Below are 72,089 nucleotides of genomic sequence, written 5' to 3'. Positions count from 1 at the left end.
AGTTCTGTGGGATATTGGTAAAGCCAGAATTGCAAGGGGAAACTGTCCAGGCCACATGAACAAGGAGGTTAGGGATCCTATATTCATGCTTGTACTGGTGAACATCTTAACTGAGATTATTCTGATTTGTCAGGCTCCACAGTACCAGTCCAGGTAAGAATACTTGCAACATATTGTTCTACTTATTAAGGTACAAAGCAATGTTTTGGCATAGGCAGGTAACTCAGAGTCTTTCACTGGTAAAGCAATACCAGAAACCCTCCACTGAGCATTTGAAGCTCTACGTTTAAGTTTTCAGAAGGATGAGGTTGTTATGATTTTGACCTAGCACCACTTGAAAGTTACACAATATGGATCCCTTTGTTATGGTATGGGCTTCTTCAGCTTTGCTGTGATAGTGCGTTTTTGTCTTGAAAGCAACTGCAGGGAAAATTAGTTTTTGCCTAAACTGATTATCTCTACTGCATGAATTTGCGAGTCTTGTTTTTCTATATTTAAGATGTTGTTTCAGAATAGTGATGGACTACCCTAATCAGAAAATTTTAATTCCTAGCAATAAGGATGACCAGACATAAATATTTATTTATTTATTCATACTTTGTTGACCAGGCAAATCCCATTAGACCAGTGGCTACTTTTCAGTGAAGGCACAAGGTGGTATAGATACTGACTTTGGGGAAATTTGGCTAGGGCACCAAAGAGATTCCCCTTACCTTTTTTGGTAGCTGAGCTGTTATTGGTGTTTTCATCAGAAAATGGAGGAGGAGATCATTGAGACTCAGGAGAGCATGAAAGGAGGTATCCTTTCAAATGAATAAGTTGAACTGCATTTGGCAGTGGACAATGTTAATGTGACAGTTTGTGAGGCTGCAGTTTTGAAGTAGGAGGTTTTGATGGTTCCACCTTGCAAAGAATGATTTCAGAAGTGGAAATGAATGAGACTGCAGATGTTTTGTGATGGCAGATGATGGATCATGTGGTTGAAGGGAGTACAGATGGGCTTCTGTGTATTTATAATGGACAATGGTGAGCTTCCATCGGAAACTTAAAAATACTGTCAAGTGACTACAGTAGCTAAGGAGATAGACGAGAATGCAAAAAAAAGAATGAGGGATAAATGTCATACTGTATTTTGGAGGTCAGCAAGAATTGGACAGGTATTTTGTTTGGAAATGCATCATGTGTCTGTTGAGTTATCTTCCATTAGACATTAGATCTCTTATTCACTTGGGCAAAGAGAAATTTTGTACTATAACTTTTGAAACTGTGACTTTTCTATTGAAATTTATGCAGTTGGTACAGAAAAGAAAAATGAATTTCCGTGAAATATTCTGACTTTTATTTCTGACAAAATAATTGTTAGGAAGTAGATAATGATACAGTTTCATTATGACCATTTGGAAGAAAAAGATATTCATGCTTATTTTTCATCTTTTTGTAAAGATGTTTTTTCCATAACATTTTTTGATTACAGACTGATTTGAACTGGGGCTTGGAAAGTGAAGGTCATATTTCATATTGTTAATTCCAAAATAAAACATCTACCTTGCAGTGTCTTGGTACATAATACATGCGCATTTGTACATTACCAGAAACAATAAAAAATAATATGATTTTTTTTCTCTGGACACAAGGTATATTTCAGAAGTAGAAGACTGCTATATGGAGTTCAGGGGTGCAGGGGTAGGACATGTTTTAGGAATATGTGCTTTACAGAATGTTAATGATGGGGATATTATTGACATTGCCATTATTTAACCTGGTTGGTTGTTACTTATAGCTTGCAGAATGTGTTGTAGTATGCTGAGCTTAATAACTATTTATGATTATATATCAGTTTAATTAAGGGAGAGTATGTTTAAAGAAATAAGAACTTATGTAATAGTTAATGTGGATTTTATCATATTAGATAATTTCAAATGAAAGTTGCATAAATCTAAAGGGAAATGGAGAAAATATATAAAATTGTGCAAGAGATGTAAAAACATTTCATGCAAATAAAAGAGAAGATCAGGTGTACTTATACAAAAGGTTATTTGATGACAGCAAATAACTATATGTTTTCAAAACTATAATATAATTTAGCAGAGAAGTTGTAAAGTGTATTTCTCAAATCATATAGCAATACTAGCATAGTTTGAATATAATTATTATCTTCTGAGAGAGGGTAAAGGTTTGCAAAGATGGACAGGAATTTGTGAAAAAATACTTGTACTATGAAAAGAAAGAAAAGCTTTTTAGAGATCTTTAAACAATGAGATACTTTTATCTGGAGTAAGAGTATTGGGTGGTTGTATATAAAGAGAAATATTGCAAATATATTCTGATATATTCTGATGCAAGGCGTATATGCAATTAAAGATATACATATAAAAGTAACAGTGCAGGATATAGATAAAAATAACATTATGTGAAAGAAAAAACATTGATATTAAGATCAATGAAGGGTAATTAGAAATGTTGGTGCTAAGATAATTCAGAAGTATAACTGCAAAATATTCTTCTTGGGTCTGTAGTAATAGACTGAAACTTTAGTTAGTTGAATAACTAAAGATCGATCTGGTAATATTGAAATCCAAAAACCACGAATGGATGATTTCACGCAGGGAAAGAATTCCCTTGACTGTTACACAGATTATGCCCTTTTCTCCAATGTAGATTGATCTTGGAGTTGGTATATTTAGTTAGGGTGTGTGGGGGGTGAAGCCCCCTACTTGATATGGGTTTAAATTTTTTTTTTTCGTGTGGCCAAGGGAATTCTTTCCCTGTGTGAAATCAGCCATTCACAGTTTTTGGATTTTAATATTACCAGTTCGATCTTCAGTTATTCGACTAACTAAAGTTTTTATCTGGCAATATAGACCCATTCTTCTTATGTTTATATATTATAATGGGTTTCAATACATTTTTATTTTATAAATATGTACATTTTAAATTACTACCAATTTCTGATAATGCAGAAAAATAGTATTGTGGGTTTGACTGTTGCATGCAGTGTTCAGAAGGTTTATGATAATGTAAAACATGAAAAGCTATGTTGGATTTTAAGATTATATGGTATTCCAGACTTAATACTACATCTTATTAAAAATTAAACTTAAAAATGGGTTAAGTAGGGATGCACAATAAGTACAGTGTCATTTGGGGTTTAGCTTTAAATGTAATTTTTTCATTAGAGAAAATATTTAAAAGGTTAATATTGTATATAGTAATAAAAGATTACCTTTAATATTGAATTATGCAGACGATGTAGAGGTTTTAGTTAAAAATAAAATATGGGGGAAGATACTCATGCAGGAGTTCAAGAAAACATTAAGTTTAGTTGAGCTTAGATACAAGTAAAACTTTTGCAATATTTATTTTTCTAATGAAGAGATTCACATTTTAGGGATTAAATTTGGTACAAGGAGGTAGTTTATGAGCAATGGAAGAAAATTATGTGTGATTTGAAAGATAAAAGTAAAATCTGGAAAGTATATGATTTATTTTTAGACTAACATTATTACTTTTAATTTTAATGTAATTAAGTTACTTAGCGAGTACATTTTTGTTTACAGAGAACATGGGAAAGGATTTAATAAGTTTATTTTAATTGTAATATTGGGTGTGAGGGGTCTATATTATGTCAGTGAAATGGCATTACAGCGAATGCCATTTCGCTGACACATATATAGACCGAAACTGGAAAAGAGAGAAAGCTCAGGTCAGCAATGTCAAATCGCTTGGCCTGAGCCATGACATTGCTCTTTACCTGACTGTAATGTGATTTCGGAGTTGGTATATTTAGTTAGGGGGTGTGGGGGGGTGAAGCCCCCACTTTGTAATGTTTTAAGTGGTATGTTGTGTTTTGTTGGTTCAACGATTTTTTCCATGGTAAAAAAAAAAATTCAGTGAACTGGGGTTTCGCTCTTTTAAGATTTAGGCATATATGTGTCGGTGAAACAGCATTCGCTGTAATGCCGTTTTGCTGACATAATATAGACCAGGTTTGAGACAAAAGATAAAATCCTATTACTGAAGGAATCATTTATAATAAGAAAGAAAGGAAACAGAGGTCGAGAATTAATTAATCCAATTTTTATAGTTTGCATTTTTTTTTTATTTTTAGAGGTATTAAAAAGGAAGACAATTATTTTACATTTACATATCCAGAAATATATCGAAATATATTGCAAACAACACATATGGGAATTAATAGTGATATACAAAATATAATTAATTATTAAAATGAGAGGATGTAAATTGAATATTAACAATTTACAGAAGAATGCAAAAGAATGTAGTAAAATATCTGAGGAGGGTAGAATGTGTTCGATATTAAGATGGCCATTATATGCTATGGTTATTATGACAATCTGAAAGTTACCAAAATTGAGATATTTTTTCTTGTATTTGGAATTTATGGTTAGTGAAATGTCCTGAAATTATTCATAATATGAAATTAAGGAAAAATTAAATTGTGTTATAGGTTAAGTGGGATTAAAGGTTCCTTTTTTCTTTTTTGGAGTTCTGTTTTATTTTGTTTAGCTGAAGAAAATATAATATTTTATTATGAAAATGTAGATGTTTTTTTATTTTGAATACACTAATTTTGGTGTGTTTTAGTAAAGACCCCTAATCTTTTCAATAAGCACAAAAGGACCTTTTCTGTCCTTTTGAGCTATCACCATATCAGGTAGATGGAGCCTTGGTTTAATGTCTCATCTGAAGGATAACACACTCAGGGTTGCAACCTCCTTCCCCCATGCTGCACTGCAATGTCAGTATTAGAACATTAATCCTACTAACTGGTGTGGAAATCGAGCACACAGGCTTCTAGCCTTCCAACACCAAAAGCAAGTATGGTAGCTGTTCAGCTACTGGTATTATTAGTTAGTGCTGTGCCAAGAAAAACGGAGATTGGTGATTTTGCACTAAAATGAGCATGCTAATTATCTATCTACATTGGAAAGCAATGTACTTGCTTCCTAGGTACACCAGTGTTACATGTCGTTTCCTTATTGTTGCCTGGAAATGTCTTTACAAGCATTTAATATACCTAGTAGGTTATAACACGTGTCCAAACTTTAGGGGCTCTGGTACAACAGGGAAACATATTTTTGAAATTGTTAGAAAATCGTGTCTTAGAAAATACAGTTGCAGCTATTCTTGGAAGAGAAGGTACATAACAAGGCACAATTTGATAAGTCCATGTTTTTACCAGGCTTTTCTAACCAAGGACCCTGGCATATAATGAGAACGGACTACTGGGTATAGTACTGATTTTAATAAAGGAGACAGACACTAAAAGGTGGAATTACTTCTAATGTCTGACTTACATTTCTGGAATATGTGGAATCAGTTAAAGTGACTGAGAAAACAAATTGAAATTGCAAAGTAAATGGCTCTGCTGTCAAATAAAGGAAGACTGTCACAAGCTGATACAGATATGTACCCTAAACAGAGACATCAATGGTTGGATGGCTTAACGAAAGAAGGAAATCAAAGTAGTTCATGATGTTGTAGTTTAACTGTTTAAATAACATTTATAAGATATATGTCAGAGTATTTTTATATAATACTGCTTACTCCATGATGATCCAAAAATTAAACCTTGATTGCTAAATAGATCAACTGTAGTGAATATGCATTTTTGTTTTATCTTATGTTTTATTTATAAATATTCTTGTACCTTATCTTAATTTTGTTCATACAAAATAACTTACAACTTGTATTTTTGTATCCTTGTGTTGCACATGTACTTGTGGAGCTTTTCTTCATGGGCCTGTGCTGAAAATGGGTTACATAGCACAGTTGGAATTTCCCAGCAAACAAATGCCAATAAATAAATAAAGGTAGTATTGTTCAATAAAAGCTAAGTGTGTGCTAAGTTATACAGTTTCCCTGCCTGGTATACACAGTGTTACAAAAATAGGATCATGTGTCTTTGTGAATCTTACATTGTAAAAGTGCACACAAGAATTGGACTTTGTGTTAAAAATGCTAAACTATTTTATAGCAACTGGGCTGTGCATCAGTACTTAATACTAGAGTGAGATACTCCTGCTTGCTACATTGTTTCTGTGACTGAACATTTTGTTCTAGTGAAAGTAATTTTTAAGAAGGCATACTATGGTGATAGGAGTTAAATACCACAGTGAGCAGGGCAGCACCAGGCAGCCTGACATTTAGACAGAATTTCAGACAAAATACCATCTGCAATTTAGTCAAGGGTTATATTTGATGAATGCAGTAAAAAAAAGAGATTATAAACAGAAATTTGAAATGAAAAGACATGCTGATTTGAAGAAACAGGCCATGTAACACCCCTTCCACAGACTGAAAACTATTTCAGTAAAGATGCAGGAGACAGAATGAACATTTACATCTGTTCAGTCTTAACACACATTTTGTTCAAGGCACCAAAGGTCATACGACATCAATGAGCAGTAGGAGACATTCATTAACAAGACAATGTTCATTGTAAAACTCTTTTTGGACCACTTTTCTGACTGTAACAACTTGTCAAGTAGCATAACCAGCACTTTTTCCTGTAGTGTTCAAACACCAATATAATATTCAGACTATAAAACAACGTTACCCATAAGATCATAGAGCATTACATCCCCTCACATTGCTGCTGAACTTTGCTGAACTTCTTTGCACCACAACGTCGTCCACTGAACTCAATGGGTCATCAGAATCTTTTGACAATGTGAAAATTTCCCACTGATCATGGTAATGTATGCAGCCTAGCAATTCTCTTAATTACCTAGCAATGTAAATTGGCAGCTGCAGGCATTTTCAGAGGAATAGCACATGACTAAGTAGCATCAGCCACTCACACAGATTGCCTTGTTATCATCATCATGGCTGGCAGGACCACCCTTCATGCTGATGCTCCTGCTAGTGGAAAATTAATACAGTAGGGTGGCCTCTGAATCAGAAAGGATTACTCAGAGGGAATTCTTCTTGTGTTAAGGCTAACTACTTATGGCAACAGTCTCTGAATTCCAGCCTATACTTGTATAGAAATGACCTAACATTTTTGTTTTGCAAGTTGTATAACTTTGAATAACTGTTATGTGTGTGTGTGTGTGTGTGTGTGTGTGTGTGTGTGTGTGTGTGTGTGTGTGTGTGTGTGTATATATATATATATATATATATATATATATATACACACACACACACACACACACATACACACACACACACACACACACATATATATATATATATATATATATATATATATATATATATATATATACACACACACACACTCACACACACACACACACACACACACACACCAGTTTGAACACAAAAGACAGTTTCAGAATCCAGAAAAAAATGATTTCAAAATTATTATAATATTCAGCATGCAATTTTCTTTTGACAGACGTACATATGAAATACTAATGATTTTTAAAATATCCTTAAGTTCTGCTTTTGTTATAGAACATTCTTATTAGCTCAAAGTCCAACTACAGTACGTATTAAACATAATTTTGCACATCCAGAGATTAAATGTACAGCATCCACAAATGAAGTAATACTTATTTTACTCTGGGTACTTCAGATACACTTTCATCTTTAAACCTAATCATAATAATACAAACTTACAGAAACAGTAGTGATGAAAATTTCTTTTGAACAGATGTTACAGGCAAATAAATATTAACAATTTGTTGTTTTACATTAGGAAGGTTTGTGGCCTGCACTGTGGTGGCAGGACAGGTAGCTTACATCCTTCTAAGTTGGGAACTGCTGATTGAGGGCTCAGTGTCTGTTATTCTAAAAGTGTATAAGTTCTGGTTTAAGCACTTGGGCTTCAGGCCAGTTATTTTACATTAAGAAGGTTCGTGGTCTGCACTCTTGTGGGAAGAGAGGCTGGACTCTGCCCTTCTGAGCTGGGAATTTCTGGTTAAAGGTTTACAGTGCCTGCATATTTGAACTGTTTCTTATTGAAATTGGTACACCTTGTTTGCTGTAGCATAGACTAGATCCAGGCCTGCTGAATCTAGCTTTGTTTGTATGCTTGTTGTTTGTTTGTTTGTTATTTCCCTGAAATGCTAATTCCACCTAAAACGTGGCTTTTCAGTGCTTCTGTGGATCCCTAGTGATATCTGCATTGCTTACTCTACTTATTTCCTTGTTTCACTTGAAAGAAAGTTACCTGTAACACATTGCATTTAAGTTACCTGGCACTTGCTCACTAAGTCAGCACTAAAAAATTATAAGCACTGCACCCTCACAAACTCCCCTTGAGTACCTTGTTCCCCATTGGCCCTTTTTTTCAATTATAAAGGAATTCCCAATACTATTCTAGCATGTCCAAAGGTCAGTTGTCAATCTCCTCTCCGGTCCAGCTGATGAATCTGGTAATCTTGAGGCAATGTTACAACTGCCTCATGTAGACAGACAACCCTCTCCTCCTCCCAACAAATTCCAACACATGTGAGAGATGCAACCATATAGCCAAACTGGAGGCTAAGCTCTCTCAACTCAGTACTGGCATAACCAGTCAGGAGGAGAAGGAAACCAGACTCACTACAATTACAGTCTCAAATAGACCTACCACGAGAGCAAACCAAATACATAAACACACAAAAACATACTCGGAGGCTCTAAATAAAAATCTGCCTAAGCAGCAGAGACCACCAAAGCAGATACCAAAGCAACCGCTACCCCAAAACAAAGCACGTGCAACACATAGCTCACAAAGCCAGTGTGCCGAATAGTCACAGCCCTTAAGGCTAAACAACACACCTGATACACTTGTAATAGGTGACTCTATCGTCAGGCATACTGACGTCCCGCTCACCAGAATGAACAAGGAGAAGGTCACGGTGAGCTGCCTGTCGGATGCTAGGATCCGTCACATAACACAAGCACTCAGGTCACTCCAAGGCAAGTACAAATATGACTCAGTCATTGTCCAAGCTGGTGTGAATGACCTGAGACGTACCTCCCTGGACTACATGAAAAGAGACATAGAGGAGCTCTCTGAGCATGTAGCCCAGGCCGGTATGACCCTGACCTTGAGTAGCATCTTACCCTCACCAAGAATGATGCCACAATATGAAGACAAGATGATCAATTTCAACAACTGGCTTAAGTATTGGTGTCATTCAAAGAGGATCCAATGCCTGTCAGCCTGGGATGACATGCTCGACAAGCCACGATGCTTCGCTAAGGACGGCTTGCACCTGTCACCCCTGGGCTTTCGGATATTGGCAAAGGCTCTTGCTACCCCCATAGTACCTTTTTTAGGCAAGGCTCAAAAGACAAACTCACCTCCATAGGTATCACAAGGGATAAGAAATTAAGAGTAATGCTACTCAATGCCAGAAGTCTAAACCTCAAGATGCACGCACTCAAAACTCTCCTTAGCATGGAAAACATCGATATCTGTGCAGTAACAGAAACCTGGTTCAAGGCTCCTGAGAGCACCCCAGCACTACCAGGTTATACCTCATACCATGCTTTTTGGCCCCAAAACTCGGACCGAACCACAAAAGGAGGGGGAGTATCAATATTCATCAAAGATACCCACACCTCCAGGTTGGTGGCACAGCACGAAGCATCAGAGACTATCCATGTGCAACTAACAGTAGGTAAAACTGCCTTCCAGTTTATAGCCTGCTACAGACCACCCTCCCAAACCCAGGAACCCCACTCGGCCTTCCTGAGAACACTGGAAAATATGAAGGTCTCTCCAAACACCATTATATTGGGCGACTTCAACTACCCAAACATAGACTGGGAGCATTACTCTAGCTCCAACACCCTAGCCCAAAGGTTCCTAGAATTTATAAACTCAAATGCTATGGAACAACTTGTTACCACTCCCACAAGAGGGGAAAACATACTGGACCTGATCATCACCAACATGGGGACTCTATGCTCCAGACCAGAAGTGTATCCCTCACTGGTAAGATCAGACCATAAACTAATCTTACTGGATATTCACATCCCGACCCCACCCCCTGCCCAGAAAACCACAGTGAAAAACTTCTCTAAAGCAAATTTCACACTCCTCAAAACCAAGGTGGAATCCTTCAAAGCCCCCGGGCCAGTGGAAAATACGGCCCAGAAAGCAGAATCCTTTATAAATGCATTCTATGAACACCTTCAGGAATGCATGGATCATGCAATCCCAAATAAAACCAAGATCCAATCCTCCAAAGGCAGACGTCCTATCTGGTGGACCCCAGCCTTAAACAAACTATACAATAGAAGGAGGAAGCTACTACATGATAGAGCAAAATCCCAAAAAGGGAAGGCATCTCTGATCAGTATTAGCAAAAAAATACAGGCACTCATAAAATCGTCTAATGCCAGCTTTGACAGAAAAATTGCACAGTACACTAAGGATAATCACAAGGCTTTCTTTAGTTATGTTAGGAACCTGGGTGGGAATTCCCAGATATGCTCAGAATTAGTCCAAAATGACAAAAAATACACCGAACCCACAGACATTGCCAACATCCTAGCTGACAGGTTCAGTGCAAAGTTCACCCCCCCCCCACCAAAAGGGTAAATATCTATCCCAGCAGAATGCTGCCCCCCTGACATCTCAGATGCTCAGGTAAGAGCCGCCCTCTCCAAAGCAAAAAAACACAGCATCAATGGGACCAGACGGCGTCCCGGGCTGCGTCCTACATGAACTCCAAGAAGAGCTAAATCCAAACATAAAACTACTGTTCAATCTCAAGCTTACTACAGGAGATGTACCCAAAGAGTGGCGTACAGCAACAGTGGTCCCTCTCCACAAAGGTGGTGCCTCAATGGATCCTGGAAACTATCGCCCCATAAGCCTGACTAGCTTGGTCTGCAAAGCTATGGAAAGGATCATCATGGACCTCATAAATAAAGATATTGGGGACGTACAGACACTGGATCCTACCCAGTTCAGCTTTGTTAAGGGCAGATCCTGCCTCTTAAACCTGGTTGATTTCTTTGAAACAGTCACCAAGGCCATTGACGAGGGGAAGGTGGTCCACACAGCCTACCTGGACCTCACAAAAGCCTTCGATACAATACCCCACTTGGGCATTATAGATAAGCTCACCAGCTTAAATATAAACCCCTATGTCACTAGATGGGTTGCAAACTGGCTCAAGGACAGAACCCACATGGTTAGAATTGCTGGAGCCATGTCAGACTCCAAACCAGTTACAAGTGGCGTCCCACAAGGCTCAGCCCTGGGACCTCTCTTGTTCGGTATATATTTCTCGGAGGTACAGGCCAACATGGAAGGACTGTGGCTGACCAAGTTCGCAGATGACTACAAACTGGGTGCCATAATCGACTCTCCAGCCGACACAAGCATCCTCCAAAAGGGCCTCATAGAAACAGACAACTGGTGCCAGAGCCATGGCCTCAAGCTAAATGCCAAAAAGTGTATAGTCATCCCCTTTGGCAAAAACAAAGTGCCCACAAATTACCACATAGGTGGTAATCCATTAAGTACAGAAGAAGTAATTAGGGACCTGGGGACCCAAGTTGATAGCAATCTCTCATTTGACAACCACATGGCCAAAGTGGTTAGAAAAACATTTTATATAGCCCACCTAATCATGAAGGGATTCACATCTAGATCAGGGGAGGTCATTGTGCCTCTTTACTCATCCCTCATCAGGCCCATAATTGAGTATAATGCCCTTTTGGGATGTACCTTACCAGACACCTGCAGCAACTGGAAAGACCCCAAAAGTACCTCACCAAGAGGCTCAAAGGGCTCAAACAGATGCCATATGCTGCCCGGTTAAAGAAACTCCAGCTCTACTCAGTGGCATACCGCCTGCTCAGAGGCGATCTGTGCCTGACGTATAAAGCCATGTCCAACTCGGAATTAATGGACATGCTGCACCTCAGAAAATCCAAATCCCATTGAGCTACGCACTCGAGAGACTTGAACCTCAGCACTGAAATAAATAGGACATGCTGGAGGGACAGATTCATAACCCAGAGGCTCCCTTCTCTCTGGAATAAAATCCCAGTCCAGGTTAGGCAGAATCCCTCATTGACTCTCTTCAAGAGGAATCTTGATGAGTGGATGGGAGATCGTAGCTTTACCCTGGGTATCATTTCTTTGTCACTGTTAGACAGAGGCACAGTATACTAACCTCGAAAAAGGGAATAGCAAAATTAATTTAAAATGGGTGACGAAAGCCAAACACTCTGGCTAGGCTTATAAATTCCCTAGGGCAGATAGCCTAGTATGAACCTATGAACCTATGAACATATCCTTTGGGTAATACATACATCATATCAATGCTTAAAGCATATATGCAATTAGAAACCCTTTCTTCTGTTTTGATAGCACTAATTTCAAATACATTCAGTGCACAAGTGCCATCATCTCAGCAGATGTAATATCAAGAAAAATAATCAGTTTAATCAAGTTTCAGACTACAGAGTTCTCATTTAGGTATGAATCATTTTAATATACTTACTTCTTCTTCCGGCCTTTCCTGGTTAGGGGTCGCCACAGCAGAACTCCGGTCAGCTAATGATTAGCAGTAGATTTTTACAGTGCTGAGGTGCCAGCCTAACGCCCAACCTTCAACGAAGGCACGCCCTTTCATGCATGTCTTTCGTATGCCACTCAACCACGGGGAGGACATGCAGACTCCACACATACTTAATATCCACTTAAAATAGAATCGTTTAACTTTCATCTGAAATAGAGTCATGTATAAACTAATAGCTCTCTTGTTTAAACACCCATAAGATAAAACGTTCAGTTGTAAACAACTTTCTGACTTTTCTTATTCACCTTTGGGCTATTAATGTAAACTGAAAATGAGTCACTTTCTTTACAGATGCTCTTCTTCCTCTCTTTTACAGCCCTTAGACAGCACACAGACAAACTCCACCCAGCCTGTTGTCTTTAGACAGCTGCATGCTGAAAACTCTCACCTTGATCTCCTTCATCCCTCTACTCTATAATAATAAGTAGTGAGGGGCTTTCAATGTAGGGATGGTAGACTATAGAATTATCTACCCTTCCTTAGACAATCTTGTGACCTGCCACATATTAAAAAGTCATTAAACATCTGACTTGGTTACAGAGTCCTAGACAGCCTCATGTGAAACTCTGAGTTTGTTTTTCAGCAACCCTGAACACTGAAGGACATACAACTTCTAGTCAAAACCAGCATTGTCCTTCCCTTGCCTTATGTCTCACATTATGTCCAGTTCTTTTACAAGCATTTTGATTTAAAGCAACAATATGAGCTTGCCTATGAGGACTTCCCCTGCAGCATTTTCCAGATCACTCACCTAGTATAACTGCAATCCATACCTCCAACCACCATAATCAATCAACCTTAGCAAAGCTAGTCATTACATATTCACACTTCTTTCTTTATCTAACAAATCCACCAGAAAACAAACCAGCAGAAGGCATTCAACAAATGTTAATATGATAGCCATTTTCTATTGGAACACTTACAATACCACTTTTCTCATTAGTTGTCTCACAGCCAATCATTAACCTCTTAAAATATGAAGTTCATCACCACAACCAGCACCAAGAAGCACATTCAAATAATGAATAATATTTCCATTCACTGCAAATCCACTTCTAGCCATTCACCATCACAGAGAATACCACCACCAAGTAAGACCACCTGTGGGCCACTCAAATGATACCTCCAAAACTGAGTTCATTGTAAAGTTGCTGAGCCACCATAAACTATTAAACAAACAAATATCCACTGTATTTCATATCTCCACTTCTCTTCATTTAACCAGATGAAATCAATCCCCAACTTACTTTAGGAAAGTGTACAGCTTTGTGATGCATATAGAGGTATTCATGGAAGCTTAAACCTTACTCCACCAGATTTGTAGGATACTATTAACTCTGCAAGATGCAACCATCATATACTTTAGCAATAATCCAAGGCTGAGCATGGGGAATGTTTCATTTTCACACGGTTGGAGTAGTTGGTCACAAGGGCAAAATACGATTGACCAAACAAAGCCAACCTTGGGTAAACAAATCATTAGCTATACTCATCTTTGGGTTATTGCTATTATACAGTTGTTTATTTTTGTTTTCTATGGTTTCTTTGAGCTAAACTCCAAAACAGTTGCTCTTGCTGTGACTTACTCTGGTGTAAGCCTACCCCGATTCCAAAATACTTGCTCTTAGTGTAAGACCTATCTATAAACAGGCTTACACCAGGGTCCACATTCCAAAAGACATGCTCTCAGTGTAAGTGATTTTATTCCAGTGTAGTACACCTGAGTAAGTCACTTAAACTGAGGGCAAGTCTTTTGGAATCAGGTGGATAGTCATAGTTATTTTGTTTCTTGTGTTTTTAATTCTATGCTCTTCTACTTTTGTTGTAAAAAAAGTTCTAGTGTTTGATTGATGTTCTGCAAACAAATGAAAGTATGTTTTTCTGTTATCTTATTATTTTGCTATGCTCTTCTGCTTTCCTTTATATTTCTATGTTCTTCTGTTGTTTTCACCTTATAGCTAGTTTGTGCCCTTAATATAGCAGCTGTAATGAAATATTATGTTTATTTTTATTTATACAGACATTTCTTTTATGCATATTTAAATCATTAACCATATATATATATATATATATATATATATATATACACACACACACACACACATGCACACACAAAAACAATATTTGTACTTATTTACTTTATAGATTTTGAATGCTGTAGATGTTTAGTGTTCTGTATGTTATTATTTTTATGTGATTATTGATGGTGTTTGTGATGTGTGTCTCCATAGTTTGGTATTTCTATACTATGGAATTCCATTTTTTTCTGACTATGTCTTTTGTGTCATTATTTGTAGTAGGTTCATAGGTAGGTACTAGGCTATTGGTCCTAGGGCCTATATAAGCCTAGCCAAACGGTACCCTGGCTTTTGCCACCCAAGAAAATTATTTTCCAGTGCCCCTGTCAAGCAGAGCCACAGAAGTGATCCTCGGGGTGAATTTCCTATCTCCCGTCCAATCATCAAGAGTTTTCTTGAAGAGTGCTAATGAGGAGCTTTGTTTGATATAGATAGGTAGCTTGTTCCAGAGTATGGGAAGTCTCTGGGACAGGAATCTATCCCTCCAGCATGTTCTGTTTATTGTGGTGACAAGGTTTAGGTCCCTAGAGCGTGTAGCTCGGAGGGATTGGGATTTCTTTAAGTGGAGCATGTCCAACAGCTCTGGGTTTGACATAGCTTTGTATGTTAGACAGAGATCGCCTCTGAGTAGGCTATATGTGACAGAGTAAAGCTAGAGTTTTTTGAGACGGTCTGCTTAGGGCATCTGTTTGAGGCCAATTAGTATGCAGATTTCCTGGATTTTCAGTGGATTGTTAATATTGATATAAACTGATATTGCTTTTCCCCACATTTTGAATTAATTTAGTAATTCATTTTCATATTCATGTCATCTACATTTCACTTTTATGTCCTATAATGCTCATTACTTGAAGTGTTTTCATTCCTGATTATGACAGAGAAGTGACTGGTAAAGACAGATTTGTACATCTTTTCAGTAAGTTTGCATCTTTGCAAATTTCTTGTTGCATTTTTTACAGGTGGTTGATTCCCATTGATTATATTGTGTACCAAGTTTGTGTTTTGTTAAGTTTGTGTGTTGTGGATGTTTCTTTGGCTGTAGATACAGTGCTGTTGTGTTAGGTGGTATTACTGATTGCATTTATTTAAGCTTTGTGTAGGATATAATGTATCTGTAGGGTTAGCAAACATGAATCTGCCATGGGGTAGTATTATATAGTCATAGTGTTCTTTGTGTTTTTGATGTGTACATTGATATTTTTTGTTATGCATTCTGTGCAGTCTTCCTGTCTCATTAAGATGAAACTGTCTTGGGTGAGGTATCCTACTCCTTCATATCTAAACCATCCAAAGTGTAATTGTGTGTCAAACTAGCCCTTTGTGAGGAGTCCAACTGCTTTGTCTGTTAAGAGTGTCTTGCTGTTTCTCAGTGTGATTTTGTTTATTGTTAGTGGGTTGTGGTGCTCTGCTGTATCTTTTCAAGTTCTTTTCTATTTTTTAAATTACTGCTTTAAACAAATTGCTAGCATTTGTTAGTCATGTGACAGTCATTAGGGTGATGTTTCTGTTTAATGGGAAATTATTTATGTACCAGAAGAGCTCGACTTATATAGCAGCAAAGGTGCTTAAAATGTATTCTTGTCCATTTGTGGTTCTCACTGTAGCATAAACTTCTGTTAGTACTGACTTTAAATTCTCTGGTGTAGTAATTTATAAGCCTTAGCAGAGCTTGTTTATTTTCTTATATTCCCTCTTCCTTTTGTTCGTCTAGGGGGTATAGTTCAGATGCTATTTTACTATGTGTTCTGCTGACTTTTTTTTTTCTGTTTTTTTCAGTTTTCACATTTTCCACTTTTTAAGAGGTATATGGCTAGAAGTACTGTTTACATTTCTGTAGGAACTTTTATAGTGTTGTACTTCTTGTTGGTGGATTTGAATTGTATTCTTGTTGTTTGAAGAGTGCTTTGCTACCTTTTGTATGCTGTTAAATAGTTATTCTATTTCAATGTCACTGATTAGGTCAAAGTTTATTTCTATTTTTTTTTTGTTTTGTGTGTGTGTGTGTGTGTGTATGTGTGTGTGTGTGTGTATATGTGTTTTTACTTCAAACTGTAGTTACAACACCTTTTTTCTTTACTATTTAGTCTAGCTACTAACTTTCTGCAAGGAACACCCAAATTGTCAATGCTTTACAATTCCAGGCATTGATTGAAGGGTCTATTATCCAATCAAATCTATTTTTTCTACTCTTCCTGGTCTTATCACCACCTCAGAAATGTTCATGTTTGGATATCAATCTTGTCTTTCTTACTCCTGGAACTGGAGTTTCTACACTAATGCACTGAAGTGTTTAAAAACGGTAAGTATCTTCATATATGTCTGTGTAATAGGTAACTAATGCCATCCATCTTAATTTCTTATAATGTCAGCCATGTTAAACAGAATAACTGCAGCTTTTGTAAAGTTCATCTTATCTTTGTTATTTCTTTGGGTCACAGTCTGTACTGGAAATCAGTTTCAACTGGATTAGCAGATGACACTGGTCAATATATTCAATAAAAAAGCTCCTATCGACAAATTCAGCTGCATTGTGGAGTACCATAATATTTGTAGTAGCGACACTATTCAAAGCTGTGTTTCTGTGTTTTATAAGAGGTAACAGTATATGTTTGCATTGTGCAAATACATATAACCTTTCATTTGTCCACATTACATGGGAGCACCCATCACATGCTAGAAAACCAGTTATAGTGGTTCATGAAAAGAAGAAAAAAAGTAGCGTTGATCATTGAAATAGCCACATCCAGTGACTACAGCATCGTGTGGACAGAGAGACTCAAAAGTCATAACATTTCAGGACTTGCAAGCCAAAACAAGAGCAATGTGGAAGAAAGGTACCCAGATACTTCCAATAGTAGTAAGAGCAATGGGTCTTATAAAGTTGGGTCTACAGTCATATTTAAATACACTGCCAATACATGCAACTCCATAGGAATTGCAGGAGTCCTTACTGGGCACATTGCCAGTGCTGCGATGAGCAGTTTTGGGTAACATCAAAGATTTAAACAATATTAATTTCATAAACTTTAATTATACTTTCACTTAGGACTGGGGACCATTGCTGTCATGGTATTAGAAACACAAAAGATTTAGAGAAATTTAAAAAGGGATAACAATTCAAAGAGGGATATTCCAGGGTGACCTTTGTCACTGCTGCTATTCTGTCTTGCCCTTTACCCATTACGCTGTTTACTTAACAGCTTAGGCCATGTGTATAATTTGGCTCCTAGAAAACAACAAAGTGTAAAGACTTCCCATCTTCACTTTGTCAATGATTTAAAACAGTATAGCTCAACAGATGAGGAATTGAAAGCACAACTGCAAGTAATCAAAACTTTTTTCAGATGATCTAAGAATGTCATCTGGTCTTGATAAACGTGCAAAAGCAACCATTAAAGCAGGAAAATAGCAGCAGCAGGAAAACATCTGTTTGGGACAAGAATGTGATCTAAAAGAACTTGAGCTAGAGGGAGTGTATAAATAACTGGGAATTGATGAAGGATCAACAATGAAACAGGAACAAATGCGAATAAAGCTTAGTAAGGAATACCTTACAAGACTTATAATTAATCTTGAAAGCAGCATTGATATCTAGGAACAAAATTCAAGCTATAAAACAATTTGCTCTTCCTGTCCTAACTTACAGTGTTGGAGTGATTGACTGGCCCCAAAACAGGAAAACAAGAAGGATGCTTCATACTCATCAAATGATTTATATAAATCAGTGCCTACCAAGATTACATATTTCCCTTTCCGAAGGAGGTATGGGTCTCCTTGAAATTGATTACATGTATAGATATGCAATCATGGCAGTGCACACACATATCTGATCACCTCACAAGACCCAAATGTAGAGAAAGTTTTGAAACATGAAGAGAATAAATCTAAGATGACTAATCTACTTAGTCTAGCAGAAGCATATTGGCATCCAGCAGGAATGGAAATCAAACCAGAAGTAGATAAAAATCAGACAACTGAATGTGCCAAAAAACAAAAGAAAGAATATAAGGTGAAAGACCAGATGAGAAGGCAAGAAATATGGGAAATGCATAAATATAGTTGCAAGTATAGAAAACGTATGTAAGAACGTCATGTTAATCAGGATTGAATGCAGGAATGGTGAGACGAATGCAAACCAAGAGATGAAAGGTTAATATTGGTGGCCCAGGATAGTGGACTACTTACATGGTGGTTTACAAAGTCCATTAAACACGTGTGAGAAACAGACAAATGTAGGTTCTGTAAAACAAAATTGGAAATAGTCGCACACCTCATTGCTGGTTGTGACATATCAATGGCAGAAGGACTGTATACTGAAAGGCATAATAATGCAGAAAGAGTGTTGCACTGGGAATTGTGCAAACATTATGGTATTGAAGTGGCTGAAAAACTGTAGAAATATCAGCCACAGAGCATCACAGAAAATGATTTTTGCAGGAACATCCTGATTTATTTTTCATTTTTGTTCAATTTTTTATTGAAAAAATGTTGTTTTCTGGAAATTTGGGGTTAAATGAGTGAAGTTGCAAGTTTGAAAATTATGGCCAGTACTATGAAGCAGCAACATACCCCCACAACAAGAAAAAAAAAAAAAAAAAGACTTCACAGTAACAAGCCAAGCGATGCATTCTAAGGGATCAGCTTACTAGTTAGATCTCTTTCCCCCTGCTCTTTGGGTAAAAGAAAGAAATAAGAAATAAATAAAAAAAAGTAACTGAGTGCTTTCATTTGAAATCAAATCTAGTCCATTAACTTTAGAATCTTGCCATAAACTTCAAACCACTTTCACAAAGTAATGCACTTGAACCACTGAAAAGAGGGTGCTCATTATCAACCTAACATCCAGCCATTTGATGTTTGGAACATCAAACAAGTTTCCAAAATAATCCCTATTTGTGCATAGCTGAACTAAAGGGCAATGTTCTCCAGCTGGTCTTACAACAAAAGTATCTAAGACTTACTCCACATACTTCAATTTCCTTCATCAACACATTGACAACACCATTGCCATAACCCTTGTCCAACTCAAACTCTGCAATTAAAATCTGAAATCTGCTAACTCCACCACCCTCCCCCCACAAATCCCTAGCCAAAAATGTATTAATGCCCAAGATGGAATATGAACTGCCTTTAATAACAATCCATTCTAGTACATATACTCAAAAGCTGCAAATAGAAATGAACAAAATATGCAGTAATTCTCCTCATTGACTAAAGAACCCACCAATGCCACCTCTTGCAACACTGCAAATGGTGCCAGTCATTGAAACTTTGTTTTTCCTCTCTAATTTTTAAAGTTGTTAATCAAGGTGATGATGATGATGATGTTAATCAAGGTGCCTGCTCACCTGTGAGGTCAAAACTAAAATCATACAGCAAAAGTTACTTCTGAGAGATGAAGCCGATAACATTATATCCCTAGTAAGATCCAGATTCAAAACCACTACTGGTGAGAGACAGCCTCCTTTAAATTGGCTCCAACAAAATTAAATCATGTTCCATCTGAAACCAGACAATACATAAAACACAGCTTTAAAATGTGTCAAACAAAAGCTTGTTCGAAGAAGCATCACACACCTGTTACAAAATATAGACAAGAGAAAATACAAAAGTGTAGCAGCTATCTCTTTCATTGCAAATATTTTATTGCATGTTCTCCTTAAACATAACCCCTCACTTAAAACATTGCCCACCCTCTCACTCGGTTAACTTGTTTGAATCTTTTCATTCCCAATGCCTGCTGACCATTTGACTCTTTCCCAGTCAAATGACAAATGTGTTCCCCAGACATCACAGCACAAGCCATTACTTATAAAGAAAGCAAACAAGTCCTGATGGCTGTCTGTGACCCTAGCCCCACAGCACATCCCCAGTAGCGCAGGCAGGGTCATGCATGCATTGGGCATCAGCAAGGGTGTGTGTTACTTGTCTCAGCAGTTGGTGTAACCCTCCAGAATAGCCTGCCTTCCAACTACCACTCCTGGGGCAGTACTGGTCTCCCCTGGGGGTTCAGTCACAGAAATGTACACCCTGTGCACATGCTCCTATATCCTCCCATTGAGGAGAGGAGCTAACAAATTTGCTTCACTCCTTTTGTCCTCCAAAGTCCCTGTTCCTGTAATCTATATCTATGCCACCACCCTCAAAACATAATTTGAGGGAACTGCAGAAAACTAAAGAAAATCTGTACAAGACATTGGCAATTTTCTTGTATTTTGTTGCCCTAACGTTCATAAATTCTGGAAGAAAGCCGGCTTGGAGAATCTCAAGCTGCATGCATCAATGCAAACAATTCCAGCTAAATTGCATTCACACACACACACACACACACACACTGTTCATTCTCTCATGCATCACTCAGTGTCTCATACACACACGCACATACACACACGCACACACACACACACGCACACACACACACACACACACACACACACACACACACACACACACACACACACACACTCACAGTCTCTTCTGCATTCACACACTCAGACATACATGGCTAACTCTCTCATACACCCTCTTACACAGTCTTTTCTGCATTCACACACACAGACCTGCTGTAACACATGCACTGTTCATTCTCGCATGCATCGCTAACTCTCTAGCTTACACATGCATACAGAGTCTCTTCTGCATGCACACATGCACACACATTCTGCTTTCATGCATTTATTCACTAACCCACATGCATTCAGAACTCTAAACACACTCACACACATACATGATTTTCGCAGGAACATCCTGATTTATTTCTCCTTTTTTTTGTTCCATTTTTTTTATTAAAAAATGCTGTTTTCTGGGAAATTGGGGTCAACGGCTTATTACATTTAGATCTCTATCCCCCTGTTCTTTTGGTAAAAGGAAGAAAAAAAATGGATGTTCCTTTTTCTGGCACCCTAAGCAGATGCCCAGATGCATGACACCCCTCGTCTCTCATACTTGCAAACACATGCAGGCATTCTTCTTAAACACACACTCATTCTCTCATGGATCGGTAACTCAGTCATACACATGCATACACAGCCTTTCCTACATTCACACACACACATACATCCTGCTTTCATGCACGCACTGTTCTTTCTCTCTTGCATTGCTTATTCTCCCTCATACACGTAAACACAGCATTTTCTGCATTCACACAGACAGACATACTGCTTTCACACACGCACCATTCTTTCTCTCTGGCATTACTCTCTCTCATATATACATAGACATACATACTGCTTTCAGGCATGCATTCACTCACACACATCAGACAGAAACACTCATACACATACATGCACACACTGCAACAGGGTGGTTGGAGGCCGATATTATATATCATGGATTTCACAATGAAAAATAGGAGAACAAAACCAGGGAAATATCTAAGAGATTTGTAGCACAATGTTAAGAAAGAACAGGGAAAACTACATATTAATACTTTAGCAGCAGAATTGTGGGCACAAATTTGTATGCAGTCTAAATACATAAATGAGCTTACCGAAACACTTATAGCAAAAGGTGTGTGTTTCCGAGGGATTTTGCCTGCAGTTTTGATCCAATGCTGTTTTTACTCTGGACAGAAACAGTGGATGGAAGTAGCTGATAAATGGGCCGGCCTAGATAATGTCGATGTCACAGTGTGGGGAGATCAGCAGGAGAGGGAACTACTGATTTGACTGTGTCAAAGGAACGTCATGAAGGTGGAGACCAATTCCACCTGAAAGGATGCTATAGCAAAGAAGGGGAGATGGGCTTTCCTGCCCTACTCTACGAAAAGGCAGAAATGTAGAACTGGCAAACTTTTTTGTGCATTCTGGTAACTGCTCATGCCTGGGATAAGTTTACAGGGAAAGAAGACCCGTGGTTCAGGTAAATTGTGGCTGAGCCCGGAGTTTTCCTTTAACAAGATTTCTTCTAAACAAGAAACCAGCATGGTTGGATGGATGACCTTTTCTTATTAAGATACAGAGCCTGAAATTATAAGTGCGCATTATGATTACAGACATTACTACGCAGTTATCATCACTCTTCTGTTTACTGACATATAACTGTATCCTCTTCTTCACATTGTGATATACTCACCTGGGCAGTGCTTATAAATGGTCAGCAGAGATCAGTGCACTATCCTGGTAAACAAATATAAAGTAAAGAATTTATAGTTAATCATCTGGGAACTGTATTTGTCCAGTAGCTTTGATTTTATTGTGTGTGTGTGTGTGTGTGTGTGTGTGTGTGTGTGTGTGTGTGTGTGTGTGTGTGTATATATATATATATATATATATATTTTTTTTTTACATATACACTAAGCATTATTTCTCCAACACTAATACTGTTTTTCCAGCATTCTTCTGCAAATACATCACTTGTAGGTTATTTTAAAAAATCACCAAATCCCTAAAAAGTAATATTTACTTCTCAGTCAGCATTGTTCCTGTATAAATACTACACCTGATGCTGATACCTGAAAACAGTTTCTTCCCAAAACGCAAACAGTCTTTGCTCTGACTGCTTAAAGAATAGTTCTAAATACTACCCCACCCAATGTTTTTTCAGCTGTTCAGTATTTGTTTTCTATATGGTTACTTTTTGCCTTACAAAGGCACCCAAAGATTTTTTTACTGAGAGAGGACAGGAATTTGGTTTCTGTGCACTTCACATAGCAGAAATATGTGGAGCATTAAAGAGGGAGTACTCTAAAAACACAAATCCGTTCATGGTCTTGAAATCACCTAAGAGTGCCACTGAGTACTGGAATGGGAGTCCATCTGTCATTAGAAACATTTCCAACTCTTAATTGTGCGCAGTTTCCATTCTTGCTATATTTTCTGATTGTGCACAGATGTCTCACACTGCAGCCTACAATTTGTAGGCCTCTTTCAGTTATTAGAATGAGTGAAGCACTTGTTTTACTATCTCCCTGGCCCCCTTACTTAAAGATGGGTCTGTGCAGAAATTTCGTCAGTCTTTCAAAACACAGTACTCATGCAGTTAGACTATTTCAAACATCCATCTGCTTACTTTTATAAATTACACAACACTGAAAACACTTCACTAACAAGCAAAAACTGTTGCTCACATTAACTAGTATAATGTGCCCTCTAGTGGGTTATCATGACAATGACAGCTAATGTAAAAGTGCAGTCAGATATTGGTTATAGTTATAAATTAGATAACCAACAACATGATCATCTTATATTCACTAGGCGTGGGATACCTAAGCAAATCCCCAAACACTTTTTTTTCCAAATTTTTTTTATTCCATTTCTCTCTGAGTTTAACATGTACAGAGTTAAAAGCCCATAACCTTCCCTCTGTTTAAGATGGAAAACCCATTTTCAGAACAGATACTTCATCTTAAAAAAAGAAAACAGTGATTTTCCTAGTCTGCAGATTACTGATTTGCTGTTAGTTACACTCTACCTTCTTTCTAAACAGTTCTAGGTAAACATTATGCATGATTTAAATTACTATTGCAAACCACAACTGTTTTTCTATTATATTGCACCTTTCGATGATGTACAGATTTGTCAGCTGGTGAAAACTAGCTGGTCTGTTCCAGACTTCAAACACTGCACAACATATTTTCCCTGGTTATCATGACAGTTAATGACTCCAGTAAGACGTAATATGCTGTAAAAAATAATTTATCGCAATGTGTATGCTTCATGGCACTTCCTACTAATATACTGTATAACTTGAGCAGCAGAAATGAAGATAAATAAGTACAGAATGTTGAACCTAAATGTCTGTCTTCGGCATTGCTTCATGGTGGCAGTCTCGGGATTCAGTTAAAACTGAAGTCTGAAGCTCAATTGGTTATATTAAATGCATTTATTGCACAAAAGTGTGTGTAAAGCAAAAAGGTGTGTGTGTGTGTGTGGGGGGGGGGGGGGTCTGCTGATCAAGTTTGGAAATCAGCCCGAGCTGTGAGTCTGTGTCACTGGCGTCTTGCAGAATGACTATGCAGTTAGTGGTGACGTCTGTGATTAACTGGTCAGATCCTCACCAGCATTAATTCAAGATGTTTAAAACACAACATGATTCTGTATTTTTAGGACAAAGAGATTATAGATGCAGTTAAACAATACAGGAAAATATACGAATGGTGCTGGAGATAAATGATTATCCTAATAAATACCTATGAACCTGTAACTGAGACACTTGAGTGCTAGTAGGCCCACAGATAAATAAAAATGTAAAAAAAAATAACAAAACCACAAAGATCACAATGATAGCACTCCACCAGCAATTTAATATCTTGGTCCCTTGGTTTGTCACCTTCAAGGGATAACCAGTACAAAAACCTTCCACATTAGTCACAACAATTATTCAATAAATCAATTAACTTTCAAAAATCCCATCATTTAAAGTGACCAGTGCTCCTGGCATTACATTTTTACATTATATGCATCCTTGTGGCAGATGATTTTATGAAAGAGCATTCAGGTAACGGCATCCTGGCCCAACCTATTTTTGACAGTGGAGTGGATTTTGCTAAAAAACTGAACCAGTTAGAATCTACATTTATTTTTAATTATGACACTCTCTTTCCTAGGGACTTAAATCAGAAGGTTGTCCTTAATTTTTAGAATTTTGTATGATGTCCTATGGGTAAGGGTCTGTTTAATGCGAATGTATTATAAAATTTATATTAAATGTTGTCTATAGGGATACATATAATATAAAAATATGTCAGAAGCACTGGTCACTTTAAATGATGGGAATTTTGAATGAAGGCGACAAGTCGAAGTACCAGGATATTAAATTGCTGGTGAAGTGCTATCATTGTGATCATTGTGGTTTTGTTTTTGGGGTTTTTTTGTATTTGAGTTCTTTGTAGTTGTTATGTTAAATAAAAATGTAAGCCTGTAGCACTACAGAATTTCTTTGAAGATTAGTTAAAAATTAATGTTAAACACATGGATACCACTTTATGAAATACTGGCATATGCCAAGGAAGATCATGGATGATTTTCTAACCAGAACATCTATTTTTGCACCAAAATGTCAATTTAGTGACAAGGAGCTTATTGACTGTCTGACAAAGTTAATTATTATAAGAACCATATGATGTATTCAGGTCTTTATAGCATATTAAAAGGGCATTTGATCACACATGTACTCACTGAAGGTTGAAAATAGGACATTATGTCAGCAAGCCACAATGAGCAGTTACACCAACTTACCCCATCCCACTCGGAGAATACATGCTTTGATAAGGACAAGAAAATGCAGAATTTGATGCAGACAATAAGCAATATCATTGTCCTACATGTAAAGATGTGTTCTACATGTGGTAAGAAGAAGTGCTGAGAAAAATACTGCAACACAAATACAGAGAGGCAATTGGTAAGCCAAGACCATAACAGTAGATCTCAACCAACAGGCAAAAATGCAAAATCAATGCCAAACCTAAGCCAAGTCACACTAAAAAGTATGAGTCACGTATTGATTCTGTGGATAATGCTGAAGAGATTAACAACGGTATTTAAAAGATTGACTTTTACTCCATTACAATTAATACAGAGCATGCACTGCACGGATTTCAGGTCAAGCAAAGATAAAGCCTAATCAAGCAAATGTGAAATCTAATCATGCAAAGATGAAACCTGAACAGATTTTCACCTTAAACAACCTCACTTTAACAGATGGATACACTCTTTGCCTGAAGAATAATTCAGGAGAATCAGGAAATATTCTGCCAGTAAATATTCCAGCAAAGGTATGGAGAAGCCCTAAGGTACCTACAGCTGGTGCGTGAAATTAAGCTAATGTCAACTACTGTTGATGAGACTCCTTGCCTTAGAGTCATAATTTCATAATTGTCCCATACTGATAAGTTGTATGTGGTGAATGTACCCAAAATAGTCATAGCAAGTCTATCCACAAGTAAACTGTTAAAACTCATCATAATCAGCACTGATAACGTAACAGATTCGCAGAAACGGAACACTGTAAAGAGAAAGACAAAGACATATCTGAACTAAAAGAGGCATATCCAAATCAGTTTGACAATATTAGCAGCTTCAGTGGATCAGCTAAGTTCATCCTAAAGCTGGAAGCATAAACCATTCACGGACCCACTATGAAAATGTAGAACACACACCAAGGACAAGGGTCTACTTCATGATGTTGAAAGCCGAAAATATCGAAGCTGATATTGGCACCACAACATCGAAAGCGAAGAACATTGTGCAGGTAAGTGGAAATCTCCATAGGGGGAGATTTCCATTTACTTCAATGTAGTGCGGTCTCGGAGTTGGAATATTTAAGTAGGGGGGTTGGGGGTGCAGGGGGGCTTGCCCCCCTGCCGACACTAGTTAGTTTTTATTTTTGTTTTTTTTTTTGTTTTGTTTTTTAAACGTTATTCAACGTTTTCCTACATCGATCACTAGAGGTCGACCTTTAGTGATTCGATGTAGTAAGATTTCGATAACGTGATATAGACGCCAAGGACAAAATACACTCAGAGCAGCTAAGTGTATATGTCAAACTAGGGGTTTTATGAAAGCTGGAACAACATGTGAGTTGATATTCAAGTCTTGTGTTTAGATTGTCCCCAATTCTAGCTCTAGTTTTCACAATCCTTTACCTGGTTTAAAAGCTATCTCTCTAACAGACAGCATGCTGTTAAATGGCAGAACTCTATTTTCCCCTACATTCACAACCCTACAGGAGTACCCCAAGCTCAATATTAGGCCCAATTCTGTTTAACATTTTCATCAACAATCTCCACCAAGCTATCCAACAGGGTTTCCTAATCCAGTATGCAGATGACATAACTACAGTCTGCTCTGCTCTCAACTTAGATATATTAAAACAAAGCACCCAAGCTGCATTTTCTACTTTCGAAACTTGGCTCCAGAATAAACACCTCTCTTTAAATCACAAAAAGACCAAACTTATGATCTTTACTCCCAAGAGAAATTCTCTTGTTAAGAAAGACAACTTTGAAATACTCTCCCTTAACTCCACCAAAATCGAGTTAGTGACCTCTACTAAATTGTTGGGTGTTATAATTGATGATAACCTTAAATTCGATCTTCACATACAAAACAATATTAGCAAGACCCACAAAAAACTTGGGCTTCTCTATAGACATAATACGTTCCTCTCGCTCTCTGCCAAAGAAACATTAGCCCTATCTTATCTTTTACCCTCTCTAACTTATGGCGCTCCTTTACTAACCAATCTACAGTCTTCGTTGAAAACAAAATTAGAAACATGCTATAACAAGATTGCTAAATTCTCCACTAGCTGCCACTTTACCCACCACTGTACTGCCCTAAAACAACTTAAATGGCTGAAATTCCCCCACCACCTACTCCTCCTTCAGCTCACAACTACTCACAAATTGATATATAAACCTCAAGACTGTCCTGCACTCAGCTCTTTATTCACCCTCTGTAATCCTGTCAAGCCTCTTCATTCTGAACACCAATATCTCATACAAATTCATAAACCCAAGCTACCTGCAGGTCAACTATTATCATGGAACATTGCTAAACTATGGAATAATCTACCTCCATCTATCCACTTACAACAATGTCCTTCCACCTTTAAAGCTGCAATACACAACCATCTTCTCTCCAAGCGGACATGTAACTGTTCCACTAATCACTCAGGCATTATTTAATCTTCCAATTTTAACCCCAAGACTTTACCCCTAGCTTTTTGCTAATACATCTTTCTCTTAACTTTTATTTGTCTCTACACCTCCTCTTGCCTCCTCTTAATTCCATTATACCTTATTCCTCCCTACCTCCTTTTGTCTTCTTTTCCCTTCCCTTTTTCATCTGCCTTCCTGTCCACTCCTACTTCATCCGCCTCTCTCTCTTCCTTTTCCTTCCTTCCCCTATTACTCCATAAAGTAACTGCTGCTTACCTTTTAACCAAACTGTGTTTACATTTAGATACTCAGCTTGGTTGTCTTTCTTAAGGCCTTACCATACTACATTTCTCATGTTGCATACATCAAACAAATCTTGACATAATTGTTTTGCTCTGCACTATGTCCTGTTATTATTGTAGTCATGTACTATGAATATGCTCATTCCCTTATGTCAAGAAGTTTGTAGCAGGTTTATTTAATTCTGTGTAAATTCTGTAAATTCTTTCATGAAACTTTTATGTACATCTTTTTGAACGTTCTGAACTTTTATGTTAATTTTTATTTTACTTGCTCTGTCAGACTGGAGCTAAATCTTTTTTGGACTCAACTTTTATGATAATTTCGGTAAATCTTTTTGTACTTGCTTTGTCACTAACTGGAGCTTTTCTCCGTGGGCCTCCACTGAAAATGGGCTCATCTTGGCTGGCCCAGTGGACTGGATAAGGACAAGAAAATGTAGAATTTGATGCAGACAATAAGCAATATTATTGTCCTGAGTGTAAAGATGTGTTCTACATGTGGTAAGAAGAGGTGCTGAGAAAAATACTGCAACACAAATAAAGAGAGGCAATTGGTAAGCCAAGACCATAACAGTAGATCTCAACCAAAAGGCAAAAATGCAAAATCAATGCCAAACCTAAGCCAAGTCACACTAAAAAGTATGAGTCATGTATTGATTCTGTGGATAATGCTGAAGAGATTAACAACGGTATTTAAAAGATTGACTTTTACTCCTTTACAATTAATACAGAGCATGCACTGCACGGATTTCAGGTCAAGCAAAGATAAAGCCTAATCAAGCAAATGTGAAATCTAATCATGCAAAGATGAAACCTGAACAGATATGCACCTTAAACAACCTCACTTCCCCCATTCCCATTTACTAATGGAATTCCTCATGAATACCTTGCAATACTATAATCAACTCTGCCTGACTCTCTGTGGCAGTGGCCTGTGCCTGAACAATGACTCAGCACATCTAGCTGTAAGATATACCTTTGCCTGGTACCCCTCTGCACAGGCATGACGGTGGGTACTAGTGACTTTGAAAGTTGCAGAGTTGGAGTTATGCCCAAATCCTGAGGAAAACATCACAAGCATAAAGCCCCTTATTTTAGGTATCTTCTCATGCAAAAGTGATAAAACCAGATACTGAGAAATTCAGTGTTATAAGAGAAAGAGAAACACTCAGTAATAAAGCTGAAATCTTGGCATGGTTGACTATTTACAAAGATTTGACCAGAGACTATCAAAAATGAATGCAGAAGAATAAATGAGTTTGCACAAAAAAGTTTTCACAATGCAGCTTTCCACCAAATCAACAGCTTACTAGTAGACAAACCAGGTGCTGTTTTGCCTATTATTCTCCTTTACAGCACACGCCACAAGACACGTAGCTCACCTAGACAATGTGCCCCTCAATCTAAGCCCCTAAGGCAAAACAGCTTACCCAATCCACTAATCATAGGTGACTCAATAGTGAGGCACACTGATGTCCTACTCACTAGGTTGAATAAAGAGAAGGTAACAGTCAGCTGTCTATCAGGGTGCCAGAATCAGAAACATAACACATGCACTCAGGTCACTCCATAAGTACGACTCTGTCACTGTCCGTGTGGGTGTGAATGATCTGAGATGCACCTCCCTGGACTACATGAAAAGAGAAATGGAGGAGCTCTCGGGTTATGTGGCCCAGGCAAATATGACCCTAGCCCTGAGCAGCATCCTACTGTCTCCCAGAATGATACTGCAGTACAAGCAGAAAATGATTGACTTCAACAACTGGCTAAGTTTCTGATGTCATTCTAAGGGGAATCCAGTATCTGTCTGCTTGGGATGACATGACTGACAGACCTCGATGCTTTGCCAGAGATGGCCTGCATCTGTCACCCCTGGGTTTCCAGATACTGGCTAAGGCTCTTGCCAACCCTATAGTACCTTTTTTAGGCAATATTCCAAAGACCAAATTACCACCATAACAGCTATAAATAAATGCAATCTGAGGGTCATGCTGCTCAACGCTAGAAGTCTAAATCTCAAGATGCACTTGCTTGAAGCACTCCTCAAAATGCTTCATGACATTTGTGCTGTAATGGAGCCCTAGTTTAAAGCAGCAGAAAGCACCTCTGCACTACTAGGCTATAACTCATTCCGCACTTTTTGGCCCCAGAACATGGACCGGAGCTCCAAAGGCGGTGGTGTCTCCATATTCATAAAGGATATGCACACCTACAGACTCATAGCCTAGCATGACACATCTAAGATACTTCAGATGCAACTAACATTGGGTAAGATGGTGATTCAGGTCATAGCCTGCATTAGGTCCCCAACCATGTCCCAAGACTCTCACTCTACATTCCTAAGCACCCTGGAAACTATTAGGGTCCAACCCAACACTCCCATACTAGGTGACTTCAACTACCTCTCCATCAACTGGGAAAACTACTCATGCACCAATACACTGGCCCAATGCTTAGTGGAATTCATCAATTCCAATACCCTGGACCAGCTCACTCTTTCTCCCACTAGAGGAAGCAACATCCTTGACCTGGTTGTTACTAACATGGGCAACCATTGCTTTACACCAATAGTCAATTCCTCCCTGGTTAGATCTGACCACAAACTAATCACCATGGAAATCCATATCTCACCCACACACCCCTGCAAAGGTAACCACCATGAAAAACTTCTCCAAAGCTAACTTTGGGCTCCTAAAAACAGAGGTGCTAACTTCACTGCACCCATATCAATTGAAAATAGATGCAAGACTGCCGAATCATACACCAATGCACTGTATGAACACGTACATAAATGCATGGAATTAGCCATACCCAACAGAACCAAGACGCTCTTCTCCAAAAAAAGGAAGCCAATATGGTGGTCCCCTGCCATTAATAAACTCTACAACAGAAGTAAGAAACTGTAGCAGAAAAAGGTGAAGTCCCAAGACTGGAAAAACTCCCTTATTAGCCTCAACAAAAAGTTGAGATCCTTCATCAAAACCTCTAAAGCTAACTATGAAGGCAGAATTGTGGCAGACACTGAAAATAACCACAACTTGATTAAAGTGTAGCTATCATTCTAAGTCTTTTGGATTAAGCACTTGGGCTTCAGACCAGTTGTTTTACATTAGGAAGGTTTGTGGCCTGCACTGTGGTGGCAGGACAGGTAGCTTACATCCTTCTAAGTTGTGAACTGCTGATTGAGGGCTCAGTGACTGTTATTCTAAAAGTGTATTAGTTCTGGTTTAAGCACTTGGGCTTCAGGCCAGTTATTTTACATTAAGAAGGTTCGTGGTCTGCACTCTTGTGGGAGGAGAGGCTGGACTCTGCCCTTCTGAGCTGGGAATTTCTGGTTAAAGGCTTATAGTGCCTGCATATTTAAACTGTTTCTTACTGAAATTGGTGCACCTTGTTTGCTGTAGCATAGACTAGATCCAGGCCTGCTGAATCTAGCTTTATTTGTATGTTTGTTGTTTGTTTGCTTGTTATTTCCCTGAAATGCTAATTCCACCTAAAACGCGGCTTTTCAGCGCTTCTGTGGATCCCTAGTGATAATTGCATTGCTTACGTACTTATTTCCTTGTTTCACTTGAAAGAAAGTTACTGTTTGTCGTTTTTGCATTTAAGTTACCTGTAACACATTGCATTTAAGTTACCTGGCACTTGCTCACTAAAGCAATTATATAAGTTAGCACTAAAATATTAAAAGCACTACACCGTCACAAACTCCCCTTGAGTACCTCGTTCCCCATTGGTCCTTTTTTTTCAATTATAAAGGAATTCCCAATACTATTCTAGCATGTCCAAAGGTCAGTTGTCAATCTCCTCTCCGGTCCAGCTGGTGAATCTGGGAATCTTGAGGCAATGTTACAACTGCCTCATGTACACAGACAACCCTCTCCTCCTCCCAACAAATTCCAACACATGTGAGAGATGCAACCATATAGCTAAACTGGAGGCTAAGCTCTCTCAACTCAGTACAGACAAAACCAGTCAGGAGGAGAAGGAAACCACACAAATTCCAGTCTCACATAGACCTACCATGACAGCAAACCAAACACATAAACACACAAAAACATACTCGGAGGCTCTAAATAAAAATCTGCCTAAGCAGCAGAGACCTCCAAAGCAGACACTCAAGCAACCACTACCCTAAAACAAAACACATGCAACACATAGCTCACAAAGCCAGTGTGCCGAACAGTTACAGCCCTTAAGGCTAAACAACACACCTGATACACTTGTAATAGGTGACTCTGTCATCAGGCACACTGATGTCCCGCTCACCAGGCTGAACAAGGAGAAGGTCACGGTGAGCTGCCTGTCAGGCGCTAGGATCCGCCACATAACACAAGCATTCAGGTCACTCCAAGGCAAGTACAAATATGACTCAGTCATTGTCCATGCTGGTGTGAATGACCTGAGACGTACCTCCCTGGACTACATGAAAAGAGACATAGAGGAGCTCTCTGAGCATGTAGCCCAGGCCGGTATGACCCTGACCTTGAGTAGCATCTTACCCTCACCAAGAATGATGCCACAATATGAAGACAAGATGATCAATTTCAACAATTGGCTTAAGTATTGGTGTCATTCAAAGGGGATCCAATGCCTGTCAGCCTGGGATGACATGCTCGACAAGCCACGATACTTCGCTAGGGACGGCTTGCACCTGTCACCCCTGGGCTTTCAGATATTGGCAAAGGTTCTTGCTACCCCCATAGTGCCTTTTTTAGGCAAGGCTCAAAAGACAAACCCACCTCCATAGGTATCACAAGGGATAAGAAACTAAGAGTAATGCTACTCAACGCCAGAAGTCTAAACCTCAAGATGCATGCACTCGAAACTCTCCTTAGCATGGAGAACATTGATATCTGTGCAGTAACAGAAACCTGGTTCAAGGCACCTGAGAGCACCCCAGCACTACCAGGTTATACCTCATACCATGCTTTTCGGCCCCAAAACTTGGACCGAACCACAAAAGGAGGGGGAGTATCAATATTTGTCAAAGATACCCACACCTCCAGGTTGGTGGCACAGCACGAAGCATCACAGACTATCCATGTGCAACTAACAGTGGGTAAAACTGCCTTCCGGTTTATAGCCTGCTACAGACCACCCTCCCAAACCCAGGAACCCCACTCGGCCTTCCTGAGAACACTGGAAAATATGAAGGTCTCTCCAAACACCATTATATTGGGCGACTTCAACTACCCAAACATAGACTGGGAGCATTACTCTAGCTCCAACACGCTAGCCCAAAGGTTCCTAGAATTTATAAACTCAAATGCTATGGAACAACTTGTTACCACTCCCACAAGAGGGGAAAACATACTGGACCTGATCATCACCAACATGGGGACTCTATGCTCCAGACCAGAAGTGTATCCCTCACTGGTAAGATCAGACCATAAACTAATCTCACTGGATATTCACATCCCAACTCCACCCCCTGCCCTAAAAACCACAGTGAAAAACTTCTCTAAAGCAAATTTCACACTCCTCAAAACTGAGGTGGAATCCTTCAAAGTCCCCGGGCCTGTGGAAAATACGGTCCAGACCGCAGAATCCTTTATAAACGCATTCTATGAACACCTTCAGGAATGCATGGATCATGCAATCCCAAATAAAACCAAGACCCAATCCTCCAAAGGCAGACGTCCTGTCTGGTGGACCCCAGCCATAAACAAACTATACAATAGAAGGAGGAAGCTACTACATGATAGAGCAAAATCCCAAAAAGGGAAGGCATTTCTGATCAGTATTAGCAAAAAACTATGGGCACTCATAAAATCGTCTAAGGCCAGCTTCGAGAGAAAAATTGCACAGGACACTAAGGATAATCACATGGCTTTCTTTAGTTATGTTAGGAACCTTGGTGGGAATTCCCAGATATGCTCAGAATTAGTCCAAAATGACAAAAAATACACCAAACCCACAGACATTGCCAACATCCTAGCTGAAAGGTTCAGTGCAAACTTCTCCCCCCCGTTCCCACCAAAAGGGCAAATATCTATCCCAGCAGAGTGCTGCTCCCCTGACATCTCAGATGCTCAGGTAAGAGCTACCCCCTCCAAAGCAAAAAACACAGCATCAATGGGACCAGACGGTGTCCTGGGCTGCGTCCTACATGAACTCCAAGAAGAGATAAACCCAAACATAAAACTACTGTTCAATCACAGCCTTACTACAGGATATGTACCCAAAGAGTGGCGTACAGCAACAGTGGTCCCTCTCCACAAAGGTGGTGCCTCAACGGATCCTGGAAACTATCGCCCCATAAGCCTGACTAGCTTGGTCTGCAAAGCTATGGAAAGGATCATCATGGACCTCATAAATAAAGATACTGGGGACCTACAGACACTGGATCCTACCCAGTTTGGCTTTGTTAAGGGCAGATCCTGCCTCTTAAACCTGGTTGATTTCTTTGAAACAGTCACCAAGGCCATTGACGAGGGGAAGGTGGTCCACACAGCCTACCTGGACCTTGCAAAAGCCTTCGATACAATACCCCACTCGGGCATTATAGATAAGTTCACCAGCTTAAATATAAACCCCTATGTCACTAGATGGGTTGCAAACTGGCTCAAGGACAGAACCCACATGGTTAGAATTGCTGGAGCCATGTCAGACTCCAAACCAGTTACAAGTGGCATCCCACAAGGCTCAGTCCTGGGACCTCTCTTGTTCGGTATATATTTCTCGGAGGTACAGGCCAACATGGAAGGACTGTGGCTGACCAAGTTCGCAGATGACTGCAAACTGGGTGCCATAATCGACTCTCCAGCCGACACAAGCATCCTCCAAAAGGGACTCATAGAAACAGACAACTGGTGCCAGAGCCATGGCCTCAAGGTAAATGCCAAAAAGTGTATAGTCATCCCCTTTGGCAAAAACAAAGTGCCCACAAAGTACCACATAGGTGGTAATCCATTAAGTACAGAAAAAGTAATTAGGGACCTGGGGACCCAAGTTGATAGCAATCTCTCATTTGACAACCACGTGGCCAAAGTGGTTAGAAAAACATTTTATATAGCCCGCCTAATCATGAAGGGATTCACATCTAGATCAGGGGAGGTCATCGTGCCTCTTTACTCATCCCTCATCAGGCCCATAATTGTGTACAATGCCCCTTTTGGGATGTACCTTACCAGATACCTGCAGCAACTGGAAAGACCCCAAAAGTACCTCACCAAGAGGATCAAAGGGCTCAAACAGATGCCATATGCTGCCCGGTTAAAGAAACTCAAGGTCTACTCAGTGGCATACCGCCTGCTCAGAGGCAATCTGTGCCTGACGTATAAAGCCATGTCCAACCCGGAATTAATGTTCATGCTGCAAATCAGAAAATCCAAATCCCATCGAGCTATGCGCTCAAGAGACTTGAACCTCAGCACTGAAATAAATAGGACATGCTGGAGGGACAGATTCATAACCCAGAGGCTCCCTTCACTCTGGAATAAAATCCCAGTCCAGGTTAGGCAGAGTCCCTCATTGACTCTCTTCAAGAGGAATCTTGATGAGAGGATGGGAGATCATAGGTTTACCCTGGGTATCACTTCTGTGTCACTGTTAGACAGAGGCACAGTATACTAACCTTGAAAAAGGGCATAGCAAAATTAATTTAAAATGGGTGGCGAAAGCCAAACACACTCTGGCTAGGCTTATAAATGCTCTAGGGCAGATAGCCTAGTATGAACCTATGAACCTATATCAAGAATCTCCATGGCAATACCCAGGTTTGCTCTAAGTTACTGCACAATGGTACCGCCTGTACTGAGCTAACAGATTCAGTGCCAATGTTACTCCTCTCTCCCCCCTAAAGGACCAATCACAATACTAGAATAATGCCAGGCACCCAGTATTACTGCAGTACAGGTTAAAGCTATATTGTCCAAGGCCAAGAATACAGCTTCCATATGACCTGATAATATCGCTGGATGTGTTCTACATGAACTAAAAAGTGAACTGGTACCACATCTGTGTGCCCTGTTCAATCACAGCCTCACCTCAGGCTTTGTCTCTACCAAATGTCGCACTGCTATAGTCATCCCTCTCCATAAAGGGGGAGCGACTACAGACCCTGGGAATTATTGTCCCATTAGCCTGATGAGTCTGATGTGTAAGGCTATGGAGCGCATCATCATGGACCTAATTAACAAGGATATAGGGAATCTCCAAGCTCTAGATCCCACGCAATTTGGTTTTGTGAAAGGTAGATCATGCCTGCTCAACCTGGTTGACTTCTTTGAGTCAGTCACCAGAGCTGTGGATGAGGGTAAGGCAGTTCATACAGCTACCTCGATCTGGCCAAGGCCTTTGATCCCATTTCCCACTCAGGAATTATTGAGAAACTCACCAAACTAGGCATCAACCCCTATATAACTAGGTGGATTGTAAACTGGCTCACAGATAGAACCCACAGTGTGAAAACAGCGGACTCCAAGTCAGACTGCCGAAAGGGATCTGTTCTGGGTCTTCTCCTGTTTGGCATCTACTTCTCAGAAGTCCAGGCCAACATGGGGGGACTCTGGCTGACCAAGTTCACAAATGACTGCAAGCTGGGAGCCATTATTAACTCCCCAAGTGATGTAGACATCCTACAGAAAGGCCTTACTGAGACCAATGACTGGTGTTGAAATCATGACCCTAATGCCAAAAAATGCATTGTCATCCCCTTTGGAAAAAACTCAGTTCCCACTAATTACCACATCAATGGGAGTCCACTGAACACTGAAGTTGTTATAAGAGATCTAGGGACACAGGTTAACAGCAACCCCTCCTTCACCCACCACATTGCCACTGTAGTCAGAAAGTCCTTCTATGTGGCACATCTCATTACCAAGAGTTTTGCATCCAGGAAGAAAGAGATTATCATCTCTCTCTACTCTTCCCTCATTAGGCCAGTCATCAAGTATAATGCCCCATTTGGCATGTACCTCACAAGACACATGCAACAGCTGGAAAGGCCACAAAAGTACCTCATGAAGAGGATTCTAGGCCTTAAATACATGTCCTACATGGACAGACTCAAAATAACTCCAGCTATTCTCTATCTCATATCGTCTACTAAGAGGCGATTTCTGCTTTACTTATAAAGCCATGTCTGACCCAGCTCTGCTAGGAAATGCTACATCTAAAGAAATCCAAATCCCACCGCACCACACACTCCAGAGATCTCAACCTCATTACCACAATAAACACAACATGCTGGAGGCATAGGTTCATAACCCAGAGACTGCCCCTGTTCTGGAATAAACTTCCCATACATGTCAAACAGAGCACCTCACTGGCCCTCTTCAAGAGAAATCTTGATGAGTAGATGGGAAATAGAAAGTTCACCCCAGGGATCACTGCAGTGGCTCTGCTTGATAGAGGCACTGGGAACTTACATTGGGCAGCACATTATGGGCTAGGCTTGTAAAGGGTCCGGGGCCATTAGCCTAGTACATACCTATGAACCTATGATGCTTTATAAATGGGCTAACTGGAATTCTCTTACAAGATGGTAAACCAAAACCAAAAGTTTCAATTTCATTGACCACAACTGAGCAAGGTCATGCAAATAGGACAAAGAGCTTTTTGGAGTTGTTTAAATGCTTTTATCCACTTCAAAAAACTCTTTTTCCTCTTTGCTAGGTCATGCAAAGAGGAGAAATAGCTTTTTGGAGTTGTTTAAATGCTTTTATCCATACACATATGGAAAGAAAGTCATGGCGGAATCTGCTCACAAACCCCTGATAGTAATCCTGAAAAAGACATTAGCCAATGAAAGTCATTCAGGCTCTGCACCAGAGAGGGAAATCATTCTTCAAGTAAATACACTAAGAATATTTGCTATTTGTTGGGATGACTCCCACAGTGAGGGATGAATTTACATGTGTGCTGATGAAAGAACTTCCTATCAAAAGATACTCAGAAGTCACACAGCCATTTCGGAGGGTACAGACCTTTCCACATTAATCCAGACTAGCAAGGATCACTTTCTGGTTTGTAACGACCAGTGTACACAATTATCTGTTTAAACAGTTGAATCAAAAAGATCAAATTACACAGACAGAATCCTGCTGAATGAAGAAAATCTTACTGAAGTGAAGTGCTTCAATGTAACCAAGAATCACTTGGCTATGTAAAATAAAAAAAGAAGTTATGTACTCACCATAACGTTCCATTTGAGTAGTAGTTCTTCATTTGTCTTCAATCTGTGGGTTACAGATCCATATTGGACCTGACTCGGCCACATATCCAGCATCTGATCCAAGCTCTAAGCTCCACCCCTTACCCATAATGCCCCTGTATCCTTCCTCCCTTTAGATCGAGTTTACTGCCCAATCCATTACTCACACCTGACCCAACAGGACCTTGTCACTACCAGAAAAAAATTTCTGAACAAAGAGCAGGACAAAGGATATCCTAAAGGTGTCCAACTTCATATTTATATAGATAACAAACAGTACAGACAAGGCCGGGGGAAGGAGGGGGGATTGTTGAAGACAAATGAAGAACAATTACTCAGATGGAATGTTATGGAGAGTACATAACTTCTTTATCTGTAGTAGTTGTCTTCATTTGGTCTTCAACTTGTGGTCCCCAGCTACTATACACCTAGGAAGCTTTCATGAAAGGATATTCCGGAGCACAGCAGAGCCCAAGGATACACTCTACCTGGATACTAAATGAAAGTATGAGATGAGGACCAAGTAAATGCAGAACAACTATCCTCCAATGAAACTCTGGACCAAAAAGCCTCTGAAGTGGCCACAGATCTGGTAGAATGTGTTTTTACCTGACCTGGTGGGGAAATCCCCCTGACAGAATATGCCCGAATAATACATTGAGAAATCCAATGGGCAATAGTAACTTTGGAGATCGGTTTCCTTAAAAAGGGTTTGGAGTAAGAAATGAAAAGTTGGCCAGATTTACGAAATGCTTTGATTCTGTGCAAACAGAAATGTAACTGTCTATGCACATCTAGCAAATGCAACTTATATTCTCCCTTATTTTGAAAATTTGGAAAAAAAAGACCAGAAGATTGATCATCTGATTAATGTTGGCATCTGAAGCTACTTTGGGAAGAAAAGATGGGTTAGTACGTAAAGACACCCAGTCCTTATTAAAAATCATATAAGGGACCTTGATCGATAGTGCTTGAGGTTCCGACATTCTCCTGGCAGAAGTAATGGCAACTAAGATTGCAGTCTTCCATGACAGAAATTGCAAATCCACTGAAGCTGCAGATTCAAAGAGGGGGTGAAACTAAAGCCTAAAGCACTAATGTAAGATCCCATGGTGGTGTAGGAGCCTTCACCAGGACTCTCAGAAGAAATGTACCTTTGAGGAAGGTCTTGCAATGCTTAGAAGATCCTGAGGAAGCCCAAGTTAGAAACTGCAGCCAGCTAACCTTTGACTGTGGATGAACTGGCACCTTGCTGAAAACTCCCAATAAGATTCCAATGCTGCAGAAACTGGAACAGTAAAGGGATCCAATGCATGCTGCGAACCCATACAGAAAACCGTTTCCACTTCCTGGTAGAAGACTTATAAGCCACCACCAGGATTCTTTTAATGGGAGAAGATAAACCAGAAGTCCTGATAATCATGGGAACTGGAGAAACCAAGCTGTGAGCTTTAGACTGTGCAGGTCTGGAAGAAGACTCCCTGAGGGAAGAGAAATGAGATCAGGAACTGGATCCAATGTCCATGGTGGAGCCACCAGATGAGACCACACAGAGGAAAAACAGACTTGGCAAGGCCAGAATGGGCAGTTAGGATCACAAAGCTCCCCAGCCTGTGAGCTATCTGAAGAAATGTTGGTATCAAAGGTAGAGGAGGATAAGCATACAGAAGATCGGGAGGTCAAACATGAATCAGAGCATCTCTGGGGGTTTCTCCCTAAGGGAAATTCAGAGCAAAGAACTCACTGCATTTCACATCGGAAGGAGATACAAGTAGATTGCACTGAGGCTGACCCCACTTGTGAAAGTCCTGTTCCGCTACTGAAGGATTCAGAGACCACTCCATAAGGCATCAGAATACATCTGCTGCGCCTGTCCGCTAGAATGTTGGACTGTCCCACACTCTCATAGCTTCGCAACAAAGGGGGTAAGATCTGGTTCCCCCCTGTTTGTTGATGTACCAGACGACTGACGTTGTCTGTCTGGATAACAATCGTGTCCCTAAGGGAAGATGGGCATGGAGAGCCTGCAAAACGAGAAGCACTGCCCTCATCTCCAGGATGTTGATATGTAAACTGGTCTCAGAAGGGGACCATGTGCCTCAGATTGCCATTCCCGAGCTATGCCCCCCCCACCCTAGCTGGGAGGTGTCTGTAATCACCATGGCCTTGGGGAATGATGGGAGAAAAGGACATCCCCAGACCAGGTCTGGGTAATTAATCCACCACCGAGAGTCCCTGCACACTTGGGAGATTCAAACAGGATGAGACAATGGCAGATCCAACAGAGACCATTGTATGGAAAGAGTCAACTGAAGGATCCACATGTGAAGATGTGCCATGGGTAGAAGATTGATTGTGGCCGCCATAGACCTCAGTGCCTGTAGTACTACTACTGCTGTTGGACAGTGAGATTAAAGAGCGCAAAGAACATGTAGCTTCAGATTGCTTATCCTATCTGGAGTAAGGAAAACTCTTGTCTGGATAGTGTCTAACCGAGCCCCAATGAAGTCTAAGGTCTGAACTGGGGTGAGAGATGACTTGCTGAGATTGATGGTGATGCCTAACCTTTGGACTAGTAAAAGGAAGGAATCCCTCACTTGACAAAGTTGATGCTTGAAAGGAGCAGTGAGGAGCCAATCGTCCAGGTAGGGGAAAACCTGAATGCCCAGGAGTCTCAGGTGAGCCACTACTACTGCCATCACTTTGAACACCTGGGGGCTGTGGTGTGACCAAAGGGGAGTGCTCTGAACTGATAATGATTGGCTCCTAGTCAGAAGCAGAGAAACCTCCGACAGAATCTGTCCATCTTGATATGATAGTATTCATCCTGAAGGTCGATCGAGCACATCCAGTCATTCTCCTGCAGAAAAGTCAGTATAGACTGAAGTGTGACCATCTGGAATTTCACCTTGGCCACTGACAGGTTTAAGGTGGATAGATCCAAAACTGGTCTTAGGTCTCCCATTTTCTTTGGCAGCAAAAAGAACCTGGAATAAATGCCTGATCCAGAATGGTCGAAGGGGATGGGTTGGATGACTCATTTTCTTAGCAGCTTTGCTATTTCCAGTGCTGCATCCTCCCTGTGCATGGGTGGAACATCTGGGAGGTGTTTTGGTGGTAGAGGTGGCTTGAGGAACAGGACTGAATAGCCTCTGGATATGATCTGCAACACCCAATGATCTGTTATTATGGACACCCACTCTGTCAGGTGTAGTGATAACTGGCCCCCGACTGCCTCCAGAAATGAGCAGTCAGGCAACCCTTCAGGGATGCTGTGTGGGTCTGTCAGAGAAAGGTTCTCAAGACCTCTTGGACCTCCTTTGCCTCTAGGGCAACGTCTATCGTATCCCCCTCTGCCTCTAGGGGAAGGTGAGTCCTGGCTGTCTCGGGAAAACATCTGAGACTTCCGGAACCACATCTTCTTAGTCCCTCGCTGATTCCTGGGAAAAGATCTTTGAGGGGCAGAGAAGCAGATCCAGACAGCAGACAGAGTCTTCCCAACCTTTTCACTCTGGACCAAAGTCTCACATACCGACTTCCCAAACAGGGAGGAACCATTGTATGGGGCATTGGTGAATGACGTCTTAAAAGGTTTCTAGAACTAACAGAGCTGGAGCCAGGCATGTCGATTGATGGCAATGCCTGTACCAGCTGCCCTGCAGCTCCCTCAGTAGCATGGGAGAGGAGACACATGGAAGTGTTCACAATTGCCTTCAGAATGGCCATACGAGCGGAAAACATCTTCTTGTCCTCCGCTGACATGGACTCAGGGGTTGACGCAGTGATCGCCTTCACTAGGTCTCGCTGCAGCAGAATCACATGTGCCATGTAATTAAGCACTCTTACTGAAAAAGTTACTGTAGCATACAACCGCTTCCCAAATTGGCCCATCACCCTTGACTCTTTGTTGGGAGGATGAACTGTAGAGCTCTCCTGAGCAAGCTCTTTCTTAGTGGTAGCTGCCACCACCATAGCATCAACTGGTGAAACCCTTGTTCCAGTGTATCCTATCTGACGGGGAGCTTAGAACATTATCTGGGCACTTTGGGATGGGCTCTACCATGTCCAGTTCTTTTCACACCCAAGATGTTATCAGGTCCACTAAAGGATCAGTGAGAGGAAACACCCAGGAAGTAGAGGGGCCTGCACTGAATGCCTCGAGGAACACCAATAGGTTTCTGGGCAGACCCCCCCCCTCTGGCAAAGGAGTGCCATGATGTCTCCAAAGGAGATATCCTCAGGGGGTGATCGGGGGGGGAACCTTCCCCTTCCTTCAAATCGGTGTCTTCAGTGAGTGACTCCAGAGGGAGTCTAAGTGACTCTTTTTGCACGTCCATTTGTGAGGGATCTCCTCAGTGGGAATCTCTGGGGAGGACTTGCCAACATCCTGCTTCTCCAAAGCAGAAGCTTTCTGAGGCAAAATGGCAGCAGGTTGTCCCTGAGATGGCAGGATGGCTGGAACCATACCCAAAACAGAGGGATTTGGGGCAGAGTCTGAAGACGAGATGGTCAATGGTCTCAACAAAATTGAGAGAACCCTCTCCACCATATCAAAAGCTGAAGGGGAACAGACATCCTGAGAAAGTCCAGTAGGAGCCATCCACAACTGACCCAATGAGGGAGCCAGAGCTGAGCCTCCAAGCACCAAGATACCGAGGGGAAGACTGCCCTTCAACACAGTCTGAGTGGACAACATCCCCTTGGATCCAATGCCAAGGCTATGGCTTCGAGAGCTTGTCAGATCCGACCCAGTCAGATCAGACATACTCAAGGCTGTGGCCAGCATTGAGGTACAAGGTATCATTGGCACCAAAGCTCAACCCAGAGGGTCCTCACATCCATGGGATCCAAAACTGAAGGTTGGATTGGAGAAGGAGTAATTGGGGTGAAGAATGACTGCGTGCTCCCCGCTCCAGAGGGAGAGGGGGCAGGCAAGACTCCCATCTGAATCTGGGTGCGGATGAACTTCTGCATCATCCTGTCTATCTTTGCTTCACTAAGGCTCTGGGTGGAGTGGGAGGAGGAGGTGACTGACAACTGCCTGGAATGACGGTGAGGGGAAGCCTGCACAGAAGACTGGATCTGGAGCTCCTTCAGCTTAGGGGAAAATGGAGCTGGGGAGACTCCGGTCTTGTAGCTGGCCTAGATTTAGGCGGAGGGCCTGCCTGAGCCGAGTGATCTGGAGACTGCTTTCTCGTCCTCTCCTTTTTCAATTTCTCCCCTTCCCCAGACCTCTTGGTGAGAGTTTGAGTCCCAGAGGCCGGGGAGGTGGTAGAAGCAGAAGCTGAAGCTGGGGGCACCGGGACTACAGTCCCAGAAGAGAGAAGGAGGCCCTTTAGGATTAATTTATCCCTCCTGTCCTTCAGTGCCCTGGGATTAAATCCAGCACAGCTGGAAGAGGAGGTCTGCAGATGGGCTCCCCCAAGACACACCACACACAGAGTGTGGCCATCGGCTGGGGAGATCTTATGGCCACACTCTGTACACTTTCTGAATCCTAGCTTGGAAGTTTCGGACATGTTCCCAAGGCAGGCCCCGCACACTCCCAAACACTCACCACGCACACTATAGAATAGTAAAGAAAGTAGAGAAAAGAGGGTTTTTTTTTAACCGATGACCACGCAGAGGGGAAGTAGAAAGTAGGGAGAGAATTATACAGAGAGAGAGATAAACCCCCAAAACAGCTCGCTTACCACAATCACAAAGCAGAGAGCTCAGACCATGGTGCAGACTTTCACTTGAGAAACAGTAACCAATCTGACTTTATTACGAATATTCTGTAAATGTATACAGTGTTAACCTAGGTTTTGTCCTACCATCAGGACTTCTTCAGAACAATTAAACACATTTAACACATCCATTTAAATACCCACCCATTCTACCTTTAATCCAATAAAAATCACATTCCCATTTCATGAACACTTAAAGAGACAATACTTAAAAACAAACTACCACATACTAAAACCACTGTCATTGAAATTACTAGACTAATATTCAACAATTACAATACAAAACTAAATAATACATGCCTATGTCATTTTTAAAAAATATTAAAATATTAAAAATATTGTGGTTAATGTATTGTTAGGTGTTGCAATTAGCAATTTCACTTAATAAAAGTGCCATCTACCTGCAAAAATATATATTTCATCTACCTTAAAGATGTTTAAGTTTCAAAATTGGAGCAATGCTGATGGCATCACTGATGCCCGGGAAATGGTGTGCATCTAACCTTAGCTGCCATTTTAATTCATTTATGTCAAGATGCACATCCAAAATTTTACCTTGGGGATCTGGTCTAATGTGCTGAATAACACAGTATTTAAATCTGTGTTCTGGATGTTCACAAATATGTCTAGCTAAATCGTTGACCACCCTAGAATGTTGAATATCCAACTGATGCTCATTAACTTGCTCTCTAAAATGCCTAGAAGTTTTTCCTACATAAAATGCAGGACAAAAGTCACACTTAGCTATGTACACCACGTTTTGGGTATGACAATTAAAATGCCCACTTATAAAGATGGTGTTGGCATTATTCCTAATATTGGGTCCTGTTTCTCATATAAACTTACAAGTTTTGCATCTACCACATTTGTAATTCCCAAAAGGTCTACCAGTGACTGCAGGTTTACCCCTCAGACCATTTTCCATAATTTCTTTAAATGATCTGTCCTTTCTAAAGACCATTTTTGGACAGGCCCACATTTTTTTATCTATGTCTTTATCCAATTTCAAGATGTCCCAATTCTTTTGGACCATCTTAACTAACCAATCAGCCTCTAAATTGTAAGTGGCTACAAAATACATCACATTCCCCCTTCTCATCTCTAGAACTCCAATCCTCCTGACATCTTAACACTACATCTTGTTGCCCACACCTTCCAGTATGTAAAATGGGCATATAAACACCTTGTTTTCTTTTACACATGATTTCATCTTTCACTTCTAAACATAAAACTTTGGGATAGCCCCTTATAATGAACATCTCCATCATATATTCCAACTCCTGACAGAAATCCTGTTCAGTATTTATCATCCTGGCAGCCCTCACCATCTGTTCCTTAACTACAGATCTTTTTTTGATGGTGAGGGTGCCAGCTACTATAATCTAAGTAAGAATTGGAAAATGTAATTTTTCTATAAATGGTGGATTTAAAACATTTTGCCTCTTGATCTATTTTCAGGTTGACATCTAAATACATTATTGTATCAAAACTATATTCATAAGTAAATTTCAAAAAGGCCACAGTGCTATTAATATATTGCAAAATGCCCTCATTTCATCAACACTCCCTGTCCACACAAAAATATGTCATCCAGAAATCTAGTATATTGCTGGATGTAAGCCTGACAGGGGCTTGAGAACACAAATTCTTGTTCCGAATATGCCATGATATAATTGGCATATATTGAGGCACAGGCGGCACCCATGGCCACCCCTGTTGCTTGTTTATAATAATACCCCTCAAAATACAAAAAATTATTAGTCAAAACTGCTTCCATAAGGGAAATGAAAACATTAACCTTGTCCTGTTCATATAAGCCAGTTTTTAATAACTGACACTCAAGCCATATAAGCCCCTCCTCATGTGGTATAACGGAAAATAAATTGCGCACATCTACTGTGAGCAAAATAATATTTTCCGTAATAGCTATGTCATTCAATTTCTCTAAAAAGTTCAATGAGTCCTTGGTTATGTAGCTGAATTTGGTTAATCCCTTTTGTAAACGGTGACCTAAATATTGACTAGCAAAGCAAGTTTTACTCCACTTACCATCAACAACAGGTCTCAATTTCACATCATTTAGACCTTTGTGTAGTTTAGGTATTCCAAATATGCTACTCACCACTGGATTTGGATTAACTAAAAAACTCTACTTCATTTCTATTATCTGACCCTGGAATAACATGTCATCAATCAATAGATCTAATTTCATGTTAGCTATCTTTTCATTTATACTACTTTCCTCATAATCATCTTCCAGCATGCTCAATATGGCATAAATGAAGTCATTCTTGTCTACAATCACTACATCATTGCCCTTATCTGGCTTCATAATACGTATTTCATGGTTATTAACCAATTCATTAATACACTTGTCTCCTCCATGGACAAGTTAATGAATTCATTTCTCCTACTACTGAAGTTTTTAAAATGTGCCCTAATGTCTAATTCACAAGCCCTTTCAAAAATGGCAATTTTTACATTTTATACATTTACGGACTATTCATAATAAAGTCAGTTTGGTTACTGTTTCTCAAGTGGAATTTGATTTGGTTGCGACCCATTACAAGTTTGTGTTGTACAATGCAGACTTTACAGGCAGCAAATAAGATCTGAAGAGAGGAAGGAGACAGGGGAATTATAGGTAAGGGGAGGAGTTTTGAGCTCAGATCAGTTGCTGGATATGCAGCTGATTCAGATCCGATACAGATCCGTAACCAAAAGATCATGGTAAGTGCTTGCTACTGATCTATCCATACAGTATAATGAAGTATTCCTAATTGTTTACTACATCAAATGTTTTGAGCTTGAAGCATTAAGTTATATTACATTTTCTACAGCTTGGTCAAATGGAATTCTAGAAAAAATAAGTGTTCTGGATAATGAACCATAGTATAAATCAAAGATTATACAGGGTTTCAATCATTCACAGAGCAATGGATTAATGCAAAGATGCTTCAAATCACTAAGGTACTGCTTAAGTAAACAAATGTTAAGAATGCTCTTTCTCTGAGTCTACAAAAGAAAAACTTCAGCTAACAATCTAATGTCACCACACACACACACACACACACACACACACACTACGTGATTAGAGGAGGACTGTTTTACTTTTCTAAACACAAACCAGCAGCTTATACCACAATGTTTAATATCAAAAATGCATCTTCTGTAAATATGTTTACTAATCCAAGAAGCTTTGCCTACCCTATTTCTAAAAGAATCCGTGTACATTTATCAGACATTAGAAAAAGGGTAGAAACAAATGCAACATATTAAAGAAACACATGATAAACAATTCTGTAAAACAGCAAACTTAAAAAATGTGTATTTAATAATGAGAGGAGCTGACTGAAGTCCAGTACAGAATTTAATGAATGTCATCTCTAACATTAGATATCCAAGTATAACTTATCAAACTTAAGTGGGAGTGTCTCTTTAAAACCTGTATTAAAGATGAGGAAGTACAGAAGATGATGACTGGCTAATAGGAAACAACTGGTTTTAGAAAGTTTTAAAGTTAGTTTTGGTACTGTTCTGTTTTTATGTTTGCTCACGCACCATGTGTGAAAGCTTATCTAGCAGTTAATGAACCTGTTACTGCTACTGCTGTGGTCCTGAGCCTGAATTTTTACCTTGTTTGTTACCTACTTATGTTCCCATCTCTCCCTTTGTTTCCTGACTTATTGATTATTGACTTATTAAATATTGCACTTTTACAACTTTTTCCTTCACAAAAGAAATCTACAGAAACATGGAAAAGAGGCTTCTCTCTGCAGGATTATTTCTTGATCTTTCAACAGCAGACCACAACCTTCCGGCCAATCAACTCTTCTAATTCAAGCTCTCTGAGAATGTTGTTGTATGGTTACAACAGGTAATTTCGGAACAATTTAATGAGATATAAGTGCTTTCACTTCAGATCCTCTGGTTCTCACTCTATTTGACCTTCTTTCAACCTACTTAATCTTAGCTGTACTCTATGGAGACAACATTCTTAACAATATTATAGAACTACAACCCTCCTGACAAAAGGTCTTCTGCTCACTCTGGGATCAGTGCCTGACTAATTATCAAGGTGTTAAAACTAACTGACTCTACTTAGGACCCCCCAAGTAACTGTCTGCAAACCAGAACCTATTGATTATTATTTTCTCACAATAATAAACAAAAAATGTAACAAAAAGACAAGGCAACAATAAAAAATTCACTAAGCACTTGTGTCCTCAAAATACAACATGGACTTCAGAGTCATAGAAATGACAAACACATTGTTATATAACCTTGTAACTACCAACCATAAATTAAAGAAAAATGCAAGTACTACAACGTAACACATACCTTCTTTGACCTTCTGTCCTTTAAGAAATATTTAATATTTACAGTCCCATTTAAACCAAAACATTTACTTGCAGTTTAACTCCCACAAAGTTACTTTTCATTTATCTACATTTTTAAAATCACCTTTACACATATTTTTTGAATTCCAGTCCATAAAATGTACATTTCTTATTGTGCTAACAAATTTCTGTACAGTGCATTGACATTTTGTGTCCTAATGTCATAACAATTTTCTCAAATTCTTTTACAAAACTGTCTGGTCATCATACTCACATAATATGCCTCACATCCCCACATAAAGGAATACAGACTAAGCCCTCAGTTGTTGTTGCTGTTGTGTCAGTATTACATGTAAATCTAGTTTTAGAATACACTGTAATTGTGATTTTCTCAAATCCTGAACTTAATGTTACGCATAAAAAGGCAAGTTTTACACATAACACAAGAAAAATGACATTATCTGTATTAGTATAATGCAAGTCTTCCTTAGTATTATCTCTGTTCAAAATGACCTTTAAAGTATAACATTTTATTGGGGTTTCTCTCTAAACAACTTATTTAAATCTGGATTTCCCTTTATAATGTTTCAATTATTATTCAAAATACATGACAAAAAACAAGACCAAATGACATATCAATACAACGGGGTACTTTATTAAATATAGACACACATCTATTATCCTGTTGATTATTTTTAAAACCTTTTTTTAAGTTTGGTGAATGGTTAGTTTCCCTTTAAAACATCCTGTATTCACAGCATTCAAACTACCAGATTTATAGCATCTGACTGTAAACATCTCTTCAATAGTTTAAATTTCTATCAAAAATAAATCTGTTAAAAGTCTAAAAGCCCTAAAACTGATTTTTAGGAATAGTACTCTTAATAAACATTTGATGACTGCTCTCATAACACAAATTATTAATAGCTGTCTCCTTCCTAAACAAAGTAGTAATCAACTGTTTCAAAAACATCATTAATTTTAATACTGACATCCAAAAAATTGTCAGCACCTAATCCACTCATTTCAAAAAAGTGGTGCTACTATTAATATTATTCAAAAACATCAAAACACTCATCACGGGTTCCACTATATGTTCAAAAGCCCATCACATCAGTCAAAATCTCATTCTCCCACCAACCCGTAATGATGTTAGCATTTGATGGGGCTACAGCAACCCCCATGCTGAGAATGGCCTGGATTCTGTAAAGCTTGTGGATTTCAGTGCATTACACTGATATCAGACCTAAACTTGGGGATAAGAATGTAATATGTAAATGTGCCACAGTGAACTCTGAATATCTAAGCGCGGGTCTACCTGATAAGACCGAAAGTTCAAAGGGCCGACAACAAGATCACCAACTCCACAAGAACGAAAGTGCAAAAACATGAAAGTTGACATGCCTGACAAAGCATAATCCCGACAGTTAACAAAACAAAAACAATTTGCTGTTCCGAAAAACACACAACACAAGCTCACCAAAAACCTCATAAACCTACACTAAACCTTACATACACAACTATGTATGCACTAACTTTAACCCAAACCCTAAAGTCTGTCAATATTGCACACTTACACAATCATGCTCAAATGCAAGCACACATGTTTCGCATGTCGGTGTTTTCGGTGTCGGGATTTCCACTTGTCGAGTATTTGCTTTGTCGGTCTTCTGGGGTCGGTTATCTCATTGTTGTTGCTTTGGCTTGTCGGTCTTCTCAGGTAGACCCCTAAGAGCATAAGGGAATACCTCAGTAGCAATGTCACACTAAACATGCCTGCAAGTAATGAGAAATAGTTTTTAAAGCATACTGTATAATACAGCTATGTAAATATTACCACAATTCAAGTATCGTGACAGTCTTACATACATATCTATAACAGAATCTCTCCAGTAAGCTTAAGAACAACTAAGGAACATAACAGACTCTATTATTACAAACAGAATGCTAACCATCCCACATGGTAGCTACATGGCATTTGCAGAGCATATTTTAGCAACAACTACAGATATTTTCATAATTAATTTACTAAAAAAATACTTGCTTGTAAACTCCATGTCATTTGTAATACATATCCATGTCATTTGTAATACATATCTTCAGCAATCTGTTCAGTAAGCTTAGAGAGACAACTATGGATATCTCCATAAGCCATGTACTAATAAAAGATGTCTGCTTCGACTTAAGGATTCCGATGGAATTCGTAAAATTTCTAATAAAAAAATTAAAGGTGAAGGGTAATCACAACCATATCACCACAGCTAACATTAGCTAACAACAGGTGCAGGACTTGTGTGGGGAACACAAGTAACGCGCGCACACACACACACACACACACACACACACGAAAAGTAGGAGGCAGAAAATGTGCAGTACGGGTGAAGAAGAGGAATACGCAAGATGTCGGAATAGGAAAATCCAAGGAAAAAGTCAGAGGGGCATGGACAATTTTTTTGGTGGGAATAGCCCCCAGAAAAGAGGAGGAGAAGGACATCCCCAGAGGTATACCCACAGAAGCAATATCACAACACATGACAGACAAACAGATGGTGCACTGCACAACATGAGTAATTGAAAGTTGTTAAACAGGGTGGGGATGCACAACAACCATGGTGAAATGCAGAAAAGCATAGCTACCTATGCACTACCATTTACAAGATGCAAACTATGTGGCAGTCACACCTGGATGTGTACGACCAATGGTGCATGTGTGCTGGAGACAGTTTTAGAACATGTAGTGATGAATATTAGGGGTGGGTCCTTCAAGGATTTTCTTGAGCAAAGTGAAACTATGTGGCAGTTAAGGCTAGGAGCTGACAAACAACCTGGTATAAATAATTGTTAATATTAAATGTTTTTTAAAAAAAATAGGAGATTAAAGGGTTTAAAATGACTTGTTTTGCTTTTAAAAATGCCCTCGTCTCTATATCTTTAGATTGTGTGGTTTTTAATTGAACTTAATTAGTGGTTTGATATATAAGGAGTTGCTGATTTATGTTTAATTTATTCTGATGAAGTCTCTTGGAGATGAAAGCGACAATAAACTGTGGTCTTCGCTAATTTCTGGTGGTTTCCTTTATTGTTCAGCCAGAGGTGGTGGTATATTATTTTTATTGGTGTTTGGTTTGCTGCTACATCCTTTGGGATCATTCCTTTTATTTGTAAGTTGACACACTGCAAATGTATGTGTACAGCACACAGGGTGCTGTAAAAGCCAACCCAAAATACATTTAATCAAATGGAAAAGGTATGTCACATGGGCAGAATAATTTCTGATGTCTACAGTAATGGTGGGTCTATGACATCCGATCGAATAACATTTTCATCGAACGGCTTACACAGCGAAAATGTCATTAATCGAAATTGGTTTTGTCAGATCACGGTACAGTGAAGATAGGAAAATTTGCCCTTTCCTCACTGTAGTGTGATCTCAGAGTTGATATATATATTTAGTGGCCCCCACAAAATCGATTTCGATTAACGGCATTTTCACTGTATAAGCTGTTCGCTGAAAATGTTATTCGATCGGATGTCATAGACCCAAAATGGCAGTGTATAAACCTCACACACACACACACACACACACACACACACACACACACACACACACACACACACACACACACACATTAATGTGCAATCATGTAACATCAACATGCACAGGTAACCAAGCTAATAATTTGAAGCACATACATATATACTGTCACACAAATGTTCAATAAACAAACACAGGTGTATGTCATGCACCCTGCTTGTTACTGATCAGAGAACACTTCTGTGAGCATTGTTAAAACACATCAGCTCACATGTCAAAGGTACAACTGTGTATCCCTATGGATCCAGTTATGTGCAGATGTGTACAATTAGTTAATGTGTACAATTATTTGTGGAAGGTGTGAACTTAAGTGAATAAATAATGGACATGGAAATTTAAGATACAGCCAACATGGCATAATGTACTTTTATAGAATTAATTATCTGAAACCACTGTGTATACATTAATGCTACAATGGTGTTTGATGCAGTCAGATAAAGGACTGCCCATATCTATTACATACCTGTATATGACCCCGCATGGCATCAGCATTGCCACCATATGGCACACAACACCACATCATGCCAGTAGGACATCATGACAACTGTCATCCAAAACACATGGGAAAAGACATATCCTTCTGTTGTACATGCAAAATATGACAATACACAAATCTAAAAAATACCACAGTGGTAGTGCAAGACTATGGACAACATCAGTTGTCTGTCAGTTGCCCAAAGTAAAACACATGATTACAGGCTAACCGTTGCATCACCAGCCGCAGGTTAATTGCCACAAAGCATGAACAGCCGAATGTTGGAGGAAAGTATAATGTGTTAATGTGTGTCAGGCAGACATTGGAACATAAATGTCACATAATGATAACAGAAGCATATTAGCTATGTGGTATGCATGCAAAAGAATGCATATACACTCCAATCAATTATACTGTAATCAACATGTTGGCAGTGCAACACAACTGGAGTACAAAGACAATACTTATGGACCAAAGGGACCCGGCTGATGGGGCTGAGCCTCATGAAGGACCCTATGGCCTATCTCCCTGAATGATTTGGAAACAGCCTGTGCTCCCATCATTCCCCTCATCTTGTCTGTGTTTGAAACACATTGGTCACAACATCCTGGACATCCTCCCAATAATAGTCTCTGTTGTGGTCCTGGCATTGTCTCCTCCGGGCTGCAGCAGTCATGATGACTTAGACAGGTGAGGGTCCAGCTTCCTAATCACAGTCATTATCATCAAGAACTCAGCAGTGACCTGACATGTGCTCATCCGATAGGCAAACTCTCATGGATCCCATGTTCTGTCAAGATGAATTTCAAAATTCAACAGAAACGAAAAGAGATGTCTATCACGCAGTATATTCCCACGAACATGACAGATGACCTTAATATGAAACGGACATGCGTATCTACAATCTAACATACTTAATTCACATAACATCCACTTGTGACTTCTGTATATACAAATGAGACTGAAAGTGTAGCAGCATACATAAAACTTCTATTTAAAACACAGTTTAATTGTAAATGTTGCCAGTGAATGGCTCCTAATGCACAGAAATGTCCCCATGTTACTTTATCTATAGTTATTAACATGACCAATAACAGAACATGTGTGAGAAAATGTACCCATCACCAATGTGAGCAGTTCAATTAAGGCCATGTAAAGGCATACATAACACAGCTTACAAGTGGGAATCAGGACATCATCTGAACATTTGAAAACCGGCCAGCATTTAGCATGGCAAGCATTTGCAAAGCAAGGAAGTGTAACATATCCTGACATTTGAAAGGAAGTATGCCTGGCACTGCCTCATACCACATTAACATAACTGAACTTTGACAAAAAAAAGAGCTTGTAAAAAGCAATATAACAGTGTTACTGTGACCTGCACTGCTTAATAATTTTATCTGCCTCATTAAACTGTTCAACTGAGTGTATGGAAGTAGATCATTCCTCCCTCTCTTTCTCCCTTGCTTGTGTTCCCTGAACATTTATGTCTGTGTGCGAATATAAATGAGAGGTTCTGCTGAAATTTCTTCCTCCACTAACCACCTGATAGTCCAAAGGAAATACTATATACCATATTACAACCAGAACTAGAGAACATCTCTTAAATGCACTTTTAAAGGCAAACACATTGCTTTGATGAGCCCCAATTAACATCCTGGGATGCTTACTAAAAAGCATGAAACATGACCTCTCTGGCCCACTTGAAACATTTTTCAACTGCACCCTACAGTCAGTTTGAAGATGGCTACAGTCATTTAACTGCACAAAGGATTTCAAAACACTGATCAGGGTAAATACAGGCCCGCAAGTCTGACCAGCCTCATATGCAAACCAATGTAAAGATTCATCATTGACATGATAAATGGGAACACAGGGCCAGAGTTTGCATGTTACCTATCACAGTTCAACTTTGTTAAAAGAAGGTCACACCTACTAAATGTGGAGGACTTCACTGAGAGTGTCAAAGCAATGGATGCGGCCAAGATTGTGCATTCAGCTTACCCTGACTTGGCCAAACATTTTGATACAATACCCAACTCAGGCATTATAGACAAGCTCAGTAAATTAACTATAAACCCATTTATCTCCTGATGGATAGCAAAATGGCTCACTGAGAGGACCCAGGAGGTCAAAATAGGTGAGCCAACCTCCACCAAGAGCTCAGTCACTAGCAGAGCCCCCCATGGCTCACTACTTGGGCCACTGCTTTTTGGCATCTATTTCTCTGAAGTGGAAGCAAACAGTGAAGGTTTATGGGTGACTAACTTTGCAGATGATTGCAAGCTGGAGATTATCATCGACTCCCATGTAGACACAAGCATTCTTCAAGAAGGCCTAGCTATGGTTAACAAATGATGGCAAAGCCATGTTTATAAAATCAATTTTAGAATTGCATAACTGTACCTTTTGGAAAGCCAACCATCACGGATAATTAACACCTTGACAATACATCCCCTACAGTCAACCCAGTGGTCAGGAATCTGTGTATGTATGTAGAAAGTAGCCTTATCTTTGACCACCATGTGGCCACAGTGGTGAGGAAATCCTTTTGTGTTGCACAAGTTATAAGTAAGGGCATGGCAGCTATGTAGAAAGAGGTCATTATCCCACTATAGTCTGCCCTTATCATAACAGAGTACAATGCTTCCTTCGGTATGTACCTGGCAAAGAATATTCAGAAACTACAGCTACCTCAGAGCTTTAATAAACAAAGAATACAAAGCATAACAATAACATAACATAGCATAACATAACAGTTTTCATGCGATGGTTGAATTTGAGGTTAATTTGTTGTTAAATAGTTTAGATTTGACACAGGTTAGTTATGATTTATCTAAAAGGGAGTGGTCTGAATTAGTTAATTTTTCCAAACAGAAAGAATTAATTGTCAAACCGTCTAACAAAAAGAATAAGATAATAATTATGCATTATACACAGTATTATAAAATGTGTTTAGATGTATTAAGGGATGAAACTATATACTGTGTAGTCTCAGAAGATGTTGTTAAACAGGCTAAAAATAATTATACCTGTTTAATATGGAGAGGCTTGAGATTAGAATATTGGTTAGAAGATGATGTTAAGAATAAATTAAATGTAGAAGACTCTGGTCCAGCCTATTTTTATTGCCTACCCAAGATTCATAAAAATGTTAGGAATCCTCCGGGTAGACCTATAGTTTCTGCCAGTAGATATTTCCTACATAATTTGGGAGTCATTTTGCATCAAGTGCTGTTAAAGGAAGCACAGAAACTCCCTTCTTATATACAAGATTCTTTTGATTTTCTTAATAAAATAAGAAATGTAATATGGAAAGACAACATGTACTGGGTGACAATGGATGTGAAGAGTCTTTACACTAATATCAAACATGTATTTGGAATTGAGGCAGTATTTAAACGGATGGGAGATTACCCATTAACACATTATGTTTTAAATTTAGTGAAGTTTTGTTTGGAAAATAATTATTTTTATTTTGATAATCAAATTTTTCATCAAATTCAAGGTACAGCAATGGGTGCGCCGTTCACACCAATGTATGTCAATATCTTTATGGGATTAGTCGAACAAGAATGTATTTATACTAATTGCTTTGTTAAAAATTATGTAAAACTTTATTTTAGATTTATTGATGATTTAATTTTTTTATGTGAAGGGGGCAGACATTTAGTGAATGACTTTATACAGGATATTCAAACAAATAGGTTTAATATATCCTTTGATGGAGTACAATGTGGTTAAGAGTTTCCTTTTTAGATATTAATTTACAGGGTATTGTGGGCCAACATATTATTACAAGCATCCATAGAAAATTTGACTCACCGAATTAATTTTTGATGGGCACTAGTTGTCACCCAAAACATTACCATATGGTGAATTTTTGAAAATTTCCCCATTATGTAATGATGATAATATATTTATGAATGAAATACAAAGTACTAGGAATATGTTTGAAAAAAGACAATATGGTGTCAAATTAATTAAATCAGATATTCAGAAGATACTTGATAATAGATATAATAATAGGCCATTATATAAAAACAAATGTAAGAATTATATTATGAATTATAATAATGAGGAAAAGATATTTATGGTTTCTACTTCTAATATCTGTAGTGAGAATATTAAAACATGTATATTGCATTTTTGGGATTTCTTAAAAATTTTTTTTGAACTCAAAAGCTTAACTGAGAAGAAGTTATTTTTTTCTTACAAGAAGGGTAGAAATATTAAGGATATGGTAGTACATACTAGATTTCATAAACCTGATGAGAAATTTTATTACCATATTGCTACAAGAGGGACGTTATCATGTGGTAAATGCAGTGGTTGTCCATATGTAATAAACTTTTTCCCCTATATAAACAATATTGATTTTAGAGCAAATGGCCAGTATAATCATAAAACTGAGAGAGTTATATATGCCATCAGATGTGGTTGTGATAAGTTTTATATTGGTCAAACTAAGAGAATGTTTAAGACCAGATTAATGGAACATGTGAGGGACATTAGGGTAAAAAAATGAAAGAGCCCTTTAGCTCAGCATTTTTATGAATTTCATGAAGGAAAATGTGATAGTTTGTCAGCAACTATTTTAGAACAGGTTTTCATAAGTGAATTTAATGATAATTTGATTAAGAATGCACTTTTAAAGAAATAAACTATTTTTATTTTGAAGTATGAAACCATGATTCCTAGGGGTCTGAATACAGATTGTTGCTGGAGAAGTATTGTTTAAAATACTGCTTGAGATGTATTCTTATTAACTTTTAATTATTTTAATGATTTAATTGTTTAATTGTTTGATTGGTGATTGATGGAAGTAGCTGGTGCTATATAAACATTTTTGTAAATGTGATGTGTTACTCCTTAAAGGCTTACTGTGGCCGAGGCGCTAGAGAATAAAGTTTTTTTTTTTTTGCTGGCTTCATTGTTTCATCTTGTGGTGTAACAATTTGGGTCCTGCTTTGTTGTTCATTGATACAAAGCATAACAAACCTGCTTTATATGCGGAGGGCCTTAAAGACCTTTCCCTCCACTCAGTCTGATATACATTTCTGAGGAGTGATCGTATGATTGGATTACAAGGCATCCACAAGCCCACAGTTATGAGAACTCCTGCATATTCATAAGTCAAACAGCACCAGAAATACAAGGTCTAAGGACCAGAATTTTGTCTGCGACTTAAACAAAACATGCTGGAGACAGAAGTGTCCCACAGACTGCACCTTCTATGAACAGGCGCCAAATCCATATGAAGCTGATTTTGTCTATTACACAATTTAAGCACAACATAGACCAATGGCCAGGAATTTGTAAATTTACACCGGGCCTGTCACCCATGTCTACTATGGACAGAGGTACCTTATAACTTGCCTGCTCCTCAATGCCCTGTTTATATACCGGACATCGTTATTTTTTCATGAAAACTTGGCTAGGCTTAGAAATCCCCCTAGTCATTAGTATAGTAAAAATCTATGACTGTAGGAATCCATAAATTGTACTGTCTGCATGTAATGATTCATATGAAGAGCCACCAAATGCCATTGTTAAAATGAAGACAAAATGAGATAATATAGTGGAAACTAGGCAAGCCATATGACAAACATCTGAGCCAGGATACAAGTGTGTTATATTAAAAATACCCAAGGTACTGTATGCAGATGCAGTACCAATGTTGAAATGAAGGTCATGCCACACAGTCTGCAAACAACAATGTGAACACTGACACAGCAGACACACCCCTGGATTCTGCAAGCCCTGCACAGTGTGCAGGATAAGTGTAGGAGTTCCAGCAGGCAATATGTCTGCTGTGCGATCCAGGAATAACCTGTAGGGGCGTGCACAAGCGCTTCTGCACTAGTCCCGCACGGACTCAGCCTCTTTATGCAAATTACCCCATTTGTAGGAGAAATCCATGCAAATTAGGTGAATTTGTGATCCAGGAAGCTGGAAACCGGCCATGCAGGACTAGTATAATCTGCAGAAATGTACTCCACCAGTAACGGAGTTCATTTCTGCAAATTACAGAATGAAGCCATGACAGCTCCAAATAAAGGATGGATATCATGTATAAAGCATGCCAATGGCCAATTGTAAGGCCATTGGCATAGAAAACACTTGAAAAAAAAATCAACTTTTATTTTTTTTAGCCGATCTCTAATGTTTAAGCGTAGGGCAGCAGCGCACAAACAGGATCAGCGGGGAGAATAAGAAAATAAACCTAAAATAAGCATTCTAACTAAAATCACTATTCTGCCTTTATACTCAATGGCAGGCAGAAGACAACATGGCCAGTGAATAGCGGTTGCTAAGGGGGGAGGCTCAGTGTGGGACATGTAACTATGCATTAGCAGGCAATCCTATGCAAATGAGGGGAATGATAGTGAATTCCAGACTTCCCCTGCATGCTGGTCAGCTCCCAACAGTGTAAGAGCAGGAATAGCTTGGTGCAAGCCTAGGAGTTAGCTGACATCATAGGGGTGTATGTATCAGGCATACAGTAAGCGGATTGGAGCCCTGTGGTTTGGGTTTGCTCCTAGCTTAGCACAGCTAAGCAAGGGGGTGCATCTGAGGTTGTCTAGCACCCTTTACATTGCCTAAGCGAGTGTGTGCATTACGCATCGGGTTTTAAAGGAAAAAAAAAAGTGAACCAGGAAATAGCAACTCTGTGCACATTTGAGCACTGTGTTTATGCAGCACACCCCTGGCCTTAAATAGGAAGGCAATGGGAAGGGAAAACAACAGCAGGAAGGTAATCTAAGAGAACTAGCATAGCTGGCAGGTGAAATGTATCAGAATCAGCCAATTACACAGGCAGCAGACGAGCCCAGCCCAGAACACTACTATAAACTATGCAAACACCTTTCCCTCTGGTTTTTCCCGTACTCTACACCACCGGTGTATACAAGCGGGGAACTTTTAACAAACAAAACAACAAAATGATAGGGGCTGCAGCAGTCATCATACAACATGTGGAAGAGGTTGAGGGTGGTGAGGATGTGAATGCTGTTGAACAACCCACAGTGAGGAGACAGAGAAGAGTGTACAGACCCAGGGCAACCTACCAGGGGCTACATGAGCTGGTGATAGTAGAGCACTATAGGGTGAACAGTGACATCCTACAGCAATTTGTTGAGCTGTGCCTGCCACGCCTAACACACCGAACTAACAGAGGGGAACCCATCCCAGTGGATACGAAGGTATGTGTAGGCCTAGGAATACTAGCCACAGATACCTCCCAAAGCCTAACTGGGAATATCATGGGGATCTCAAAGGCATCAGCATCCAGAGTATTCCATCAGTTCCTGGATGCCATGTCAGCACATGCTGGTGAGCACATATATCTTAACACCCATGAGGTGTTGACTAGCAATATGCGTCTCTTCCACCAAACAGCAGAATACCCTGAGGTAGTGGGTGCTATAGACTGCATACACATCAAAGCACCACCCAGTGATCAGGGTAGGGTCTACATCAACCATAAGGACTTCCCCTCCATCAACTGCCAGGTCGTGTGTGATGCCCAGGGCATTATAATGAATGTGTGTGCCAGCTGCCCTGGGAAGTTATCACGATTCCCATATCTGGCATCTGACCAGCTGTACCAGAGATTTGCCATTGGGGGACATCCCTTATGGTCACCTAGTGGGGGATGCTGGTTACACACTGGAGCCGTGGCTGATGACACCCATCAGAAATGCACACACACACCCAAACAAGAACGCCATAATGAGGCACACGCACAGACCAGACTTATAATAGAGCATGTGTTTGGGATGCTCAAGTCATGGTTCCAGTGCCTGGACACATCTGGTGGAGCTTTGCAGTACTCACCAGCTAAATGTACTCAAATTGTCATTGTATGTGCCATGCTACACAATATGATTTTGCCAAAACAGCTGCAGCAGGAACAGCATGGGGCAGGGCCACACAGTCCCCCCACCAATGCCAAGGCCTGCACAGGCACAGAGTGACTCGGAGGAGGAACAACCTGAGCCTGTCCCAGTAGGCAGATGAAGGAGTGCCCAGTATGTCCTGGCCTTGGCATAGAGGCAACGTATAGCACATACACTGACACAGGAGGGACCCAGTGAATGACAACTCTCTCTGACTCGCACATACAGTAAAAGGGATGCCAAACATGACACTACCTGTGCTCAACCATGTATAGGGAGTGTATTATGCGTATCTGACATAGGCAGCCCTCCAGCACCATCCTCAATAGTGGCACACCCACAAGGTAAGCCACTCAACCTACCAATTGCCGAATGGAGTAGAATGTGTCATTACCTGTATCTATGGTATGGATGTGAGCATGCAAGGGAATCAGGTGGCTGAATAGTATGCCAGCAGATAGTAGACACCCACAGTGGCATGAGATCTGTAACAAATACAGGAGTCACCATAGTAGCCAGTACTACACAGGGCGACAAAACCCACTGCAGGAAATGTGCTGGGCCACATGTGTGTCCATATGACTCACACATGCCAGTCAGGCAGGTTCACATACCCAACAACAGTCTCAGCCAGCAGGGCAGGTATAGACAAACACAAACAGAGGCTGTGCTATGGCCTCTGAATGATGCCTATGGGTAACCTCCCCCCCAGGCCTACACAGACAGACTACAGCAGGTCAGGCAGTGGGATGTTAGTTCTGAAGGGTAGGAAGTCAGACACTAATATGTAGGTCAACCAAAGCTAAGACCTGTAGTACACTGACATGCCTCTAGTCAGCATGATAGGTTATAATACAGAATGAAATGGAGTACCTGACATACCAGCACAGTCATAGCAAATGTGTACGAGTGGCAGGTATTCTCCCCCATCCTATGTAGAAATGTAAAAACAGTCAGGTGTGCCCCCCAATCTTGTGTAGAAATGTAATAACAGTCAAGTGTGCCCCCCAATCCTCTGTAGAAATGTAGCAACAGTCAGGTGTGCCCCCCCATCCTGTGTAGAAATGTAGTAACAGTCAGGTGTGCATCCCCCACTCCTATGTAGACATGTAGTAACAGTCAGGTGAGCCCCCTCCCAACCACTGTGTAGAAATGTAGAAACAGACAGGTGTGCCCCCCTCCCACATTCCTGTGTAGGAATGTAGACACAGTCAGGTGTGCTCCCCCCATCCCAACCTAGACATGTAGTAACAGTCAGGTGTGCCCCCCAAACCTATTTAGAAATGTAGCAACGGTCTGGTGTCCCCCCCCCAATCTGATGTGCACACATCATAAAAGTCAGGTGTGCCCCCCCACAACCCTATGTAGAAATGTAGTAACATGTATGTGTAGCTATAATACCAGTGGAGCAGAGATGCCCAGAGGTGGCCAAGGTAGCAGGATAGGTTGTAGCATTTGCACAATATGCAGGTCTGTGTGTGTTAGGTTGGTGTGTGCTTCACATTGTGCGAGAGTGGTCAGTATGTATGCATGTTGAGGTAAGAACTGGTGGCCATTGCCCACTACTGCTGATGACAGGGACAAGCCCTCACAACTGCAGTGCCAAAGACAATTCCCACCAGTATAATACATGCTAGCCATTGTAAATGTATGGTGATAATATGTGTCACCATCTGAAAGACTGACATGGTTTGGCTGTTGGGCTAGATAAACAAGCAGTACACAGGGGAAAGTACCCCAGACATACAGTATATATTGTGTCACTGTGAAATGGAGACACCCTTGGAATTGTACATACAGGTATGCATCACATTATCTGGTCCTGTAGTAGGGGATACCAGTGATGTCTGCCCGAACACTTGCAGATCACAAAGGAGGTAGGACTGATGTATTGGGAAACAGCTGATGTACCTGCACATGCCAGCACAATTGGAATGCCCCATATATATCTATGTGTCAGATGCAAGTAGTGTCCATAGCACACATGCACCCAGCTCACACAAACACCACCCACAGGTACCTCTCTGGTCATATCCCTGCTGTGGGGAATGAGTACAATATGACCCCACCTGTATATGGCAATAGCAGAAGCATGCAGTGCAGGTGTCCCATGCAGGTGTGTCCCTAGCTGTAGGTAGCACCCTGCCAGCATCCACACCACCTGATCAAGACTGATAGAAGGTATTGGCATGCACACCTATCACACCTACCCTGTCATCACAGTGACAGTGGTGGTCTGAAACTGTAGGACTGACAGAATGCATTGGCCTGCCACATCAGGCCCACAGAAACACCTAATGGCCCACAGGCCTCTGCCAAAGGCCTGGGTCTTACACATACTGCCAATGCATGTTATGTCATGGACAACCAAATAACATAACACACTCCACATAAGCCATATGCAAGACCATGTGGACAAACCACAGTAACATGTCCACCATGTCCCACTGCATAAACTGTGGACCAGCACTAACACACAACTGTGATGGGGTGATAACCTTGGGGAAAGTATCAGAGAATGTATGCATAATGTATGGAAGAGGTTAGAATAACAAAGGGGGGGTGGGAGCATGGAATGTGTAGGGTTCGACACAAAGCTGTGTGCACACACTATCCCTGGCTGCAGACACATAAATGGGTGGCTACACACCTGCCCATACACCACAATAGGGGTAATGTTCTGACCCATGGCCTCTGTCTCTGGGTAACCTGTGGGAATCTGTACAGCTGTGAGACATTGACACAGTAAGATAAGGCCATACCACCATGTCAATGGATCTGCAAGTATGGGATCCTCTGCCTGCACTGTACCAAGGTGCTGAACTGGATACACAGACCCAGCAGCAAGTGTCTGCAGCTCTCCTTCCAGAATGGCATATCTTACCATGAATATGTAGGTGTCTGCTCACAACACCAGACACAGCTGCAGTCACCCTTGTCCCCCAAGACATCACTGTGAGCAAGAATGTCCACCTAACAGTACAAAAGGACAGAAAACATCACAGTGCATAACAGTACACATGTCTGAATATCTCTGCTAACAGCAGTACCATGCAGCTGAAGCAACACAGACACAATAACCTACAGTACACACTATCCCCTGCAAAGTCTGTCCCCATATTGCCAAATGATGAACAGATACCCTGCAGAACAGTTTGCTATCTGTAGGTGTATAACACAAAGGTCTGCACTGTAATACAAACTTCCTGGAATCGATCCACACATTCAATACAGAAGAGCATACTGGGCATGCTCACACACTTAGAGAAATTAAGGCAATGTCAGACAACATACTGAAAGGTCACACTGGCCATGCTCACACACAAACAAATAAAAACCACGTCTGCAAACAATAGTGGACCATACATATCTGGCAGTTGCAGATGTTAGTGCATACAGTCCTCAGTATGCACCAGTCATCCCTTGCACACACAGTGGATAGGAATACAGACATATATCCAAGGACAACACACTATAATAAGCCAAAAGTAGACGTACATAGATGTGTGGAAGAGAGTGACTGTGACAAGGAGAAATCCATTATGAGGCCTGTCCCACCCAGCACACAGTCAAATGACTACAATCACATGAGGTGTAAATGTCACTCATTGTAGACATTAGCCACTGCTATCCATCAGCATTACAGACTACATGGTGCAAGTGCTAGCTGTGTAACATGACTGTACAAGGAAGTAGTCATCTAGCAGCTGTATACATGTACCTGTGGAATATAACCCTGCGTGTGCCCGCATGTGGTGCGTCAACCTCTAGATGAATGGGTTATGGCCCATTCACACACACACACTGCCCTCCCCATAGCCCTACCATGACAAGCCTGCAGAGGTTATCCACTTTGAAATACACCTTTGGGAAAGGTGTAGCCCAGTAATCTCTGTGGTGTGTCCTATAACTGTGCACTAATGTAGTGTAATAAACTAGCTAGGTAGGAGTTCTAATCCCAGACATGACAACTCTGTGTGTGTGTGTGTGTGTGTGTGTGTGTGTGTGTGTGTGTGTGTGTGTGTGTGTGTGTGTGTGTGTGTGTGTGTGTGTGTGTGTGTGTGTGTATAGAGTGCAATGCTTTTTAGGCTACTCACACTCACTACAATTCAAATGCCCTACTTTGGCAAGGCTGTTGATGTCATTCTCTGTGAAATACACCTGTGAGAAAGGTGTAACCCAGTAATCTCTGTGGCGTGCCCCATAACTGCGTACTGCTGTAGTGTGATAAACTAGGTAGGTAGGAGCTGTAATCCCAGACATGACAACTGTGTGTGTGTGTCTATGTCTGTGTAGAGAGCAATGCCTTTTAGGCTAGTCACACTCACTACAATTCAAATGCCCTAGTTTGGCAAGGTTGATAATGTCATTCACTGTGAAATACACCTTTAAGAAAGCTGCAGCCCAGTAATCTCCATTGTGCATCCTATAACTATGTACTGCTGTAGTGTGATAAACTAGGTAGGTAGGAATTCTAATCCCAGACATGGCAACTGTGTGTGTGTGTTTCTGTCTGTGTAGAGAGCAATGCTTTTTAGACTAGTCACGCTCACTACAATTCAAATGCCCTACTTTGGCAATGCTGCTGATATAATTCACTGTTAAATACATCTTTGGGAAAGTGTAGCCCAGTAATCTCCATGGTGTGTCCCATAACTGCGTACTGCTGTAGTGTGATAAACAAGTTAGGTAGGAGTTCTAATCCCAGACTTGGCAGCTATGTGTGTGTGTGTGTGTGTGTGTGTGTGTGTGTGTCTGTCTGCATAGAAAGCAATGCTTTTTAGGCTAGTCACACTTACTACAATTCAAATGCCCTACTTTGGCAATCCCACTGATGTCATTCACTATGAAATACACCTTTGGGGAAGGAGTACTCCAGCAATCCCCCTGGTGCATCCTATAACAGCTTAATGCTGTAGTGTGACATAGAACTCTGGTAGGGGTCCACTGTACAGGGATAACAGATGTGAAATAGCTGTGAGGCTGGGGGGGGCAAATCAATACCCCTACATGTGACATCAAGGCCAAGTGAACAAAGTTAGCAATCCTTGTATTACCCAGAGAACACTCTCAACCCATGTCTCATACACACACACACACACTTGCCTAGGCAACAGCCGCTATGTTGGTAGTACCCTGCATATTGCCCACTGATAGTAACCATGGTGTGATTACAGTGGGCTACAGAGGGCATGGCACCCTGTCCATCAGTCCAATAGGCACGCAAATGCAGACAGTGCACCTTCTCTATGCTCCCCACTGGACACCTGCAACACCTGTGATGCCATCAGATGTGTCCCACAAAGGACATACCATGCCTGAAAAACATGACCTGTATGGACAGATGCCACTGACACCAGGGAATACCTGTATCATGCTATCAATGTAGGTGCAGGGTCAACCTGCTGTCCATTAACAGTCCTCGCCTCATGAGGCCAGGACTGGCACATCTGATGCTAATCTGTGTACACAACATGGGCCAGACACCCCAGGTATGGTTCCACATATCACTGCACATGCATGTTGGAGGTGTGCACATCCCATGTCATGGACTAAGGAACACATACATGGCAGGCAATGCACAGCATTCGCCACTCCCGATAGTTACCCAGGTGACTGGATGGTTAATACAATACCCACCTGTGTGGGCAAATACAAACACTACACCCCTGAGCCACACTGCAGACCATTGTCATGTTGCCTGATGCCAGGGTATACCCATCACCTAGCCTTGTATAGCCATCTGGCACAGTCAACCACTACACATACTTGAAGCAATACACCCATGCATGTCAGTACTGGCACCCCGTGTCTGTGCGCGTGTTGTATGATGCCTATGACCACATTAACACTCACTACAACCCCTATTGGCATACTGAAGCATGCTGTCTGATATGTCAGATACCTTGACATACCCTCTGCCCATATAACCTCCGTATGACCCCTGTGGTGCATGTGATACCTACACAGTACTGTGTTGTGGCAATCTAACTAGTGATGAGTTGTATTCCTAGCCCTACCAAGTGTGTCAATGTGTGTGCATCCCTGTGAGAGTGTGGCTGTGTTGATGCTGACACCTGTTCATGTGGACAGGCACGTGTACTACACCTACCGTATCACTAACATATCACTGTTGCAGATGTCAGTCAACATCACGTATACGTTTGGAAGGCTCTTCAACACGTAAGCTATATGGCACATCCAATAAGTGCATAGACACGTGATAGCACTACATAGTCATCAGGGGTTTGACACAAACATGCTTAAGTTGTACTCTCCCACCCCTCCCTGACTTATCCTTGCATCTGTCTGCCCCTCTCACACCCTCTCTGGTGGATGTGGAGACTTACACCTGCTTTGCTTAAGCAGCAGCTTGTGTTTTGTAAGTGATGCTCATGATCAGCTGATGGCCTCTGCATGAATTGCAGCCCTCCTCTAGCTGATTGCATGTGGAACAGCTGTGGTAACATTCCCATAGCCAATTGCATGGAAAAACACTTCAATATCTAGGAAGATCATGTTGGTGTTGGGCCTTTTCATTCATTGTGAGCAGGACCTAAATCTGTTGTTTGGCAAACAGCATCACAGATGGATTGTGATTTACCTCTAACAACATACACTGTGGAAACAGGCCAACACACAGGAGGGGGGTGTGCCTGACTTGACTACAGACTGTAAGTGCTGCTATACTGCAATCGGAGTAATGTTAGTTTAACAGGGTGTGTGTGGATATGGTTGTCCTACATGTTTTAATACCTGTCATGTCAGCACTAAGTTTATGAGGAAATCCCCATCTATATGGTCATCTGCAGAATGGGCAGTGTGTGGTGCCTTTTGTTTCTTGTGATACCCACAGAGTACCTATCTGTGAAATGCAGAAGTTTGTGTGAGGATTGCAGTCTGTAGATGGTGACAGCCATGAGAGTTACTGACTTTATATCCCTCATAGGACATATGTTGCATCAAACCCTGTTACAACAGTACATGTATGAGGTTATCATAGCAACATGTCAATACTGGCCCTGTGTTTGTGCCTCCAGCCACAACTCTGTCAACCTTTATACATATGTCATGCAGTAAGAGGTGCATATGTGCTGTACACCATATTTATTGACATCATATCTGATAACAAGCCAGTGAGATATCAGACTTCTACACATGTTATGTATAGTAGAGGTTATATTTGATGACATAACCTGGACATTCTGTTGTTGTGTGTACAGTACTGAGGTCTGTGTACTTATGGTGATTGTCAACAGTGTGTGTATTGTTAATATGTACCTTGGCCTTTGTACAGACTGTGGTAAATGTCATTGTTCTTGGTCCTGTTCTAGCTGATGTTACGTGCTGCTCTATTGTAGGTTACCCTATCACCTTACATGTTTGTAGGGTCAACACACACATGTCCCACACCACAGACAGGCATTGGATCACACTGTGTAGCAGCCCAGTATATGTAGGGTTAGTGTGTGAGTAGCACATATGAGGATGGTGTTGAACAGATAGTCCATACACCGTAATATTACACTAGCTTACCATATGTGGCTGTGGCTGTGTTCACATTGGTTGTGGTTATGCACTTTCACACATGTGTCTGTTACTCTGTGCTGTGGCATGCCTGTAGAGCCTGCTATATATGCAGGTACACGTGTATTCCCCCATAGGAAATGTAGGCCAGTGTTGAGCCAGTCTGGCTGTAGCCTGCACAGAGCTTTGTTATATGCCTAGCAGCTTACTTTACTTACCCAGTAAGATGTCATGTTCAGATACTTGCCAGGTGTACTGCTGTCAGGCCACCATAACAGTCATGTATGTCAGACAAAGCAGTGGGATGCTGTACAGATTTATGTCAATAACTAGTGGGTAGTATGTGGCCACGGCACCTCTGTACCAGTGGTTATTAAGTGTCAGGACAGACAGGGGTGTGTGAATGCATAACCTATGGGGGCAAATGTATACCAGTAGTTATGTGTTATACCCCTCTACATGGCTGTTAACATCCACATTGTCAGGCTTAGTCCACATGTCTTGCACTAAGGGGTGATTTGTATACCTCTGGACTGTCCAGAGTGTGTCAGACTGTCCACATATATTGGCCATATCTCTGCTGTAGTCCACAGGAGCATTACTTTGCTAGCAGTGGTACTGTACTATGATGTTCTTAGGATGTCTGTCAGTAGCCAATGGCACACATGTTAAAAGCAGATGCAACCTCCCATACACACCATGTCTGTGAAGACAATCCCTATTACAGTAGCAATAGTCTACAAATATACCTGCAATACATACCTGACATCCCCTTGCACTATGAAGTTGGGACTACTGGGGCTGAGGTAGGGCTCCACTCCATGTTCAGGACATATGGTGAACATATATGTATATATAATTATCTATATATCTATATAAATATATACACATATACATATCGACATACATAGATGGATCTTTATATATATATATATATATATATATATATATATATATATATATATATATACACATATACACACTCAGATATATACATATACAGAGCAATGTATGTGTACACATATAAAGATAGAGATACATATGCACATATACGTATGGATATCTACATATATATTGACAGCAGTAAGTATATCAGAATAGTATGCACATATAGTTATAGATATCTACATATATATTAACGTAACTAGGCATATCTATACACATAGGATGTGCATACATATATAGCTATGTATGCATATATATGTGTGTGTATATATATATATATATATATATATATATATATATATATATATATATACACACACATATCTATATAAACATTATGTATGTATATATATATATATATATATATATATATATATATACATATACGGGTTCATGTCATTTGACTGACAGTTCATTTGACTGACAGTTCATTTGGTCGACAGTTCATTTGATCGACAAGCATTTGCCCCCTTCCCCAATGTTGTGCGACCCTGGAGTTGATATATATAGTTAGGGGGGGTGGGGGGCACAGCCCCCCACATTAGGGGGTGTTGGGGGCGAAGCCCCCCACCTAAAATGCTTGTCGATCAAATGAACTGTCGACCAAATGAACTGTCAGTCAAATGACATGAACCCATATATACATACATACAAAAAGATGTACACATGGCCATATATATGTTGCACCATACAGATGTGTATACAGACATATGTATGAGTATGCATGTGTATGTACATGTAGACATATATAGACCTATTATATGTATATAACCATATTCCTGTCATGTGTAAACCTCACTGTTGTGTACACCCTTCCAAATGTATCTCACCGTATGTATCTACTATGTGTACATTATGATAAAACAATATATGCGATGCAACAATCATATTAATAACAAGGACTACACAATTTAGGAAGTAAAGGCAATTGTTCAATACTACTCAGTATGTGTATTGATAGCTATATTGGTAAAACAACAGCTGTCTTCACAGTGGTCATGGCGTAGTGGTTAAGTGTTGTGATTTTAGTGTACAGGGTCCTGGGTTCAAGACCTGCAAAGGCTGTTCATTTTGTTGCTGGGCAGAACAAGGGCTGTCAGATACAGAGTGGTTAAGGCAGCTTTGAGCAGCTTTAAGTGGGTTTGCATGAAGCTATGTGGTGCTAAGCTATGGGTAAATGTACTGGTGCTTACACAGTGCAGACTTCGCTTACCAGTGCGCAAATCAGCTCAGCTGCTATATTGCAGCAATGTTGATACTTGCCAAGCATGGCTTAACCCTGGTAACCAGGTCACACCACCCAGTCTGATAACATAGCAGAGAAATGACATCTGTAATAAGTGTATGTAATGCCATGTACAGTACATGCGCCTATGTGCTGTCATTACAGTAGCAAGGTGTGTGAGTGTCATGTGTGGGACACAGATGTATATGAGGCCTGTACAGCACTGTTATCCATGTGAATGTGTTACATACAGAGGTAGTAGCCCAGAGTATGTGCTGTCACACTGGCATGTAGTGTATCATGACAGTACTACTGTTGACAGTGCTTATCCAGGCAACAGCAAAGTGCTAAATGAAGTACTGACAAAAGGCACACCTGCAGGCATAGCTGGACACTGAGGCCTTCCTGTTGTATCCCTGGTGTGTGAGCTGTGTCACAGTATATACCTTTTACTGGGTAATTATCCATCATATGGAATGTAAGTGTAGAATACCGTCTATACAGCACATGTTAGTGAGAGCTTCTGATGTAGTTATGGCATACATATTGTTGTCAAATGTCTATCTGTCAACACACTCATCCTACTGCATAGCTACTTGCCAAGCTGATGACTGTCAGTCCCTGTACAGATGTGCAGATGGCAGGTATCCAGCTGGGATATGTACAGGCAACCTAAGCTTGATTGACATTGACATGTCTGCCCAGCTGTGTAAGAACTTGCACATATAGGAGATGTCACCCTGTACGCACCACATGCCACGGGTACCTCCACTAGACTACCACAGTCAACAGAACATGCTTGGGTACAGGTCTCCCTCACAGACACTAACCATGTGTTGTAATGCATGCTGCATACATGTCAATTTGATCACCTCAGTAGCTATGTGCAGGAGGCACCTGGTGGATTCACTGATGCATGTCATTCTCACCCTGAGGGTCACCACAGTAGTGGCAGGTGGCAGGATACCACTGTACACACAACCCCTACACAACCCATCTCCCCTTGGACAATAGCTAGGTACACAGCTATGACCACCTGCAGTGATGCACCCCTGTACTAACACATGTGTATGTGTGCATAACTGAGTATAGCAGTGTCTGTGTGTTAGCACATCTGTACTTGAGAATTCCATGAGGGCCTTCACAACCAACGCAACACCCATTGCCATAGTCAGTTGTGGCTGCTGCTGTATGGGACATTACATGTACCCTGTTAAGCTCCTCCCCATACCAGCTACATGAGCCTTGCAGTACCGGCACAACAGTGTTTTTCAAATGGGTTGATAGGCATGGGATACCCATTGTGTTCTGGCATGTGTGTGTAGTTGTGCATGTCCGTATATCTGTAGGGTACAGCATTCCAAGGCCACATACTTCTATTGCAATACCCATTGCCACACAGTAGTACAGACAGTGTTGTTGCTGCTGCCCATAGGTGAGGCATGACAGTGCAACACGCTACTACAAGTGTGGCATGTGCATTAGATGCATATCCCTGTAGTACCACTATTGGGGTATACTATGGGTTGTATCACAGTCGTGGACAATGTCTGATGGCGGGTATGACAGAGTGTCATCATGGGTTTCAGGGAGTACAATATCCACTGGGGGATGTGGGTGCTGTGTACACTGCCATTACACAAAGGTACACCCAGTAAATGTTCCATGTACCACTTTACGGTTACCACTGTC

Source organism: Protopterus annectens, chromosome 1.part0, assembly GCF_019279795.1.
Source record: "Protopterus annectens isolate FY-2018-M chromosome 1.part0, PAN1.0, whole genome shotgun sequence".
Taxonomy (NCBI): Eukaryota; Metazoa; Chordata; order Ceratodontiformes; family Protopteridae; genus Protopterus; species Protopterus annectens.
The sequence above is the reverse complement of the archived record's forward strand: the minus strand, read 5'-3'. Positions refer to the sequence as shown.